The sequence below is a fragment of the Ylistrum balloti genome, unplaced genomic scaffold (genome assembly GCF_031769215.1).
Source record: "Ylistrum balloti isolate Yb309-2 unplaced genomic scaffold, AGI_CSIRO_Ybal_v1 Utg369910, whole genome shotgun sequence".
Taxonomy (NCBI): domain Eukaryota; kingdom Metazoa; phylum Mollusca; class Bivalvia; order Pectinida; family Pectinidae; genus Ylistrum; species Ylistrum balloti.
The window spans coordinates 238,028-299,107 of record NW_026782033.1 but is presented as its reverse complement, the minus strand read 5'-3'; the positions used below and the strand labels follow the sequence as shown (position 1 = coordinate 299,107).

Genomic DNA, 61,080 nt, shown 5'->3' with positions numbered 1-61,080 from the left:
CACTGAAGGTATGGAAGGATTACACCACCATAGGGATTCACTGAAGGTATGGAAGGATTACACCACCGTAGGGATTCACTGAAGGTATGGAAGGATTACACCACCATAGGGATTCACTGAAGGTATGGAAGGATTACACCACCATAGGGATTCACAGAAGGTATGGAAGGATTACACCACCATAGGGATTCACTGTTAAACTTAACAGAAAACGTGGGGATACCAATGTCATATGAGGGTATGAAAACACATGACATTCAGAATATTTCACTATTCTTTTTAAAGAATGAAGGTATTAAATATGCCATAACGGAATGGAAGGTTGGTCTCACCTTAAGTGCAACAACATATTTAGTCGATTTCTCTCTGGCCAGATATACATTCCCAAACTTTCCTTTACCCAATGGTCTTCCTATATCAAAGTCTTCCAAAGTCCATTTTTTCCTGAAATTAGAAAAAGAATACACTGATATCTGTTGATTGCAGTATTACAATTTAGACTTCTGATCACAGAAACTAATAACAGTTTGAAGTTCCATTCTCAGAAACTATATCTGATTAGGTGGCCTTTATCTAAAGGCATTAGAAACCTTCTCAAATTAGTCAAGAATCATTTGGCAACTCTTCGCTTTTTAGCTAATACAAAGACTTTTTATCCATCATTACTTCTAAAGGGCAATATATTGTTCAAAATAAAGTAACAGTTCTTCAACACATGTGCAGCCAATTCCTTCTAACTATAAGCTGTGGATGTTAAGTCCCATTATATCATTGGCTGACAGTTTTGGTTTCCCATGTTGTTTAATTATTAACTGTTTTGTTTATTTCACAACAAATTCTGACAGCATATTCCAATATGAATCTGCAACAAATTTGTTAATACCAAATTTTGGAAAAAGAAAACATTTTCTTCACTGTAACATCTGTTTCATATAAACAATATTGAATAAAAAAGTGTCTTATACAGTCTTTAGTACACAGTACATATCTCCTTTTAGGGAAAACATGTCCATAAGTATTGTGAAACTATATTTTAACGGAAGACTTGTAATTTGATTAAAATTTTGTACTTTGTTGTTTCTCTCCTTAAATGTACAAAAACACAAGTGCAAATATGTAAAACATAAAGTGAGGAATTCCTTGGCAGTGATAAATATATATGCCAGTCCTAATTCCTGTGCTCTAAAATTTTGATGGGAATAGAATGATAACTGGAATTCAAATTCAAACTATCATTGTGAGGTCCAGTGTTTTTAGCAATATACAGTGCAACCTCCCTAAACTTCACAAAACAAATCACCTCTTGATACCAAACACAATAGCCATGTATGGAATGATGACCTCTTTATCATAGTAATAAAGACTTTCCCAATATCGATACCTCTCAATACCAGGGCTCTCACACCCCATTTTGGACTGGGGCCCGGGGGCCTTAGAATTGGGGAAAATAATGGTGTTTTCCTTAGAATTGGGAAAACTTGGGGTCTGAATTGGGAAAAAAAGATACTATTTTGCATTGGGAATGGGGCCGAATATCGGCTCCAAATCTGGCAGATAGAGAGCCCTGAATACTGAACCAATTTTATGTCCGAAATGATTGAAACAAATTGAAAATCACTTCACCAAAGCAAGGAACACAGATAAATTGAAAATAAGTACTGATGCAGAGTTAGAAAACTGCAGTTTATCATCTAAATTGTGGCTAATTAAATGATGTTATTTTAACACATACAGAATGAAAATATTAATCAAGTGTTATTTCAGAGGACAACTTTTCTTACTGATTAGCAAAAATATATATTCGTTAAATATATAGGTTGGTTAGACTTTCGGATAAGCCAACCTCCGACCAGGGCTTTGTTGCTCCTTAAGTAACATTACTTTGAGATTGCCAGGCAATGAGCAGATTTCATTTCTACGAAGGCCAAATGTAGTATACAATTATCACTATAAAGTTGCAATGTAAATGCTGAATGTGAATGGAATTGTTAAAATTATATTAAAGTCAGGACCGGTCAACTTGCTTCACTTCCACAAACTGAACCCTCTCTAAACTGGCCCAATATTCATGTCCCATACATGGTCAGTTTGAAGAAGTTTCATCGTAGTTGAAAAGGGCTCACGAATATATACTGTCGATTCATCACTGCCCTGGTCAACAAAATGTTAAACCTAGACAACCATTATTTTGAGAATTTTTGAGAGAATTTCTTTCACCTTGCTGCTTCCGTCACAGATGTAGTTTGAGTTTTCTCCTTGGTCTTGGCTCCACCACTTGTACTTGGTTTGACTGCAGCAGTGAGATCTGGACCACTAGAACTGTTGACAGGTTTCAGTACTCGGCCAGGCTCTGCAGCCATCCTATAAAACACAGAGAAAAGCAATTTCAGATTTTACTAGAAGTTAAATGGTAAAAATTCTGGTTTACTGACAATGTCAATTCATAATAAGCAGACCATTAGCTTTTATACTAACTCATTAAGGATATCCCAAGTAAAGTTTTTAGGATTCTTGAAATGCATCCCCCATGAAAATTGTAAGAATGTCTCACACAACAATATTCATTAATTCAATAAAGTGATTATGCATATAATCAATATGAAATTTTGATGAAAATCCAAGGATATCTCACAAGTGGGTGACAGCCTCAGAGGACATGTTCAGTTGAAATGCTAGAGCTAATTATGTTTGCCATAGTTTCAATAAAATTGTGAGTGTTTACATGAATTGTATCATGATTTCACCTCTGAAAGCTGCCAGATACCATCAGTGTGGATAAACAAAGTTCCAAGATGTTGCAGACATTGCATGATCCATGCAAGTTGGCAAATGTTATATATAGAAACTTTTCTCTAAAATCAACATAAAGACAAATTAACATCACCACAAATGCAAACATTTCTGGTCAGCTGACAATAGGTCATGAAACTGCTGACATGAAGCAGCTGTCAAACCTTATTTTGTTTATGATCAGTATCAGTGAATGTCAGTTTCATTGGAAATAAAATCAAAATTAACTTATAAAGGACGAAAAACCAACAAAACACAAAGGAAATTCATACGGAAACTATATCTAATACAAATTCCATGAAATTCAAGCTCATTTCCGAAAGTCATGGCCTCTCTATATGAAATTTAAGGCCCTCTAAGACTTTAATGTCATTTCCAAGGCTTTTCAAGACTAGGAATTGTTTAAAGAGCTTTTCAAGGCCTGTATGAAGCCTGATACAGTAGACATAGCTCTAATAAAGATTATATGAAAATTTGAATTTATAGATATGCCCATTTTAATTTCATAATCGTCTGTTTTTGAAGTAGTTATTGTTAAAAGGACACCTTTAGCATTATATTGACAGAACAATTAGTTTCACGTATGAACTCTATTTTGGGATTCTCCATTTTGTTGAAACCAACCAAATCTGTGTACAAGAATAAATTATGATATCAGTAGGATTAACTACATTTTCAAGTGAACTCGGGTCAGAGAGGTTGATCTAGATCCCAATTCTAATTAGCTTGCATGCAAGCTTAAGATCTGTTTCCATGTGGGTGGACATCTCTCTGTCTACTCCGATTCGTTTATTCCCTGCTGTCACTTTTAGACATTTCTTTTACCAAATGCTTGCTTTCATTTTTTTCTTTGCAAGAGGCGAGATATTGAGTGGGGAGTGTTATCAAAATGAATAGCCATCCACTTTCTGCTATGTATGTATTTACATCTTTCATGATAAAGTGATGACAATATTATCGACCCGACATATATATGAATTAGCCACTTATACCAGACTGAAAATTAGAAAATAATTATCGTAAACAGATTTTATCTGGGTGCCCTGAATGTGCTTCATGCAAAACACATATCATGATCATCCGCCATTAGAACAAGATCATGCATGATCGAGAATCTTAATCGATGTCAAATATATTTATCTTCACGAGTGTAGATGGTTTGTTTAGTAATATTTAACTATTACCTGATGAACTGTCACTGTTGATCACTACAGGTGAAGAACAACCCTATACCTAGGCTGCAACTGCTTGAACTAGCTAAAATGTGTGTGTCAACATTGGTGCTAATCCGTGCGATTTCCCGTATTCGATGTTTGAAATTCGTGTCGGACTTTCTGATTGGTCACTGTTCATCAATGAGGAAGTAAAACAGACTTTCATTGGATTTTATTCATTTGTTGTTTGAAAATATAATAGATAAGCAACTACGCTTTTATATCAGATTTGATTAACAGAAGATGACCATAACAATGAACTATTTTCGAAATAAAAAATTCATAATATTATTTTCTATGTTAATTATAAAGTTAAAAACGATAAACGGTATTAAATATCCGCAAAAATAAGTCTAAGAAAATGTTTAGCTCAAACAATCGCCAATATCAAAATTCATTTAACTAAAGCATATTATTTTTATCAATATATAAGCTAAGGTCAACTAAAAAAATCCACGGTGCTTAATTTACTAAAACGGTTAGATTTAAGCCAATATACAAGTTGACGAGGCATATAGGTCTCTGTAAAATATCTCAGGCTAAGTCAGGGACCACAAAACATAATGCATTTGTAATAATCGTTAGACGTAAAACTGTAATACTAATTTAAGTCCATGAAATTCTCGGTACACATAGTACACTAAGGTTTTTCAAATACCCCAATACGTCACCAGTTATGAGGTCCCTGTGCCCTACTTATATAGCAATTGTAGGTTTACAAATGAAAGTTGAATGCAAATTTCCTCTTGTATTTTCCATGTTTGTTATGTGACAATAATACAGAACTGGTTTTACCCTAGATATAATTAGAGCTCTCTACATGCGTGATCTTGAAGGATGGAATAATCAGGTGATGACTTTTCTTGTCAGGTCGACGAGAAAATGTCTGCGTTGTTTGCCGTGTTATTAAGATAAGACATCGTTCACGAATTACGTATAGTATGACATCGTGGTGTCCATCCCGCTACTACAGACAGCGACACGTAAGCGATGGGGAATGATGAGGCGTTCATGTAAATAATTGAATTTTCTAATTTTGCAGATATAACACGTACAGCCTGTTATCAAAACTGAGACTTGTGCGTTTTTCCTAATATCTTTTCTGTTCATTTGTATGTCGCTTTTTCCAATTATTTTGAAAACGTTTGTGTCGATATTGACATTTTAACAGTTTCTCACACAAAAAGTCTCATAAAAGTGTAGGATCCGTTAACACTTCCTGTAAAACATCATCGCCAGTGAATTGAAAATCACAACAGAAAAGTGATAATTTCTGACGACGTCGAAGCTCCATGACATGTGAATAAACGTAATTTTTAAGCGTGACGTCAAAATCCAACGTCATTGATTCAAAACGTTGGCAACTTGGAAATTTTCTGTGGCAGTGAAAAGGATACTATATCTTTATTTTACGCTCCTGGTTGATGTAACAAAACAATGCTCAACAAATTGTTTTGAAAAATGATAAAGAACGTACATTTAAATTACATATGATTAGGTAAGCGTTATGCTGATAGTGGAATTGTGGAAATTTGTGTCGTTAAGTTAATTGACCTGTATTTACAAATCATGAGTCAAGCGATGAAAAAATGTTTACTTCCAAAGCAAATGACACCCTTGATGTATTTGTTTTGCTGTTTGAGGAATTTAACGTCCAGAGAGATTTTTAGACACTGACCAGGAAGTGCTGGCTGAGTGCCAGTGGTTAGAGGGATAAATAGAAGCGGCTGTCTAAGCACGGACAGTTAGCGGCCACAACTCTGAGACTGGTGACATCTGGCTTGTGGAAAGCCGCTCGGGACTCCGGTTACAAACTTCTATGAGCTGTGTATGCTGTAATTTGTAGTCTCAATAAAAGGACCCTAAACTTTCATCAGAGCCTGGGTATTGTTTTATATAATTAACATACGTTGTTACACTAAGCGCAAAGTATGTAGCTAATCTGAGCTATTATAATGCTAACTAGTTATACAGGAGTGGCAATTCAGTGGAAATAACATTTGATCAGATATGGTATCACTCCATGCAGAGACGTATATATAATACACGTCTCTGCTCCATGGAACCATTCATTGAGCGCCACTTATTAATCTACATAATTTGCTAATTTTGAAAATGCCTTTGCTCTATCATGGTCTGCAATTTATTTTCAAAATTGTGTGAAGCTTATTTCTTTTTCCAATCCCAACGTTAATGAAACTTGGTCTAGCAGCGGACTTTATCTTCAGGTGAAAATCCGAAATGTCTGGTTTAATATATACCCGGAAAGCTCGTATTTCCCAGGAAACTGCGACCACAGACTTTCCAATACTGTCGTGGTTGTGACCTTGGGCAGAGTACTTCATCCCAAAATGACCTGGACAGCATGGGACGGGTCTTCCACATGGTGTTCATCACTACGACTGTACAAGGAAATCTCTCCTCAAAATGATCCTTGCTGACCACAGTATGATAAACACAAAAATCAAATAACCAGTTCTACATATACCTAATGGAAAACTACCGCCCAATGAAGTAGGATTTCTTTTTCCACGAGATAAAATAGAAGCATATTGGCATTGCGATTCCCTTCAATATAAAACGGAGCTTTTGCATTACCAAGACATGTAGTGATCATCCTCATTCGCGAAGTAAACGCAGAAGAAGAGACGGAGAAACAATTTCCGAACTTTCCGATCGTGAAAGTGAGCGACAGACTCGTCTTACGGAACAAGAATGAGCAGAAAAATAATGCAAACACAACCAGTATAACAATATCTAATTCAGTTTTATGCAATAAAGGATACAACATACAGAAGTAATGAAAAGATGTTGGAGCAGTCAGTGACGTAAGACCATGAAAAGTTAAGTGGCCAAAGATGGATGTGGGGGCAGAATGATGGGTGTAGAGGCAGAAAGGTGGATTTAGAGGCAGAAAGGTGGATGTAGAGACAGAAAGGTGGGTGTAGAGGCAGAAAGATGGATGTAGAGACAGAGTGATGGGTGTAGAGACAGTAAGATGGATGTAGAGGCAGAAAGATGGGTGTAGAGACAGAAAGATGGGTGTAGAGACAGAAAGGTGGATGTAGATGCAGAAAGATGGATGTAGAGGCAGTCAGGTGTAGCTAGAGGCAGATTGATGGGTGAAGAGGAAGAAAGTGGATGTAGAGGCAGAAAGATGGAAGCAGAGGCAGACAGGTGGATGTAGAGACAGAATGATGGGTGAAGAGGCAGATTGATGGGTGAAGAGGAAGAAAGTGGATGTAGAGACAGAAAGATGGATGTAGAGGCAGAAAGATGGAAGCAGAGGCAGACAGGTGGATGTAGAGACATAATGATGGGTGTAGAGTTAGATGGATGGATTTGGTGGGGGGGGTGTAGAGGGGGGGGTGGATTTGGTGGGGGGGGGGGGGGGGGGGGGGGGGGGGGGGGGGGGGAGGGGGGCAGACAAGTGGATGTAGAGGCAGAAAGATGGGTGTTGGGTTAGAAAGATGGATGGGGAGGGGGTGGGGCAGACAAGTGGATGTAGAGAAAGAACAAAGCAAACTTCTAGTCTATAACAAATTGTAAATACCCGAATGAACAACACATAAGCGTGCTGTTTAGAATATTCCAGAGGTACTGGAGAATGAAAAAATTGAACTGTGGTAGCACCTAGTTAAGAATATCTTCGCCGGCTGTGTAACGCTGAACAGAGAAAAAAAGAAAAACAAACGGAAAATGAGAGCTATACAAACAGAAAACTATTTAGTTATATTTCAGTGTAAGAAGAACAGTTTTGGAGGAGAAAGTGTCTTGTGTGCTCCAAGGAGAAGTTGAAGGAATACCTTAGAGAGTTGCACTCTACAGAGCTGACTAGTGAGGTCTATGCTGAAACATTAATAAAAGCAAAAGTAGAAGCCACACCAATACAACCTGATTACAAATATATACAACCCATCAGGAATCCACTATTTTGTTAAAAAGGCAAGTCAGGGTGTTACTGAAATACTGTGTACAGGGATCACGAGATTTGCTCCAAACTGCTCAGGAGACTCATTTGCAAAGTCTCCAATATAGGAGTTGAAGAGGCATGCTGAAAGAAAGCAAAGGTGTGTTATCAGTGGACCAAACTAGGATCATCTCATTGTTGATGAGTGAAGGCTAATCTTCATTTCAAAATAGCTAAACGACCAACACTCTTTGTGTTGGATAATTGTTATGGCGATACCTCGTCTGAATGGATCAATCCTAGGCGTTTCATTTTCCTTGAAGCACACAAACGTCCTATCAGTGACACTTTGAACAGAAACGACCTAATGTTGGTGCGGCTAGACATTGAAAAACAGACAACTTGCAGATAAAACTATCTGAAAGTCCTAACTGCGATTCTAAGTCACCTGTTGAGTTTCATAGAAAAATAAACATTTGCCTATAACATCCATGCAGCTGTTGTATAGAAATTAGTTCAACCTAGAGAAACGTGTTGTCAAAATATATTTCACTTAATTTCTCCATGATAGGAAAATGTCACCTCACCATGGTAGTGGAGCCAATCTGATGAAAATCAGGAAAATGTCACCTCAAAATCAGATTTTTATTCACAAAGATACTCGCATTTCATACCGTGGACATATCAAAATATAATGAGAATACAGAAAAGCTAGGGACTTGCACTGTAGAGATAGATCGGTCATCTATCAACTAGTAGATCGGTAGAACTGATGGAAATTCCCTGAATAAACGATAGTTCCAAAAGGACTAATTATGCAAAAGAGAGTTACGGTCTTGTATAATGCACTTCTCCATATCGAGATCTATCTACCAATGAAGTTTCATGTTGATACCTCATATAGTTTAAGTGATATTCTCTGGACATAATTATCACTGGCCTGACCAAGAAATAAAGCTTGATTATAGACATTGGTGCATGTACACTGACCATAAGTAATCTATCCCCTATTTAAACGTTCATGAAACGGAATGACTAAGTTGACTAAACTGTCCATTTAATTCAACTCCGCAGGTACAGTGTACTTCAGAATTATCAATGAAAGGTATATTGTACATACAATGTGTCACTTTTGCTAATCTAGATCAAATCCCCAGGACTAAAGGATGTTCCATACAAAATAAATTCAATTCCTTTAGTATATTTAGCTCCCATACCATTCTGGATACAAGTTAGTTGACTGTTTTGAAGGGAAAAAGGTGGTTGAATGAACTAATAATGTATACAAGAGGTCCAATGGGCTTGCAGCGCTAACTGATATATACCAGCCAAATATCATGCCTCCAGACCTATTAGTTTCTGAAAAGAACTTTTTAAAATGTTTTAACACATTTGACCCCTATTACCTTAAACAAAAGTCAAAGTAATTTCTTTTCACAAACTTTGTTAGGCTTCATCCTTAGAACATACCAGCCAAATATCACTTCTCTAGGCATTTCAGTTCATGAGAAGTTGTTTGAAGGGTTTTAACAAATCTGAACCCTGTGTCATTGAATATGGGTCAAGGTCATTCCTTTTTGCAAACTTTGTAAGGCTTCATCCTAGGAACATACCAGGCAAATATCAAAGCATTTGGTCCATTGGTTATTGAGAAGAAGTTGTTTAAAGAAAATGTTGACACTGGATGACAAACATAGGTGAGCTAAAAAAATGAATCACAACAAAATATTATGAACATTTTTATTATCTTATACATGTATTTAAAAATATGGATATGGAGTCCATTAAATGGTTTCCTACTATAATCCTCTATACATGTTATTGTATTTCAGGAGCATGATTGTAAGGCATAAAATCAAAATACCTCCTAAAATCTCAAAAAAGCAGTGACATTGCCAATGTGCCTGGAGATTGCAGTGATCCATAACAAATCTTATAGGCATTTTTGGAATCAAAAGTTACAATTACGTTGTTGTATTGTGTTATTACAATACCACTTTTTTTATTAAAAAATCTTTTTCCTCCATCTTGTCATGAGTTATACAAAAAGATTACCTAACCATACTCTGCACCCAAAAATGATATTGTCACTACTTTTTCCTCAGTGTTGACAAAACTTTGTTGTATCCAAAATGAGTTACATATGTATGCATTGAAATGTCTTTGTTATGGCTTTTACAATCTTTACAATTGATAGAGCTTATATACATATTTTATTCTGAATGTCACCATCTCATGGTTTCTTCTACAACGTGAAATCTTTATTACGTTAACATGGTCATAACATTTTCTTATATACATCAAATATCCTTTCACACTCTCTTTCAATACCATTAAATACATTAAATTGCACAAAGTTTGGGATTATTATCAACACTTTCTCTCAGCTTGTTCTTAAATCTATTTTTAAATGTAACGGGCATGTTCTTACATATGGAGAGATAACTATGTACAGACAGCATTGTAACATGGAAAAATAATGCTAAAGAATAAAATGTTTACACTGTTTTACTCGGGAACAAAGTTTAAGCATTCTATATAAAAGTGCCTTTGCTTAGTCCTTTGATATGTCTGTATACAGATAAATCTGGACTCAAGCTAATCTTAATGAAAATCTGTTGTATATTTTTTTCATAACTCAAATATCAATCCAAACAGTTTACCTAGACTTTATGAAAGCATTCAATACTGTCCCTCATCAATGGCTATTAGGCAAGTTAAAGTCATACGGAATATCACAAGAAATAACCAAATGAGTTCAGAGTTTTTTAACCGACAGGAAACAGCGCATAACAGTTAACGGGGAAACGTCCGATTGGAGGGCAGTAACAAGTGGGATTGTGGGTATTGATTAGGTGAGGGTTACATTCCAGATAAAATATGTATCAATATGTGCTACATTATATTATATATCAAGCCACAAAATTCTAAATACATTATAATCATGATTACAACTATGATAATCTTAAAAAATCCAGATCTTTTGTCTTTTTTTAGACTAGCAGAAAATAGTTTGTGGCTGTTGTTCGATAAGAGGACCTAGAGTGAACAGGTTGTGACTCTTACAACAGCATAGTAACATTATATTTGATATCATATAGACTGTCTTATGCATACTACTAATGGGTATCACATATAAAACTGAAAAAATAACAATAATATATACAAAAAATAAAAATTATTATTTGCAACAAGCTCAGGATAATTGGGTATTAGGTTTATTTGATCTACGTCGACCGGTTTCGCCCGAACTATTTGGGCTTCATCAGGACATCAGAAAATTCATAAATAGATATCGGAATATTCTGAGACAGGGCCCGAATACTAGAGGTCTGTTAGAGTACAAGATGATCGTAGCATGCAAAAATCCATTAGAGATTTACTAGTAAAAAGCGATATAAACTGCGACCCAATACAACTGGGAATCGGCCCGTGTAAAAAGAACTGTAGAGTATGTACGCACATGGAACCTACCGGTACCTTTGCAAGTTACAGAAATCATAAGGAATTCAAGGTACAAGGACATATCACATGCCAAAGTGTGTATGCCGTGTACCTGATCAAATGCAGAAAGTGCGGTAAACAATATGTCGGACAGACGTCCACCACCATTAACACTCACATTCGTAACCATCTGTACAGCATACAAAACAAAGAACAGGATAAACCAGTGGCGGCACATTTTATGTTGCCAGGTCACTCCATCGATGACATCATAGTAATAGGTATTGTGAAGGACGTCACCGATACAAACCGTCGACTCCAAACTGAGGAGAGCTGGATACGCATCCTGCAAACCACCACTCCCGACGGTCTTAACATTATCTCATGATGGCAAACACTAAAACGACAACTAGGAAACAGCCGAACATGAATACGTCAACTACAAGAGTGCAAATCCCCTGCCTAAAGTGTGGAAAAACTTATTCGAGTATTAGGAACTAACGGAGGCATGCGGACACATCGCACAGCCTCATAAAAACCTGGTATAAATGCAAGATGTGTAAACGAACCTATGGAAGGAAGGAAACCTACAACTCTCATCTTAGAAAGGAGCACCCGGGTTACTGCGTGGAACCAGAACTGTTTGAGAACGGGTCCAAAATTAATGCAGTTAAACCCGTTTGAATCGTTAACCAAAAAACAATTGGAACTGGTAAAATTTTGAGTAAAACCAGGAAGTACGGTTGGCCCATAAAGCCAACAGTTCAGACCTGTCCTGGACTAGACTATGGAATTACTCAAGAAGGATTTGGAACTTTCTGACACGGATAGTGATGACACTGCGTTCTCTCCTAATTCGTCTGAAGTCAACATACGGAATTACAAGGCATTGGGATACCAGTCCACAACTGAAATAGTAGGAAGTAGCCACCAGCACAAGTCACAATCGGGCTCCACCACTTGTTTAGATGAGCGAATCTGTTAAGAACTTTATTCCATTAACTTTGTAACAGTTTTATTTCATTAACTTTGTAACAGTTGTAACGGTAATATTTCTAACCTCTCTACCGGGCATGACACTTGAGTGAATAACAATAATTTTCTATAATCACACTTAAGACATAAAATGAACTGTAGTAACCGTGATGGAATCTATAGAAGATCATAGGAAGGTCACGTATGTGACCTTTATTATTGTGTATACGTCATAATGTAATGTGCCCATATTTTTAGTACTTTAGGGGAAAATTTTCACTATTTTGATGTCCTGATGAAGCCCAAATACTTTGGGTGAAACCGGTCGACGTAGATCTAATAAACGTAATACCCACTTATCCTGAGCTTGTTGTGATTGATAATTGCTTTGTTTTGTCCCTATTCCTCAATTGCCCTGCCTACCAGGTGGTATCCAAGCTAGGGATATCAGGAACACCCCTACCTACACCTAGCACCATGGCGTTGGCTCTCATCCCTGCTATCTCTGTTAAAATTGTTATTTCTTACATCACAAACATATTAACACAATGATTACTTTCTTTTTACAGTGAATTTCATGTTAAAAGATACAAAATGACTTGAAACCAGACAATTTGACAAATAACAGTCCTCTTCTGAATGTGAAATAACATGCCCTGGGAACTAATTCTAGACACTGAATGTTTGACAGACCCACTGTATTCAATAAGGAATTACACACCCTGGGAACTAATTCTAGACACTGAATGTTTGACAGACTCACTGTATTCAATAAGGAATTACACACCCTGGGAACTAATTCTAGACACTGAATGTTTGACAGACCCACTGTATTCAATAAGGAATTACACACCCTGGGAACTAATTCTAGACACTGAATGTTTGACAGACCCACTGTATTCAATAAGGAATTACACACCCTGGGAACTAATTCTAGACACTGAATGTTTGACAGACCCACTGTATTCAATAAGGAATTACACACCCTGGGAACTAATTCTAGACACTGAATGTTTGACAGACCCACTGTATTCAATAAGGAATTACACACCCTGGGAACTAATTCTAGACACTGAATGTTTGACAGACCCACTGTATTCAATAAGGAATTACACACCCTGGGAACTAATTCTAGACACTGAATGTTTGACAGACCCACTGTATTCAATAAGGAATTACACACCCTGGGAACTAATTCTAGACACTGAATGTTTGACAGACACACTGTATTCAATAAGGAATTACACACCCTGGGAACTAATTCTAGACACTGAATGACTTCTTAGTCCTGCCAGCAAAAATACTTCTATCCAAATTAAGACAAAATCTTGTAATCCCTACAGAGAAGAGTAGTTTTGACTTATATGTAAATTTTCCTCCACTTAGCAACGCCCTTCCTACACCCGAGTGCCTTTTAGTTCCCTTAAGAATGCTTCAGCCCACATTGGTCAAGATTCAAAGAGTAATTGAAGACTAGTAGCGATTTTCAGACAAAATTGACAGATGATAGATGAATGCTGTGCCATGGTATAAGCTCACCAGTTCTTTGCACCAGAAGAACCAAAGATTAACATTCAAACATTGTGGTAATGTCACAATCTTCACCTTTTATGATGTTCCAATAGATTATATTACAAGACTTCATTTAAAAATTTACAAAATGATATTCAGATACGTATTCTCTTAACTAAATGTTAAACATGTGATAGAAATCTTACATTTACAGAGTTGAAACATTTTCAAATGTTAAAAATGAATCATAAACAATTTATTCTGTCTCAACCAATAATTTCATTATTTCCTTTATGTACACCAGGAAAGACCTAAAACAGTAGATTACCACCATTAATAACATTATATGTCTGTTTGCATGTCTATATCTGTATCTTGTATCAAAACTCTTTTGAAAGTTTGAATACTGATAACAAATGTAAAGGGGCCTCTACCAGTTATACTGTCAATGAATTATCACATGATACCTCTTCATCCGTCACAATTTCTACAATACAGTATCAACTAAGATGAGTCTTTTATTCAAAATATAGAGAGAAGTTAATATAACTGGCCCACAAGCATTATACTCCAGTCCTGAGAATAAATAGGGTCCAGATGATCACAAAGAAGCTTTCCTCAGAGAAATACACTCTAAGATGTTGTAGGATTTAAATTGTCTTTGATCCAGGGATGTTCCAAAACTTTGTCCAGGGATATTCGTTGATTAGGGTCATGTTTCAGCAGCTGAATGAATATAAACAGTGGAGATAAAAGGTAGTTGAATCAATGACATAGAATTCTTAAGTAAGACAAAGTTATACAATCTACCAGTTTCAATAAAGCAAAACGTTTTGGACAAACAACTCTTATGCCACAATAAAAATCAAATGCATTACAAGGTAAAAGGAATTTTAAAATAGTGTAGATACTTACCATACATGTGTTACATAACTGTTTCTTCATAAATAAAGCTTAAGGTCTGTTCTAAATTAATCAGAAATACCTTTATTTGGTTTTCTTTACGTGGAATTGAACAAGGAAGACCAGGAATTTTTGTCTTTACAGCACAAAAAAGTCTTGATATAATTATCACCATTTGTAAATATTTCCATGGAAATTCACTGATTGGAAATGCATTGCTTGGTAACAATTGCATGGATACAGACCATGACCAGTATTATATTCCTTCTCTTTAAACATTGAGACCAATAAAATCACATTCTGATAAACTATTTTATCTTTTTTCAAACCCCGTTTTGTTGCACAATGGATATTCAAGCTACAAAATTCTCTTTCAAAAAGGCCTAACAAAATATGTATTTAGTGTATTACCATACTGATCAGACTTCTTGCAGAATTTGAAACATATGATGGGAACCGAAGATCAACTCTTGTTATCCGCCTGTAAGTTTCCTCATGACTAGCTGCCTCAAATGGAGGTTTTCCCACAAGGAACTCATAACATAGCACACCCAAGCTCCAAAGATCCACTTTCTCATCATGAAGACTCCCCTCAATCATTTCTGGGGGCAGGTAGTCTAAAGTACCACATAATGTGGTCCTTCTGTAAAAACAGGAAATATTGTATGTAATAACTAGTAAAGCTAACTGAGAAGGTTTTATTATGAAAACTTGAGTCATTTACACGTAAAGGTCAAGCACTGCCAGAAAGAAAACAACATTCAGTTCTGGGGAGGGTAGATGTTTTACAGGAATAGATATAACACTCTGAGGATTCACTTTTCTTTCTCTTCATTTCCTTGAGACTGTGGTAACAGAACTAGTGATTTTTTCATAGCTGATTTTTTAGTAACAGAACAGTATCAAACATTTCCCACATTATTATTTATCAAGTGTTAATAATCAGAAAGTGTTGCGAATTGACTTTTCCATGTCACTAGCATTTAGACATGTAGACAACTTGGTGTTTAGTGGAGAGATCATTCCAGATTGTTACTGTACTAGAGTTTACATACTGAAACTGTTTACCTGGATGATGGTGCATGGACTGACCAGCCAAAGTCAGCAATTTTGAGGTCCCCTGTATGACCGAGAAGGAGGTTTTCTGGTTTGATGTCTCTGTGGATGACCTTTTTACTGTGGCAATACTGCAAGGCGCTGGCCAACTGGTTTATATACTGAAGATATACAAACATAATCATTCCTGTACAGAGTCAATGTAGACTTATGAATACATTTTTAAGACACAATTTTCAATTTCAAAAGGTTAATATTTCCACCATTTTATATGAGAAATGTGTAACACCGTTCATGGTCTTCATCATTGTTAGTTAAACTGATTTACATGCAGCTGGGCATTTTTTATATACCATATATATTGTTTGACATGTTCATTGTTTTTTTTTAATTTGTTTTTTTTTATACCTATAACATCATTTCAAAATTCAAAATTCAAAACTTTTCCCCATAACCATTCCTTAATTTGAAGTGCTATATCATAAATTTTATTTTCCTGGTTTGTTTATAGGCATGAAAACGGTCATGAAGGTATAAATCTAATGAACAATTCATATAATAAAAAACAATAACCCCTTCCAGGTGGCCAAGGAATCAAAAGGGGTAAAGGAGTGACATTAGAAAGGTATGAAAACAGCCAATCACCTGACAACATTCCTTATCATATTTTCCATACTATTAAAGGTTTACAGATTTATTGTCAAACATAAAACTCATTTTTGGTAACTGTTGCGGGGCCACAAAAGCTCAGTCAGTAGACTGTAGTGTTGAAATATATAACCTCTGGAGAAGATGCAAGATCTGTTGTTCAATGCTTTCTGCTCATGACAGTTTGTGTTTCTCAGAAAGCTGAGAAACAGGACCAGTCCGTGGTGATGCAATCGTTTCTTAGGACAAGACATTTAAACTAAATTTGCTTTAGATGGAATATGCTGGTCATCAATTAATACCATATAATAATGATATAAGAAAGAATAGTAGTAGCTGTCCAAGCTTTGCTATTGATTAATTGACAGGTTTTACGTCCATTAATATGGCATTTTGGCTTTCAGCGGACGAGCAACTGCTTTGCTATGTAGCTGTAGTGTATTTATATTCCATATATGTAACAAAAGGCCCACAGGCCTTAACAGTCAATTGTCTATAAACACCGAAAAATGAAGCAAGACATCAAAGCAAGACAAATCCTGTCATAGTTCCACCTTGACTAATGTACCAAATAGGAGATGGTCCAGTGGGATCAAACCCCCTCAAGGAATGAAACCACTAGAGTGCAGACAAGGATTGTTCTTGCAATAATAAAAGTGAAGCAACCCTGATCTGACATCCTTGTAACTCAAACTCATCAATGATTTCTTGATCCTTTATACGAATGTGAGGCTTGATGGAAATTCCCCAAGGAACGCAGTCGCTAAAGTGCTGACAAGGAAGTAGTAATGGCAGTGACCTTGACCCTACAACCTTAAAATTTTAACTTTATAGAGGCAAATGGTCAATTATAAGTTTGGTAAGAACTCCTCCAGGAATGAATCTACATCCCTATCCATATATCCCCCTCATGCTCTTAATTCTTAGTTCTTAGTCAGGACTATCTCAAGATCATTTTAGGTCAGTTTGAGTTGAATACCATCAGTGAAACTTGAGAGAAATTAAAAATGTTAAAAGTCTACACACAATGGATGGCACAAACACATCAACCATTACAGCTTTAGGTCATTATGACCTCGAATGAAAAATATCTGTGATGACTTAGAAATATAATAGTGATTCTGTCCACATTAAACACATGAAAAGTATTCCTAATGTCACTTACTACAACTGCTCGCTTTTCTTCAAATCTTGTGTTCTTTGTCAGCTCTTTGTAAAGTTCCCCCTTTGGTGCGTACTCAAGGATAAGATAAACCCTTGTTTTGTCGTGAAAATAGCCAAACAGACGAAGTATATGGGGATGTCTACAACATAGAGATAATATCTTGTTAAAAATGCTAAAGAACTTACACATTCTGTTGCTGTTCTTCATGATAAACAGTCAACAAAATGGTCTTGTTTGTGCTAAGGTTACAAATCAATATATTTTTACTTTGTAGACAGTTGCAAGATATACTTTGAGTCTTCAAACACAGTGGCTTTTTGACATTTTTAATACTAGTTGAAAACAAGGGCAACTCAATTATAATCCAGAAATGTGTTGAAAAGATAGATGAAATTAGAGGTACAGACTGGGCTTTCCATTGTAAACACTTGACCAAAAATTTTTTAAGCAGTAGGCATATCACATTAGATTTGATTATTTGAAACTAGGACTTGTACCTGTAATATCATGCCACCTCACCTTAAATGAGACTGTATTTCTACCTCACGTCTAAGCTGATGTTCAACTCCTGCTTTCTGTAACTGTGACTTAAACAGAACCTGGAAAGATAAATATTAAAAAAATTCTTCCATTAAATATATTTTTTCTAAAAGTGCACTGGTTCAAGTAATGTTTTTACTGCACCAGAGAAGATGTGCCAGTGGATCTTGGTGTGCCTAGTTGTATATTTTCCCTTTTATTTCTCCTCTTTCCCATTTCTCTATAAAACAAATATGCACAACTAAGGACAAAGGGAAAATTACATATATACATGTAGTTTGAAAATGATTTCATTTGAAAAATACTACTTGATGTTTAACAGGGAACCATGATACAAAAGGCACATGGCACTTGACACTATGCAAATTGTCAATCTTACATGTATCAAGCACTCCAGATGACCTCTGTAATACAAGCACTACCAACCATAGACCCTGAACAAGGGATACTTAACGGAAAGTCCAAAGAGCCAGTATCACTTACCACAATACTTCAGCATTCAATTCAAACTGTTTTTGTTCACATGCACATTTTAAATTTTTTTCTTAAAATAAGAAAGATTTTAAAGCTCTAAACCAAATTTGGTAAAAAAATAACTTTATCCAAACAGAAAAAGAATGACTTAAAATATTTACATCTATTCTCCATACTGGGTCCCACCCTTCTGTCCCTGAGGGGACCTGACAGTTGATACAAAATCAGAAGATGAATTTTGAAGATATACATCTACAATTTGCCTTGTACCAAAATTCCGATATAATTCTATCATTTATTCAGAAAATAGATTTTATCAAAATTTGCTGTATTTTCTTATTGGGTCCAGGTCCCTTCCCCAAATGATGCTTAAGTTTCCAAACCCATCTGGCCAAGTGGGCAGAGGGAGGTCTGATCTAATGTGCATTAAAGGTTGAGTCCATGTCATTCAAGAATGCTATAGACCAAAATGTGCAAAAATCAACCTGTCAGAGGAGGGATTTTGAAGAATTTACTAAATTTTCCCCCACATTGGCCAACCCCTCAGGTCTGGGAAGTTTGTCTAGCTTTCCGACACACTCTGGACACTTTCTGGCACAATCATGAAATAATAACATCAAAACCTTTTACAGTAAAGACACATAGCTTAGCCATTCTTTATCAAGTTTTAATACCTCTCAGTAATATTTAGTCATGTCCTAATTTCTTGAATTTTTCAAAAATGATCCAAATAAACTGTTAACATCAACAAGGATATTTATCAGATATTATCATCACTAATTATTAATACTCAGTGAACTCATTATCACAAAACATATATCACATAGTGATACTTTCCTTTACTAAATAAGGACATGGTACAGATAGAGTTCTGATAACATGGTCAATAAAAATATATTTGATAGAGTAATTCTCTTTTTCATGAATCACTAAGCATGTTCCTTGTTTGTCATAAAACAACTTCCATTAAACAAGTGGAATTCTTTTGATTATTTTTGATTGACTTGAGTAGAGGTAACCCCCTCAGATCCATAAACCAGTCAAATACTGGTCTAGTAATCCGTTTCCTGAGTGTTCCATTTCTGAAAGCAGTACTTACTGGTTCATTAACTGAATGCTTTTCTTAGTTTCCTTCTAACCTTATTATCAAAAACATGCCAAATATTGCGTACCAAAACTTTGAAGGAAAGGAGCACATTTTCAGGAAGGAGAACATGGATACATATTAGTTACAGGAGGTGAACCATTAGTCACCATTTGTTGATCCAGCTAGACTTGAAGCGCAAATTTATCTTCAACAAAGTACAGAACAGATTGATTGACCTTCTAATGGAGGCCTTGGTCAACAGTAGTTACAAATAACTTGATTATCATACCTTCAGGGCAACAACATATTTGGTCGATTTCTCTCTGGCCAGATATACATTCCCAAACTTTCCTTTACCTAATGGTCTTCCTATATCAAAATCCTGCAGGGACCACTTTTGTCTGCAAAACAAACAAAATTTAAACTGATGACATAAATATGATTAATGTCTATAAAAACATCACTCCAAGATTCATATGTGGTCATAGTACATAACAATGTTGTTTCAACAATTATAAGAAAGACCATTAATTATATAATTCCAATAACAAAAATGTGAATTTAGATGAAAATATAAGTGGTATCAGGCTTTTTCACTTTTTCAACATTCTATATCTAAATCATAAATATCCTCCTTGTACCCAGTTACTGTTGGTTCTCTTGGTTTTGCGGAGGCATGTTCTTCTTCCATGCCAGGTTTGGCAGTTGGGGTGAGGTCAGAGTCTTCAGAACTCTCAGAAGTCTTCAGCACACGCCCAGGCTCAGCCGACTGGGTTGAGGTTCTCTCTTTGACTGGTAGTCCAGCCACCCTCGGTTTTACTGCTGATGTGATATGAGGACCCCCAGCACCATTGCAGGGTTTCAGCACTCGCCCAGGCTCAGCAGCCATCTTTTAAACGCCTTTATCCGTGCTTATCAGACACCTATATTTAAAAAGGCAATGTAGAAAAAAAACCCTAATTTTTAGAATAGATATTTTGCAGCAATTCTTCATCGATTTGAATAGGTTTCCATAACAATGACTGATCAAACATTCCTCTTCTTCCAAACTTTGTCAAGGATTAAATCTATTATCTTGATGCAAAAAAATAATTTTAGGCTTTTCCAGATATTGAGCCTTTTTCTGGGGACTCCTTAAGCCTGTCCACATGTATATGTTGCTTAATGGTCTAAAATACCAGGTACTTAAATCTTACTTACATAAAATATGATAATTAATCCATAGAAATACCACAACAACATTATCTTAGTATGGTCTAAGTATACAACAATTTTTATTATTGTAGTCTAAATGCAAGTTAAGCTGTGGACACAAATTACAATAAAAGGTAAAAACTCTGTAAATATGTGTTGTCAGCCTTTAATATATACTGCACATCTCCCTGGTACAAACAATGTATGCACGAAGGTTCATGATACTTTAAAATATAAATATAAAATATGGACTTTATTTATATTACAACAATTGCAAATCACTCTTGATGGCCCAACTAGAAGAAGGGTCTTATTATGGAAGGAAACTGGAGTACCAGGAGAAAACCGACATGGTTGGGCAGGTGATCCCCATACCTTTTCATGTCCGTTCAGAGAATCAAATTTGGACATCTAGGTGAAAGGCCAGTGAATTGCCACAGGGCCACCCAACCACCCATACTATCTTTGCTTAACTGTTGGCAGTTGAGCTATAGACATGAAAAGGATTGACAGAGAGAGTAACAGACCAAGTTGCAACTATATGTTCCCCAATGTTTTGGGGAGCATAATAATACCATGGATAGATTGTCATGCAGAGCCATTCAGACTATGTGTATCTTGCAGGAGTACAACACAAGAACAAAAGGGCCAGAAAACATATTTCTGGACATCGAAAAAAATAAAAGGTCAATAATCCACAACTGACACACAAAAAAAGATACATTATGCTCTAATTCTAGACACTCAAGCACCATTAGATATTCTAGGGCTGGAAATTTAAATCAACATATTACCCTATATCTTTAAAACATGGCTTTACATACAAATTAATTAACACAATAAAATAGTTTGTGAAAACAAACACGCTATTTCTTCTTGGCTGTTTTTGAAATGGAAATTGTTCTCATGTCTTCATTCTGGTGCACACAAGTATGAGTTAGAGCTGATGCAAAGAGCAAGTGGGGAGCTTTTTGATAAGGCCGCTGCCCAGTAATAGCCTACAGCTAGTTGGTATGTATCTGATTATGTATGTTTACAATGCAGGGTCCTTACAGACATGTAATGTATTGGGGAGAAGTGCATATTACTTATTGTTGCTGGAGGTTACTGACTGAAGCCTTAAAGGGACTAAATGGTTAGATTTAATTTTTTCCCCGTGTGTTTGATTTCAGGCAAGTATTGTAATACTTGTAGTTAGACTTTTCACACAATTACAACACTCTCTGAGAGAAATTGATAAAGATTATCATCTTCAAACTAATGCTAGTCAACACTCACTGCTGGGTCTACCATTCATTGCTGTTTTGATTAGAAATAGCCAAGTTCATCATGTGACGTTTCGGAGCCTCATTTTAAGCCACCTTTTTGATATGAATTCTTACTATGTATAATTATGTAATGATCCAACACTTAACTTGCCAGACATGTTTCGATTCTTACTTTGTAAAATGACCTCTTGTTTTATATGTGACAGAGCGAAATTAATGGATTTGAATTAATCGTAATCAAGAAGTGTGTGCACAAAGACACAGTTTACATTCTCAGAACAATAATGATGTGAATTAATATTGGGTCACACATATTTTATCTTAAATTTGGTCTTGTTTAATGAAATGGTTATGCAAACTTTGAATTATCATAATTAACAGAAAGTGCAGTTTTTCACTGATATTTAAATGTTATAATGCTTTTTATCAGTTATGAAATGAATATCTATCTATTTAGCCTTATTAAGGGTCTCAGTTGTGGCACAATTTTCTCATCAAGCATGTTCCAGGCGATATTGGTATTGGATTAGTGGAGTGCTTTAAACTCACCCATTCTTGCATCTGAAACTTTGCATCTCCTATTGTTGTTACTTGAATATTGTTTCCATTATGTTGCTATTGGGGAAACTGCAGGAATCTTTAAAGCTTTATTTTAGTCACCTTTCAAGTGTCAGGAAGTTTGATGGGGACTATGATAGTAACATCACGGCAACCACTTTGAAAAACATAATGTTATATGTAACATTTGCCTGTGATATCTGATAATGGAGTCATGCCCAGGTCTTTCAACATGTTTGCCACACAACCCTCTTCTATGCTTCTGTAGTCCCCAGTTATGAAGTGTGCAGCCTTGCACTGGACCCTCTTTAGGGTTGTTTTATCTTATTGGTCCTAAATGACACATCAATACTCTAAGGTTGTCATATATGATATAATATTATTGCCCAACTGTGAATCTAGGATGTATAACGGCTATTGTTCTTAGCTCTGATGTAGCTACGGTATTTTTCTTGTTTTTTCGGCAGTTAATTGTATTATTTCTACAAATTATCGATAGATTATAGATTAAGAGGAGCTTTTTCAACTGTTCACCAAAAGGAATTCGTAATATATAACTCACATCGCCGGTTACCAGCATGCCAGGCTCAAGCTCAGTGAGCCGGGATGTAAACAAACCGGAACCAGGAGTGAAAACCAGACAAGGGTCACACCGAGGAATTAAAGATCAGGGTAAAGTAACAAAGGATGATGTCTTCTCTACACCATGGGAAGAAGTAGCATGGACTTGCAAAGTATGTAAGACAATATTCCAGGATGCAGATGACAAAGTTATGGAATGTGATAGGTGTCGGGAACATCTCTGCGTGAAATGTCTTAGTATGGATGATGCTGAATACAACGCCTTATCCAAATCAAGCTCAATGTGGTTCTGTGCACCATGCCAGACGATTGTACACAAAAATCTCCAGACTGAGTTTAAAGTAGAACAAAAGTGTGCAGAGGCAATGAAGAAATATGAAGATAGACTAGAGAAAGTGGAGAAAGATCTTGCCAGGAAGTGTGAGGAAGAACAAGTCAGGGAAATTATTAGAGAGGAGCTCGCCGCGAGAGCAGAACTAACTCCACTATCTGACAAGCCTCAGGCGGAGTCAACACCAAGGAGAAATGAGGCACAGGAGGATACAAAAGACGTATTGTCTGAACTTGAGGACAGGAAAAGGAGAGAGTGAAACATACTAATATTTGGAATTAAGGAGCAAACACACACAGAAGCTAAAGAATGGAAGGAAGCCGATCATGAAGAGGTTAAAAACATTTTGTCCACATGCAAGCTACCTCAAGCAATTATTGATGGAGTAATAAGAATCGTGAGAATTGGGAAGTATGACAAGGAAAAGGACAAGTCGAAGATAAGGCCAAGACCACTTCTTGTTGCATTTAGCTCAGTAGAAGACAAAATGAACTTCTTCAAAAATATTAAGCATCTGAAGAATGATGGGTACAAGGAGGTTTCTATAAGTAATGATCTCACCAAGCAGGAAAGGAAGAAAGAACAAGAATTGAGAGAGGAAGCTAAAAAGAAAAGTAGTCAGGAGTCGGGGGAATACACCTACAGAGTAAGAGGTCCTCCTTGGGACAGGAAAATAAGAAGATTCCGAAAGTAAGTAGGGATAATAAGGATAGCTTCAACAAGATACAACACAGTCAACATTATTTAAACTGTTTTTACACAAACGTAGATTGTCTTTCAAATAAATTAGATGAGATGAAATCGAGAATCAATAGTTCAGAAAACATAGACATCATAGGAATAACGGAAATCTACCCTAAAAATTTTAGATATCTACCAAATAAAGCTGAACTAAGAATTGAAGGATACAAACTTTTTATGAATGAAAATTCAGGAAACCGCCAGAGAGGAGTTGGGCTATACATAAAGGCAGAATATCATGGAGTGGAAGTTGACATGGGAAATACGTTCAAGGAAAGTATCTGGGTAAAGATAAAACTCTCCGGAAACAATTGTCTTTTGGTAGGATGTATATATAGGAGCCCTAACTCTGACGAAGAAAACACAAAAGAATTACTGAAACTAATAGATTCAGTATGTTCAAAGAAAGATTACAGTCACTTATTAGTATTAGGTGATTTTAATTTGCCAAAAATAGACTGGAATTCTTGGTCTGTTGATAATAATGATAAGGTCAGTGAAAATGTTATAGAATGTCTACGGGATAATTATCTTCACCAACATACAAGAGATTTTACAAGAGTCAGAAGAGGTAAAGACCCAAGCATATTGAACTTAATCATAACAAATGAAGAGGAAATGGTTAAGGAAATCCATTATAAAAGCCCAATTGGAAGTAGTGACCACTTGGTTTTAATCTTCAAATTTCACTGTAGTAAAGCCCCTTCTGTGGATAATATCCAGCATCTAAATTACAGTAAGGGTAACTATGAAAGGATGAGAAATGATGTACCTGGAGACTGGAATGGATTACTCAGAGGCACCATAGAAGAAATGTATAACACTTTTACAGGGATAATTGGGGAAAGTGCCAACAAATATATACCAAAATGTAAGTCTAAAAGTTATGCAGCATCCGGAAAACTAAATCCTCCACTAAATAAGGACATTTTGAAATTAATCAACAAAAAGCATAGGACATGGCAAAGATACATGGAAACTAAATGCGAGAACAAGTACAGAGAATATGCTAAAGCCAGAAACCAAGTAAAGTGGGAGTTAAGGAAAACCAGAAGAAATATGGAGAAAAATATAGCAGAGGATATAAAGAACCATCCAAAGCGTTTCTGGAAGTATGTCAATTCAAAAAGGAAAATAAAAATAGGAGTTTCTGACTTGAAGGGACTAAATGGAAATGATAATCAGATGGCAGTCACAGACCGGGAGAAAGCTGAAGTCCTTGCCAAGTTTTTTAGTAGTGTCTTCACCAAGGAACCGCCAGGAAACATACCCAAGTTTTTTGAGAGCAGAAATTTAATTTACCCTTTCAAGGAAATAACATGTAATCAAGGTGTTGTGGAAAAATTACTAGGGAATCTAAATGTTAACAAAACACAGGGGCCTGATAAAATGCACCCTAAAATTCTGAAAGAGATGAGGAGTATCATAAGTTCACCTTTAGCAGATATGTTCAACAAGTCGCTAACAGAGGGAAAACTACCACAGGCTTGGAAAGAGGCAAACATAACGGCCATTTACAAAAAAGGATCAAAATCTGACCCGGAAAATTACAGACCTGTTAGTCTGACAAGTGTAGTAGTTAAGCAACTGGAAAAGTTAATAAGAAATAGCATTGTAGACCATATGGACAAAAATAATCTTCTGAGCCCCAAACAGTTTGGTTTTGTGTCTGGAAGGTCAACCCAGCTGCAGTTGCTAACAGTATTGGAAGAATGGACAGATATAATAGATAAGGGTGGAGAGTTGGATGTTGTATACATGGATTTCATGAAGGCGTTTGACAAAGTGCCACACCAATGTCTACTAAAAAAATTGTCAGGTTATGGTATAAGTCCTCAAATTGTTAACTGGATACAAGACTTTTTAAGTAATAGATGTCAACGAGTGATTGTCAATGGCGAATCATCTAAAACATACCCAGTACTAAGTGGTATCCCACAAGGAAGCGTTTTGGGCCCCATATTATTTGTTGCATATATCAACGATCTACCTGAAATACCCGAATCTCAATCGCCACTCTTTGCTGATGATACCAAATTATATAGACAAATAAATAACATGCATGATATCAAAATACTCCAGAAGGATTTAGATAAACTTCAAAATTGGTCCAACAAATGGCTATTGAAATTCCACCCTAACAAATGTAAAGTTCTTTCAATTAAGGCAACCCAAAAACGAAATTATTATATGGAAGGATCTGGAGGAGAAAGAATCCAGCTGGAGCACGTTAACAAAGAAAAGGACATCGGTGTCACTATAGATGAGGATTTAAGCTTCAGAACACACATACAGTCAATGGTCAACAAAACAAACAGCATAGTAGGACTTATTAGAAGATCTTTTTCTTACCTAGATGAATCAATGTTTAAAATGCTATTTACATCTCTAGTGCGACCCCACCTGGAGTACGCCGCCAGTGTATGGAGCCCGTCAAAATTAAGGGACATAGAACTTATTGAAAACGTACAGAGAAGGGCTACGAAGCTGCTTCCTGGATTTAAAAACCTCTCATACCCGGAACGACTGGCAAAACTAAGTCTTCCAACGCTTCAACACCGAAGGACCAGAGGAGATATGATAAACGTTTTAAGATTGTAAACAATATATACGATAGTAGGGTAACTATGAACTTTTTTGAAATGGACAGTACAAGTAGAACTAGAGGTCATAACAAGAAAATATTCAAAAAACGATGCCGTCTTGATATTAAAAAGCACTTTTTCAGTTACCGAGTGGTGGATTTGTGGAATAGTTTACCACAATCAGTAATAAATGTGGACTCTGTAATAAAATTTGAAATAATGTTAGATGAACATTGGAAAAATAACCGTTTTGATACATCATTGTACATCTATTAACTCAGATATAAGCCAGTACACGGAAATTACTATGTAATTACTATACAATATGTAATATTTGATATGGACATAGAGGCTTTAAGCCTGCGTCCATTATTTATGCTAATAAATAACTATAAATACAGAGAACACGGCAGAAATAGACTGGCCTTCGACATGCACATGGGCAGTGTTTCAGTCTACCGATAATGGAACAATGGGCCTTTTTTAACACTTTTTGCAATGTTTGAAGTCAACCTCGAGATTTCACTGAAGAGCACTCCAACTTGGAGTCCAAGGTAGGGACACTTGAAAATCTGACCGGAGAGTAAAATTGAGCTAGGTTTGGTTTCCTCGGGTTGAACTTCATGCCCCAGTCTATTGTGAATGTAACTTCTTAACTTTGTCTACCCCTACCCTTAATGTTGATCTTCATCCATACTTTACCTCGCTTGATAATTCCAATTTATCAGTAAAGCAGCAGGCGTTCAACTTTTAGAGACTGTTCTTGAAGTGAAATGGTAGTGTTTGAAGTTCGTGTCGGAAGATTTGATTGGCTGAATTTCTCACTACGACAGACGACACATCTAACTACTTTCATTTTATCAATGTTATTAGTATTTTTATCTGTCACTGTTTACATTGCATATTTTTCATTTTAATACCAATCTAAAGCAACCATATGAGGGAAATGAGCATGTTTCTAAAAAGCATAAAATATAAACTGATCTAATATCTAACGCAAGGACACGAAGACGGTTTTATTTATATCCGGATCAGGTGCTCCAGATGAATTAAGCTGTATAGCACATTCGTTCAGTTTCTCTTTCGATAAGTTAATAATTTATGTGAGCTTTATATATATTTCCCTTTTAATTATTATTTTTATTTCCCAGCGACCCAATCAGTTGGTCACCGCCATACAATGTCTATGGCATGACATTTATACTTCATGTGCATATGACTATTCGGTTTATAGATTACCTGGGCTGAGTGAGTATATGCTGTGGATCTGCGTCCATTTACACATTTCCCGTAAAACGATTTATCAAAACCGTGGGGCCTAAAATATCATGATATTCAGCCAGAAGGTTTCTGTGACATGAAGCGGCCTGAACGCATGCGAAAAGAAATGACCTTGACCCATATTCAGGTCACGAGGGTCAAATTTGCTGAAACCTACACGCAATTTCTTTCTTTCTCTCTGACTTGTTTTTGTTTTCATGCGAGGCTGAATTCATTGAATAGCTCATTCAAACAGGTCTCAAAGACCTTGCAAGGTCGTATAGTTTCACCTTTAGATACATTGATGACGTCTTGTCATATAGATAACAAAAAATTCATTGACTACGTCCATCGTAGATGCCCACCAGAACTGGACTTCTCTCGATTTTTTCTTTCATTGAAACCAACACGGACAGCTTTCTATCAAGTTGTATAATCAACGTGATGATTTCAATTTCCCTATTGTGAAATTTCGATTTCCGGATAACAATATCCCTGTATTTCCAAGCTATGTTATTTACATGTCACAATTGATTCCATACTCAAAATCCTGTTCCAATTATCACGATTCCCGTGCAAGAAGTCATCAACTGACACACTTGTAACACAAGGGTTCAGAAGATGCAGGTTGATAAAAATTATGGGGAAGTTTTATGGTCGCCATAGTGATCTCATTTTTTTGAGCGACATGAAACTGGAAGTATTTGATGCTCGTGAGTTTGCCTTTTGGTTCCGTTGTTGTATACCTCGTTCTCATTTGAGAATGTGACATTGCTTACTTGGATTGACCAAGGTTAACATGGTGGGTGTCGTCGATGAAGCAAAAGACGCTTACTCTTCCGGAACACATAGTCTTATTCTCCTTGTACTTTTTCAGGAGGCTCTGTGTAAATTTTTCTATTGTTAAGATTTTGCCCTAGTTTTATTGAATTTGAGTTTGAAGTATGATTATATTGCCATGTTGATATTTCCTTGGTGTTTTATTGACCTATTTTCAAGGTCACAATGCTTCAACCCCGCAAATATTTTTTCCCAATTGTGCAAAAGGGGCTAGGACCATGGTATTGATTTCATGTGTCGAATTAACCAAATTCGTCAATGAGTTCTTGTCATAAAGCCCATCAAAGTTTGCGAAAGGAAATGGTGTCATAATGACCAAAAGAACTTCTTATCCTTAACCAAGATTTTGAATGCCAATGACGTGCAATGTTCATACGGCAGATTAAGCTCGTTCACTTAATTTGCGTATCCGCCATCTTGGATTTTTCACTATACTATGAAGGTTTAGCAGGAGAACAGGGCACGGGCGCATTCTTAAAACTAACGGGACAGGTCAATTATTACATCTGATACCGTTCCTATCCGAATGCATTGATAAAAAAATATGCCATTTTTTCAATGTTCCCATTGACAAAATTGAAGTGGTAATCGCTATATAATCTTTAGGTAATTAGGCTTGTAACCTGCAGGAACGACATGATGAAAAACAATCAATAGGTATTCTGAACCCGGTGTCACCGTTCAAGCGTTTCCCCAATAATGATTAGATTGCTACTGTAAGGCCACCAGAAGGGCTATCACAGTGAGCGCTTGTTAAGTTATAGAAAGTCTAACTTTTCAAACGTAAATGTGACTGACGAATTAATTTTGAACGCTACTGAACAAGTGCAAGTCTCAAATAAAAAGGATACATTTACATGCTCATGCATTAAACCGCATAGACATTATTTTACAAATAAAAAGAAATTAAGTTCTGTTTTGCCTCTACATCTAATCAGAGACGATATATACGTCTCTGATCTAATATTATATACAGAGTAAAAAATAAAGAAAAATCTATTTCCCTCTCCTATCCCCTCTTTTCATGCTTGCCGCTCCTCAAATTTTGATGACGTAACAAATGTTATGACGTCATTATTTCATGAATCTTCACATGTAATGATCACCGGCAATGATAGTGTGGTTTCTATAGTTTGACATATATATCAACTAAGTTCCTGATCCGATTGCACCTCTCGATACGACTGTTGAGCTACAGGTGAGTTTGATTACCTGTCCGTGGTTTGGCTTTCTCCAGTAGCATTCGGAAATATATCTTCGGCACCGCAAATCTGTGACAGTAGGTGTCTAATTTAGTATGTGAATGTCAGGTGAGTGACACAGGACTAATAGGCCTCTTTGAAACGTTTTAAATGCACATGGATTGGGTTATAGCTACCTGAGATGGCCTCTTCCACTGTGTTTTATTTCGAAGCATTCTTATAATATGACAACGTCACAACATTCCGTGATGTGATAAAATCCAGTCACCCCTATCCTCGTCGCCGGTTGCTATTCTACACTGTAATCAGAGACGTAAAACACAGAAACATATGTTTTCCTCGAGTTCGTAACCTATTTCTATGTGTGCTTTGCTTGTTCTGATATCAGAAATAATTTGATTTCATGACTTATTTTCTGTACAGTAAAACGGCGCAGCAACCAGTCCTCCCACCCTATTTGGTTTTAGACGTTGCTTTATACGAGTATCTAGCTATAGTCATCTGGGTGTTTGTACATGGTAAAAATAGCAAAACGGAACTTCCCAGGATGTTTCTCAATGTCTTAAAATAGAATCAGTTATCACGTGACTAGGTCAAATTGGACATTTTCCAACATCAAATTTACGGTTTGGTTGGATGGAATTAGCGAATTTATTTAAGAACTTCACAGGGATATCGAAACGACGACGTAACATAATTCTGCTTTCAACGGCCATGGTGACCTAGAAAAGTTCTGGGAAAGAAGTGATTGAACTCCAGCGCTACCTGACCGACTTTGATTTGAATTTGGAATAATGGTAACCATAACCCGATGGGGGTCTGTTTACATGTCATGTTGTTATTTTGTGTCTGATAATTTACTCATTATATTAATCATCAATCAAAATATTGATTTTAGTAACGCTCTATTGCTTTGATTTCAAATTGAGTGCAATGTCACTGTGTCACCAATATGGATGACTCATTCACGACGGCATTTCCCTTTGGTAGGTGTGTTTGTTTTCTCATACACATGATAGAAGAACGTATTATGTGTTGTGCTATAGTGTTTGTAAATCATTACATTGTTTATACATCTTATAATGTTACATGTATTTCAAAAAGTAAAATGGATCGATACAGATGTATTTGTACCATGGCAAGATTTAAAATCAATTAATAAATATATATATATATATATATATATATCAAGGATGTATATATAAATAATGCTGATCATACCTTGTCACTACCTGGTATGAAGTGTAACTATAAATATAAATGTGATGATTGGACTGTAGCCTAGCTTAATTATCATCGAAGAATGATTTCAATGTGTGAAGACTTGAAAGTCATAAGTTTGTGTAAAAAATACTGTAACCCATCTGCTGCGTAAAAAAGAATAGATGAAGTTTGCATTTATTATCCTGAGGTGTAATTTTGGAGTAAACAATATGTACATGTTTAATAAAGCAGAAACATATTTCTACTTTCACTTTGTACTGGTGATTCTAATTAAATTTAGAAATTCCCACTGCAGTACGATAAGAATGAGGAAGTTTTTTTTTTTACTATTGTTGGAACTTTCTAAGTCTACTGTGTACTTGAATACAACGGAAAAGAATGAAACCAAATGTATAGAACTATACTATTATTATTATTATGGTAATCAACTCGCTAATTTGGCATGGCAATATTTAAGATGACACAGAATATTATTATTATAACTTTGATGTCTTTCAGTAGACATGGGTGTAACCAGAGTAACAAAACGCAGATTTGCTATTGTGTTGTGAATTAAGATACAGTGACAATAAACCAATAGTCAAAGTCCAGATAATATAAATAAAGTTAAGTTGTAAAGGAAGGGTGATTTATATATACAAGGTAAGAGAACTTATGACAAAAACAAGGAAGAGTATTGATGAAATCTGTATAGGTTTCACTTAACTTTCCTGTATAAAGTGAGAAAGAAAATTTTAAATAAGTTTCAAAATATTGAGAAATACATATATAAGTAAAGAGATTGGCCTTTGTAGTGCATTTATTTATATAGCTCATTAATAAAAATAATAATCAATATTGTTCGACATATTGTGAGCTGAGAAAAAAGAAATGATCAAGTGTCAATGTGAATTGTAAATTTGTTAAAAGTGTATTCTATATCAGTTTAATAGCTTAACAATTTCTTTAAATAAAATGGTATTAAACTGTTTTTCAGGTAAAATATCTAGAAAAAGATTGGTGACATCTACATCTTCCTGTTCAACTATGGAGAAACAAAATACTGTACCAGATGAAAAGTCCCTGGCTCAGGGCATTGCAAAGATGAGACAAGTCATGATGCCACATATACTTGCAAATGAAGTTTATAACTGTAATAAAGATATGCATGCTCTGTCTCGAGTCATGTGTGACTTAAACATAAAATACCATGTGATAGACATGGAGAAACTGATCCGGGAAAACAGCGAGGTAGGATTTGAAATTTTGATTTAAATGAATATTTTGTACCTTTTTTAGTTCTGTATACATATTTGCTACAAGCTTTGGTGAAGCTGCACCAAAGTAGTTGACAACATTACTTTTCATCACATTTTCAAAGATCTTTCTACATTTTGATAATCTGTTTATCATGTTTATTTTTATTTCAGGAATTGGAACAGTTGAAGAGGATAGGATTTGCCTTCAACATTTTAGAGAAATATGCACGACATTTGCTGAAGCCACTCAAAAATAGGGCAGATATGTGGAGATATGTCAAGTTTAGTAATGCCTTCTTTAAGGAGCGTGTTGATGTGATTAAGGTAAATCTGTGATTCTTAAGTAGTATTATTGATATAGTGAATACTCCCTACCAGTTGTGTTCCCAGGGACGACATGTGATGGGCCTCCCATATGTTGTTCAGTAAGGTAGTCACCAGCTACTACAAGGAGACCCCACCTCAAAATGACACTGGCTGTTCAAAGTGTGAGAAACCTAACAAAATAGTATTGTAGTTCTTTTTGTTTATTTTATTCGCACATGACTACCACTACCACCATTCAGTAGTGTGGTAAATATGGGACTTGGTGTATCATCATAGTATGAAGTAGTATCAAGATATACTTGCAATGTGAATGATACATTTATCAATTTTTAAAAAAAAAAAAAAAGTAAAAAAAGGGAAAAGAAACATGTTTTCACTGCCATGTCCCTTTATGTAGCCATTTAGTGAGAAAAGCCCAAAACACATCAAACTTTTCCTCTCACTGAACATGCATCTATCACTTTTTGTTAGACCTGCATTTGGGTGTGTTTCTATTTTCTAACTTTTGAAAATAGAACAAACTGAAATTTGATATAGCTTGGTTGAAGGGGAGAATAGTATATTAAAATTAACAAAGAAAAGTATTCATAATAATTTAGGAGGCAATTTTACTTGACACATTTGAATTAAACTTCAGTGTTAGAAACAATTATAAACAGACAGCTGAGAGGTTATCTAAAAGATATGGAGGAATCTGTGCTCTTGTGTTTATGACTTTACATGATTACTATATTCCATAGGGAGGTCGTGACATCATGAGGCAAATGGGATATACAGAAGATATTGAAGGAGGCATGGCCTTCCCTCAGGATACGGACAGTGACCCTAATAAGATTGCAAATCTGATCTGTGACATTGTTCTCATGAAGTTTGAAATCACTCACCTGCTCAACGGACAGCATCCAGCACCAGAGACCCTTGTTGATCTCTTAGAGCCACACACCAAGTAAGTGTATACTTTATGCAGACAAACCAAATTTTCTTTTTTCAGTTCTCAACATCAAACTCAAATTTGTTAATCACATGAATGCTCTCACACAGTTGATAAGATACATATTGTCTTCTTGATTGAGTTCATGGAGAGAATGCATCAAATGTTTATTTGTTAAATGTATTTTACAGAAATGAGTTACAAGTGTGGCGGTCTGTTATGGACTATAGACGAAATAACAAAAATTCCAAGGAGAAGAAAGAAGACCCAGTAGTGGTAAGACAAAGTACAATAAAGCCCTTTTGAAGGCTACCTGTCTATAAAGGCCACTTTTCTCTGCTCTCTTTGTTGGCTTTTTCATAGCAATTTGACTGTATTTTCATATACCAGAGTTGTTGTTCCTTAACAATTACAATACATCCCTGTAAACAGTTCATGGACTACCAATAGTTGACCTCACAGTCAGGTTCTAAGTTTGAAATAAGGCAGAACTATGTTGGCATCCCTGACAACAACAACAAAGGACACAGCTGTAGTCTGTTTTGTATGCCATTGATCAGCAGGAAAAAAAATAACATGAGTGCTTTTGGAGAGGTTATATGCTAATACTCAAAATTAATCTTCTGTGATATAAACCATATAGCCACATAAACTACCATTATCATTTTCCAGGTGAACAAACATCTACTTTTAAAAAAAGTGATACAAGACAGAATGATAGTGAAATACTTTCTTATTCTACACAAATACGTTTTTTCAAGAATCTTGAAATGACATGAACAGTTTACAGAGGTGTTATGTTGAGTACAGCAAAATACTCTTGGAGAGATTGTGTACTTTCTTATAGTCAAACATCTGAATGATCAGGATGTCATTAACATTGTGATGTACAAATAATGCATATATTACAAAGCCTGTCTTTTGTGTTCCTTGATGATGTAAAAATTCTTAGCATATGTAAGTTACTGTATTTATCTCGCAATAAGCCCACATAACTGCTGACTCAAAGTGGTGCGACTGGCCTGTTAGAGAACAATATGATATGACATTAGTTGCCATTTCAAATGAAACTTAGTGAGCTGGCTTATTACCAAGTCTGGATGTATTACAACCATATGTGTATGGTATAAGGTAGTGTCTCTTCCCACAGTCTGTCCAAACATCCATCTGGTATATTGGCAAGACTTTAATTGGTTTACCACTGTTACACCTGTTCACTTAAAGACAACCTCATTTCTACTACCTTATATATCAATAAACTGATCACCTGCTAAAGAAAGACTTCTTCACAGTAAAGAGAATACAATAAAGCATAAGATTTTATATATTCGTTTTGTACTAAAATACACTGATGGTAAACCAACTTTCTGTTGCAGCTACCAACCTTCACAAATTTTGCACCACAACGTCACAAGAAGTTCTTGAATCATGCAATATAATACTTTACTATGATCAGTGTTTTCCATTCCTGTCTTAATTTTTGACTCGTTTCTTTCACAAACTTAATCAAATGAAACAGAAAGTTGGTTTACAGAACATATATTTTCATTGAGACCATATAACCATCATCATTGATTTATTGAACACTGGGTTAGAGTATATATGGATCAAGAACCTGTAAACTTTAAATAAGCCTGTTAATGTAGGTTGATATCATTAAATTATTTATCAATTTAAGAAATTACTAGGTTTTTTACCTTCCATTATTACTGATCAATCAAAATTTTCAATGATTTATCATGATTTCACTAGCATGAATAGCTTGAAAACATTTTGGGATTTAAAGCCGATCTGAAAAATTATTTAATAGACAACTTAACAAATAAATTTCATTTGAAAAATATCACATATCACCCATGTTTTGTGAGTGCTTTTGTAATTACGTAGTTTTTAGGAATGAATTGCTGATCATTCAGTAATCAGTCACCAATTTTTGAGAAATGATGATGGTTGTTTAACTTGATCATGACATTTGAAGAGATTCCAGCACAGCCTGGAGACATGCACAAGCTTTACCGATCATTTGGTGCTGATTTGATTATCTTAGGTACCATTAGTTAATCCTGAAAGAGTTATACCCACATTTCCGGGGACTGAGGGCTATATACAAGAATCTGGACTGGAAGGCTCTCAGACTGGATTTCCTAGTGAGGTTATGGATGAAGCCTCAGGTCAAAGACACCCTGGAGGACCCCACATACCAGCCATTGTTGAGCAGGCCTGGGACTCGGCTACATCAGAGAATTCTGGACAGGTAAAATTCTGTCAATGATTATGAATGAAGTGATTTTCCATTAATCTAAAAATAAACTGTTTTCATGTTTTGCATAAAAGATCATAGATTCAGACTTTTCATGCAAATATTACATTTACTGGAGTACTGTTACTTTTTCCTATTTTATGAATTATTTATTTTTAAATAATCCAGTTGACCTAAGATATGTTTTTTATTCGCTGTGAGTCACTTTACTTAGGGTGTAACTCTTGATATTTTATATACTGCATCACTTGTTATTGTAAAGGAATGACAAAACTTTGTGTTTCAAAATGTGAACAGGTGCTCTACTTGAAATAGGAACAAGTGCTCTATATAATACAAAACTATGGCCTTTGATACTACTTGGTAGCCTGAAATACTACACAAGATATCAGGTGCTGCAGTACTGTATTGCTCTTACATACATCTTGATGTGCTGTTTGATCCCAGTGTGTGGAAGTTAATATCTCCCTGAAAAATGTGATCACAGAACATCTTGTGCTGTTGTCCTTGGATTAAAGATTACACCCAAATTTTCTTTGATGACATGTGACAGGCCTCCCTGATTATGTTCAGTGAGGAAGCAAATAGCTACTGCAAATAGCTGCTGCAAATATACCGAGGATCAAAATGACCCTGGCTGTTCACAGAGCAATAAACCAACCAACCAAACAAACAGAAAAATAAAATGTCAAACCTGAAGGTTCATGTCTTCTCTTGTATACAGAAAAGACTATGTTATTAAAAATGTTAATTAAAATATCCAAGACGCATGCAGAACTGAGAAAGTGACCTGATAGAATTGAAGTGTAGCACAGAAGCACAGTGATATTTTGTTTTTTAATAAATAACAATTGCCAGGTCTTTAACTGGCAATCTGGGTCATCGTGGTCTGAATATTGTGTTTGCTCTCTTCAGCAGCAGAAGCCCAGCTTGGTTAATGAGGTCAGCACAGGAAGGAAGGACGAAGATCAATCCTGTAATAGTGTGGGTGAGTATGAATTTGCTATGTTTAGATAATTCTGTTCTACTTTATGGTGTGTATAACTGTCTAAAGACACAGCTATGAAACTCTACCAAGTATTTCCTGGAATATCAGATTACCAATCCTGAAATGAGGTCATTTGTAAGACTATTTACTGATTTATAGTTACGGGCCTTGATTTATTTCTTTTTTTCTTTCTTTTCTTCTCATTAATATATTATCTATAGACACCATATTGTTATAAAGTACACACCCATGTATGTGTCACTTAAGTCATGTTTTTATTCTGAATTCTGACCATTGGTTGTGACCAAAACAAAATAAACAATAGATAACCAGAATCCTTCAGACTAAGAAAGGATCTGACTTTTAATTATTGGCCTAAATCATCAATGAATTTAAATGTCCTACGGCCAGACTATTTTTCATTTGAAAACATTTTAGTACATGGACAACAAAATATGGACTATCAATCTTTTATCACCAAAGTACTATAGTGTAAGAGGTGAATTCCTGGGGTAATGAATATTAAAGTTGTACTGAAGATGTATCTGCAGTTGTGAGTTTTTAACCTTTTCTGTGTGCAGGAAATTTTCCTGATTATTGATTGACATTGATCTGTGTCCCTACAGTGTGTGACATTTATCTAATGTTGGTGACTTGTATAGATATATTTTCTGTGTCCCTACAGTGTGTGACATTTATCTAATGTTGGTGACTTGTATAGATATATTTTCTGTGTCCCTACAGTGTGTGACATTTATCTAATGTTGGTGACTTGTATAGATATATTTTCTGTGTCCCTACAGTGTGTGACATTTATCTAATGTTGGTGACTTGTATAGATATATTTTCTGTGTCCCTACAGTGTGTGACATTTATCTAATGTTGGTGACAAGTATAGATATATTTTCTGTGTCCCTACAGTGTGTGACATTTATCTAATGTTGGTGACTTGTATAGATATATTTTCTGTGTCCCTACAGTGTGTGACATTTATCTAATGTTGGTGACTTGTATAGATATATTTTCTGTGTCCCTACAGTGTGTGACATTTATCTAATGTTGGTGACTTGTATAGATATATTTTCTGTGTCCCTACAGTGTGTGACATTTATCTAATGTCAGTGACTTGTATAGATATATTTTCTGTGTCCCTACAGTGTGTGACATTTATCTAATGTTGGTGACTTGTATAGATATATTTTCTGTGACCTTACAGTATGTGATATCTGCGGCAAACAGGCTCCAGAGTTGGTCTGTTCCCAGTGTGACAATAAACAACTATGTACAAACTGTGACCAAAGATGGCACACACATCCTAAACGCAAAAACCACCAGCGTGAAGTTATCAAGTCACTTGATGTAAAGATGACAAGTATGAAAGGAATACCATGTAGTGAGGAACCAGTTGCCCCCGAGACACCTCCACAGCCAACAACAACATCGCAGTTAGGGGCACCGGTCAACTCAAAGCTTTCACTGTCAGGTGTACCTGTAACCAAGGAGACAACGCCCCCTGTAGGTGTAACAGGAGCTGGACATGGAGCACCTACAGCTCAGAGTTGGATATCTGAAGACCCACATGGGATGTCATCAAATGACCTTAATTCTAGAAACATAAGGAATGAAGAAGGCATCCAGGGAATGGAAGGATATGGTCAGTCAGGGTATGTATTGGTGATCTGTAAACTTTCAGCATCCAGGGAATGGGAGGATATGGTCAGTCAGGGTATGTATTGGTGATCTGTAAACTTTCAGCATCCGGGGAATGGAAGGATATGGTCAGTCAGGGTATGTATTGGTGATCTGTAAACTTTCAGCATCCAGGGAATGGGAGGATATGGTCAGTCAGGGTATGTATTGGTGATCTGTAAACTTTCAGCATCCAGGGAATGGAAGGATATGGTCAGTCAGGGTATGTATTGGTGATCTGTAAACTTTCAGCATCAAGGGAATGGAAGGATATGGTCAGTCAGGGTATGTATTGGTGATCTGTAAACTTTCAGCATCCAGGGAATGGAAGGATATGGTCAGTCAGGGTATGTATTGGTGATCTGTAAACTTTCAGCATCCAGGGAATGGAAGGATATGGTCAGTCAGGGTATGTATTGGTGATCTGTAAACTTTCAGCATCCAGGGAATGGGAGGATATGGTCAGTCAGGGTATGTATTGGTGACCTGTAAACTTTCAGCATCCAGGGAATGGGAGGATATGGTCAGTCAGGGTATGTATTGGTGATCTGTAAACTTTCAGCATCCTTGATGTGGTGCTTCATAGCATAACAATATAAATTCATGTAATGAAATTATATGTAAAACAATAAAAAGTTCATTTCATTTATCACAGTACTGAAAACAGTTAAATCTGAACCATTTGGGAATTAAGGACAAACCTAATTATCTTATTTTACTGTGTGTCAAGTCTTGACAGTCCTTTAAGGGTAATAAAGGGAGATTATTCTTGTTTTCTGTTGATTTGATTCCTCAGATAATAACTGACCTTGCTAATTAAACTGACCAGACTTAAATATTTATCCAGACTCATTCTGGCAGTATGCCCACCAGGAAATTTATTCCTCTTTGGTGAGCATGCAACCCAATGCTATGTCATTGCCCAGACTTTGATAGAGAAGTAATATGTTTGCTCATTGACGTAACTGCGGGATGAATACAGTGCTTCATGGAGGAGGTACAAGCATTACTAACTATAGATTTTTCTTTGTAATATCACTATATAATAACCCCTTAATGTTGTTTTTACTTACAGGCAGGAGACCCAGTCCATGTTTAACAGACTACCACATAATCTGCAGACACCATTTGCAAAATTGGTATGTTTATTTCGTTTCTGCGCAAATCATATGTATAGTTGAATATAAACCTCTCTTTTTTCTTTCTTGGTAATATTCAATTTTAGATCAGCAGGATTATTATTATTAAATTACAATACCTGATATTTATTCAAAATGCTTGAATCTAATTCAAATACATTACATAATGCATATGTATTTTAAAATTCTGAAATATGCTGGTGATTGTCAAAGGTTTATTTATCATGTTTGTTTTGACTTTACAGAGGTCACCAAGCCTCCCTCAACAGAAGAGCTCCAATGCAGCACCTGGTGGGCCACCAACCTCAAAACTATTACGTAGGATTTTGGAAATAGAGGATCTAGATAGGAGAGAATCAAAGATCCTTATTGATCTGGAAATGCTACAACAAGAGATACTCGATGTTGAGGACCGGTCTTCTGTCCTTATAGATGAAGGGGCAGATTTTGATGATGAAGAATACAAGAGTTTATCAAGAAGGAAATTTAATCTTCAGAAAGAGAAAAGGGAGATAAAAAAGTATTTTTTAGATATTTTTCCTCATGAGAGGCAAAAACAAAATGTTCATAGCTCAAGAAATCAAATTATTCATCCCCCTGTTTCTACACAAGGTATACAAATGGAACCTCAGCATCTTGTCCATGGATCGAGAATGAATGCCAGCATGATTGGAAATAGTACTGCATTATTTGGTTCTCGGGAAACTCCTCTGACCACAATGAGCCAGCATGGTGCATATGATGGGGCATTAGGCCAGCCCTATGGTACCTATCATCCATCAGTGGCCAGTACAACTGGTCAAACTATTGGGCAAAAAAAAATGGATGTTACGGTTTCCAAAGCTTTGGACTCCAATTCCAATCAGGGTTACCAATATACTGTGGCGACAAAGACAGGTATTACAGACTTAGCAAACCAGTATAATCCTGTTCCCATGACTACGCTTCCCTACAGCACGCAGGCACCCCAGTCGCCAGGGATGTACAGCAGTATGGGTATGCAGTATGGCCAGAAGATATCCCAGCCTCTTATGCCACCAGCTCGACAATTTGATCAAGGGCAAAGTCACTCAACACAGCAATCAGGCCAAAGTCAATCCCAAGGATACTCTATAGCATATCCACCAGTCAGTCAACAAGACAAGTCAATTGAAAAAACAGCATTATCTAAAAGAAATAATCCTGATCAGATACAGAAGGCAGATCCTATGGAAGTTTCAGCCCAAACAGAGAACATGGTCAATGAGGGTCTATTAAAAGCTAAAGACTCAAATAGAGAATCTCATATGCCTTTTAAGCTGCAGAAAGTGCACTACCCTCCACAAGAAGCAGTGATATCGTCAGTCGTACCTGGACAAAAAGAGAGAGAGTTTCAACTTAGTGTCGCCAAGCAGGACGTTACTTCAGCCATGCTCAATTCTACTCTACTCAACAAACAGGTGCGCAGTGAGAACAAGCCAGTAAAGAGGAGTCACAATCATTCTCTTCCTGTTCCAAATTCTGGATATGTCTCAGGATCTGTGGCTAGGAGTAAGTCTGAGGGTGCCACCTGTAAATGGATGTGTGAGCACTGTACTTTTCACAACTCTGCAGATACCAAGGTGTGTGCTATGTGCAGCAAGACCAGTAAGAACCCTACCTATGTGTATGATGAAGGGAGAGAGGTAAATACTAGTGCTGCTGCCCCCAGTAGCCTGGCAGCACCAGATACCATTGTAGATGTGGAGGAAACGAGAGTTCTTGACCAAGCACTTCATTATGGACAGCGAGCATACAATGAATACAAACAAGTGAGTATTAAAAAAAAAAATAATAAGTAATGCACAAAACTAAACAGCAATTATAGCCAGGTGAGTTTAATCTGGACTCAAGGCTAATTAGTGGACAAAAAGATAACTAAACAAGGCCAGTTGTAAAAGAGAGCAACATCTGTTGTGGTATATGGGTTACTTGGTTTTGGTGTTACAGTAGAAGATACTTAGAGGTTACACAATGAGTGGTTGTGGTATAGGGGTTACTTGGTTTTGGTGTTACAGCAGGAGATACTTAGAGGTTACACAATGAGCGGTTGTGGTATATGGGTTTTTTTTTTCTTTTGAGCTAGCTGTTTTTCAAAATTGACAAAAAACACACACTTTAGTGATTTTTTTGGAAACTTTTGGAAATAACTAACTAGAGTGAAAGAAACACCATATAGCATGACCAGAAATTTGTGTGACCTGTTTCTACTAATTTGGGTGTAATTATATGCTTGTTAGTGCAGTGTTGCTATTTTATATGCAAAGCTGACAATACCGTAAACATATGGAGACATTGAAACTCCTTACAAATTAGTGTTGGGAGTCATTTTCTATTTCATAATGGATCCATATTGACTATAATCGATTATGGAAAGGACATATGTAATTTTAGAATAAATGACAGTGACGTCAAATTCAGTTTTAGGTCTTTATTCTGGGTAGAATATTTTCCCTATAAAATAACAAATGAATACAATAAATAAAAGTTACATAAATAATAACATACATTGATTACAATGGACAATCGGATATTTATATTTATAGATACTTTTAGCAGAATTACAATAGAACAACAGAACAATGGAATTTGCGCCATTTTCATTCTTTTAGAAATATACAATGTAGACATTCAATTCTCATAATGAATGAATATGCAATATTTATTCATACACAGTACAATTACATGATATATCTATTTGCAATAGCATACACGGGGTTGGGGGTTACTATTCCGCAATAATCAACGTCGAGATGACCAACTGGATATTATACAAAAACAAAAAAATATGTGAACCGTAAATAATTAGCAACAATAATAACTAATTAATGAAATCGACTCCGTAAATGACCAAATTCCACAACGGCAAATTACAATCTAGATAAGAGATAAGACACCAACCTTCACATTTTCTTTTAACCGGACATCTCCCAAAATGAAATGAACAAAATGGCGGCTCCTTTCATACTGACGCAAGGTGACCAAACAAAGACAAACGACTAAACGCCAATCCAAAACGAGACAATACTGACTATACCTTATATGGTACATTACAAAACGACTGTACACCACATTAACATAACAATACACAAAACGTAAGATGTAGATATACAGACAAACAAACAGACATTTACAAGTCCGCGCGCAAATAATGCGTACTGATTAACACGACAGTTATAAAATAGCATACTTAATTAAAATCAAACACCTATTAATTAACTTTATTAAAATTACAGATTTTACACATTGTTACACATACATCTCCTTTTTCGTGATGTTAAATTGATAACATCATAGATAAATAAAAGTTAAAGTGTTATGTACTTCATGCTTTCTTGCCTGGAACATGATGGAGAATGGGCTCTACCATTTTAATTAAATTAGTCCCATACGCTTTGGAAAATAATATTTATTAAGTGCTCAAGTGTGAATGTCACTTTTTATTTTACTGATGATCCATCATGAATGATTGTTGTTGATTGATTATTTGGTTAGTGTTCAAATAAAAATGAAATTATTACAAAAATAGTTGTGAACTACCTTTGCCAGGTTTTAATTCCAATGAGGGTGAAGCACCTTTTCAGTCAAAGTTAATCTGGCCAATTGCTTAATTATCTTGTGACATCTGGTTCTTAACAAATATATATTGTAAGAAGCTCTCAACAGATCTGTTTAATATTTACTCCATAGTATTGTAACACCTACAGCTAGACATTTCAACACAACTATTTATGTCCATTTAAGGAATCTTATTCTGTTGATGCGAGGAAAATTCATGCAGGTGAAAAAAGTAAAATCTATAATTAATTAACCACTGCATTGGTGTTACCTGTCTTTATAGGTGGAAATTGAAAAGAAAGAAGCTCATGAGAGATATCAAGAAAAATTAAGACAAGAAGAGGCAGCTAAAACAACAGTTAAACCTTTACCAGAGGAAGTTTCAGGATTTGTGATGTTAGAGGCACCTTCTCCTAACATTAAATATCCAACTGCAAAACCAGCAGAACTACAACCAGAGAAGAAAAAAGCATCTGCTCAGCCAGTGACACATTCACCGCCAATGTCTTTTAGCAATGCAGGTTTCAATGGAAAGAAGGATTTGAGTTTCACAGAGAAAATGAAAGAGTTGAACCAAAGAAAGAAACAAGAATCACTGATTCAGGAGGGACGCAGCTTAGTGAAAGTACTTAAGGTAAGAGGTGTGGCTCATTCTCTAGATATGTAACTATTACCAAGTTTAATGAACACATCTTGAAGTACTTCCTAATGATTTCTATGTAAGTTTGCTACTCTGATAGATTTAATGATCATGTAACTTTCCTGCAGGAGGCTGAGAAAGCAGGCTTTGCAATGGAAGAAATCTGTCTTGGTTTGGAGAAATGTAACCAGGACTTTGGAAAAACTATGAAGTGGCTTAAAAATGAGTGGCAAATGTCTATGGAAACACTCATTACTATGGTAACTAACGAAGGAACTAGAATGGAGCAAAATGAAATTGGAGAGCTTTCCTTTCCTGAGGCGAAAAAGGCTCTACAGGAAGCAAAAGGAGATCTTGACACTGCTGCTGCTGTCTGTATTGCTAACAGGAGAGACATGGTAAGCCTCCTTTAATATAACATTTACCTTGATGACTTCATGGGAACAAATGGGAATTTCTTGAATATTTCCTGTCTTGAGTGTTGGGCAGGGAAATATCTACTTTCTCAGAGGCTGACTGTTAATAATATTCGCCAAGGGAGAAAATCTTTTGTGTGCTGCTCTCAGGTTAAGCAATTATCCTTTCCTTGTTATTTTCTTCAAATGAAAATTCATTCAAATTTGATGTGAAAATTATTGAACAATTCACTTATCTGAACATTAGCAGCCAGTATTACAATGATACCTGTTAAAAAGAAAAAGAAAAGAGACAAACATGTTTGCTTTTTCATTGTAATGATTTTATAAAAAAAAAAATTTCTGTGAAGAGTGAGTGAGTGTCCGAGAAAACAGATCTTCTTGCACAAATTCAGATTTATATCTAAAGTTTACTTATGAGAAGGATGTTATGCTTACAACACACCTCAAGTTTTGCTATATAATATGATGACTTTCTTTCCTTTGTCAGTATAAAGAGATATCCAGCAGAGGGAACTTCGCACGAGAGGAGATCCTGATGGCAATGTTGACAAATAAAGGTGATGCTGAGGCAGCACTTGATGAGCTGAACTTTTCCAGTATCCAACCATTTTATGAACGAGTGTGGGCAGAGTTTGATAATGTACCCCTGGCAGCTGGGGCCATGGCTAGGCCAATGGATATGCAGGACGAGATGAGTGTGACAAACAGCATTCTCAGTCACCATGACTTCTGGGCCTCTGTTACTGATAGAAATGTAGATATGAATGTGAGTAATTGATGGTTCAGTAAATCTTATTTTATAGATCAGTATTGTTGATTGATAGTGTATTGTTAAAACTTTTCCCTTTGTTGAGTTGTGAATGAGAACTTTGAATTTTAAATCTAAAACAAATGTTAAATACAATACTGAAGTATTCATTTTTTTATCCTCTTGATTCAAATCATGAAAATGCCCTTTCTTAGATTTCAAACAGATATTGTCAGAGGAGTAATACAACATCTGTTCATCATTCAGCCAGACATTTGATAAAACAACATTAACATATATCCCAAGATTTGTTTGAATTATGTATTTTTTAGCCACTTAACATTTAGGATTCAGAAAAAAGAAAAGATGTATTGATTTTGCAAAAGTCAAGATTTTTCTTTGTGAAAATGTATCTTATTACCTGGCATAAGGATGACAAAGAAACTAAGAATAAAGTTCAAACAATACATTCTGAATTCCTGTATCTGATACTTTTGTCTACATTTAAATGGAATCTTAGTTGATACTTTTGTCTACATTTAAATGGAATCTTAGTTGATACTCCCAGGTTTCAAAATTTAGACTTTAGCATCCTTTAAAAGTCCAAGAAGGGCAAGACAGGTGTATGATACAGTTTAATTCATTATTTTGGTTCCACTGTTTTAAATTCAGAAAAACTACCTGTCAAACCTTCAATTTTGGGAAGTTAATCACATTTCTTTTTGCATTTAAAAGGACATCAAATTGAAAAGCATGAATTTATTATGAGCATGGATCCAGAGAAGTTAACAATTAATATCAGGAATTTTAACTGTTTTGTTTTGTCATATAGCGACGAGTGCGAATGATACTGGTTGAGGGAAAGCTCCAGAGCTGGGGCAGAGCTGAAGTGGTAATCAAGATTTTGGATGTAGATGTTGCCAACAACACAGTTGAGGCTTCTCTTGGAGAAATTGTGGAAGCTGTGAAGAACTGTCAGGATTATAAGAGCTCTCTGGTGTACCTCAGTCAGGAATGTGAAATCTGCATGGGCAAGTTTGCTATGAGCAGGGTCAGTGTCCATTTTAACTTGATGATATTTGGCAGATAATGATGATAAAATTAATGACAAAATACCTTAAGTCTGTTATTATGTAAAAATTCAAAACCAGAGTTTTTGTGTTTGTGGTATCTGGATGTTTTTACTATTTCAGAATGAAATTTTTAGGTCTTAAAGATATAACATATTTTATGTATTTGTACCTTCAGATTGAGCTCCTATGAGGGGTGAAATTGCCTTGTGTTCGTACATGTCATTTCACATTTTTAGCCCACTATCATCAGATGGTGGACTGTTCAAATTGTTGTTCAACCTGGATCCTTGTCCATAGTGTGTCTGTTAACAGTCCTTGTTATCTCTATTTCTTGAAAAGTACTGGAGGGATATTTCTCATACCTCATATGTAGGTTTACCTCTGTCCCTAGTTATGTCCAGGTTTACCTCTGTCCCTAGTTATGTCCAGGTCTACCTCTGCCCCTAGTTATGTCCAGGTCTACCTCTGCCCCTAGTTATGTCCAGGTTTACCTCTGTCCCTAGTTATGTCCAGGTCTACCTCTGTCCCTAGTTATGTCCAGGTCTACCTCTGCCCCTAGTTATGTCCAGGTTTACCTCTGTCCCTAGTTATGTCCAGGTTAACCTCTGTCCCTAGTTATGTCTAGGTTTACCTCTGTCCCTAGTTATGTCCAGGTTTACCTCTGTCCCTAGTTATGTCCAGGTTTACCTCTGTCCCTAGTTATGTCCAGGTCTACCTCTGCCCCTAGTTATGTCCAGGTCTACCTATGTCCCTAGTTATGTCCAGGTTTACCTCTGTCCCTAGTTATGTCCAGGTTTACCTCTGTCCCTAGTTATGTCCAGGTTTACCGCTGTCCCTAGTTATGTCCAGGTTTACCTCTGTCCCTAGTTATGTCCAGGTTAACCTCTGTCCCTAGTTATGTCTAGGTTTACCTCTGTCCCTAGTTATGTCCATGTTTACCTCTGTCCCTAGTTATGTCCAGGTTTACCTCTGTCCCTAGTTATGTCCAGGTTTACCTCTGTCCCTAGTTATGTCCAGGTTTACCTCTGTCCCTAGTTATGTCCAGGTTTACCTCTGTCCCTAGTTATGTCCAGGTCTACCTCTGCCCCTAGTTATGTCCAGGTCTACCTATGTCCCTAGTTATGTCCAGGTTTACCTCTGTCCCTAGTTATGTCCAGGTTTACCTCTGTCCCTAGTTATGTCCAGGTTTACCTCTGTCCCTAGTTATGTCCAGGTTTACCGCTGTCCCTAGTTATGTCCAGGTTTACCTCTGTCCCTAGTTATGTCCAGGTTAACCTCTGTCCCTAGTTATGTCTAGGTTTACCTCTGTCCCTAGTTATGTCCATGTTTACCTCTGTCCCTAGTTATGTCCAGGTTTACCTCTGTCCCTAGTTATGTCCAGGTTTACCTCTGTCCCTAGTTATGTCCAGGTTTACCGCTGTCCCTAGTTATGTCCATTTAAATTTTAGATTGATCATTGAAACAAAATGGGTAATAGGCCAACATTTTGGATTTGAATATTATTATTGCTATATTTTGGGAAGTACTAGAAAGAGATTTCTCAATCTTAATGTGTAGATTCCTCTTGGTTCTAGGTTGTACCCTTTCAGTTTTGTGTCTGCTCAAGAAAAATAATTGGCTGACAGAAGATCAACTTGGATTCTGACAGTTGAAGTTTGTTATCATTATTATTTCGGAACTTGCTTGTTTGATTTTTCTTAGATTTCATATTAAGGAGGCCCTTGTTATCAAATGATTTAGAGGAAAAGAAGAAAGAAGGGAAAGCTTAGAAAAATCAGTTTTCCAAAGAACCACTAAAAGTCATTCATTTGTGGGTGCCAAGATTACTTTAGGATCTTTCATAAGTTTTAGCTCCTGTACTTTTTAAATTGTTTTTTTTTTCTTTCAGATCCGTAATCTAGGCTCTTGTGAGTGTAAGATCTGTGTAGAGTGTATGAAGGGTTATTTTGAGGTGTGTATCCGAGAGAAACATGTACGTAACCTGAACTGCCCCCTGTGTAGCCAGCCTGATATGGAGGACAGTGACTTGGCTACTAACTATCTCACCTTCCTCACCATGTTGGTCAGTAACTTAGGCATACATCTTCATGTTACACTCTTTATTAAAATAAAAACTGTCAGTTATCATAAGAGAGATTAAATTATTTCAATCAAAGACTGCTGGACTGTCACATAATTTGAAACCAACACAATAGCTTAGTTGTGATATGGCAGAATTTTTTACCATTTTTGGGAAAATCCAATCTGATTCAGCTGAAGCATTGTCTTTAAACTTATAAATTTGAAAAATATTAAGTTTCACCAAAGTTTGCAAGTATTCCATCTGTGATCTTATATAGATGTGATCTCAACACTATGTACCTATACTATTTACCCAAACACAGCAAACTCCATGCTGATATAAAAATACTTCTTGATGAGTTTAGGCAATCAACTCTAACATAATTAAGCTGTTGAGAAACATGATGGAACAAATCTCCGTAGGATTTCTGTCAAAAATTCTGTATATAAATCAGGGTGAAAATCAGAGAATTTATACTTCAAGCTGTCTGACTCTACAGAAGTTCCTTAAGAATTCTGTACATAAATCAGGGTGAAAATCAGAGAATTTATACTTCAAGCTGTCTGACTCTACAGAAGTTCCTTAAGAATTCTGTACGTAAATCAGGGTGAAAATCAGAGAATTTATACTTCAAGCTGTCTGACTCTACAGAAGTTCCTTAAGAATTCTGTACATAAATCAGGGTGAAAATCAGAGAATTTATACTTCAAGCTGACTCTACAGAAGTTCCTTAAGAATTCTGTACATAAATCAGGGTGAAAATCAGAGAATTTATACTTCAAGCTGTCTGACTCTACAGAAGTTCCTTAAGAATTCTGTACATAAATCAGGGTGAAAATCAGAGAATTTATACTTCAAGCTGTCTGACTCTACAGAAGTTCCTTAAGAATTCTGTACATAAATCAGGGTGAAAATCAGAGAATTTATACTTCAAGCTGTCTGACTCTACAGAAGTTCCTTAAGAATTCTGTACATAAATCAGGGTGAAAATCAGAGAATTTATACTTCAAGCTGACTCTACAGAAGTTCCTTAAGAATTCTGTACATAAATCAGGGTGAAAATCAGAGAATTTATACTTCAAGCTGTCTGACTCTACAGAAGTTCCTTAAAAAGTCAAATTTAAGAGAAGTCAGGTTTTTCTTTACATTTACAACATGGTCCACTTTATTAAATAAAGAACAATTCAAATTATTTTTGTAATGTCCATTGGAAAGAGTTCAAATAACTTAATTTGCATTCTATGGTACCATGCTTATGAAAGTATTTAAAACTCTCATAGTGAGTGTTTTTTGTAGCATGTAAGCTTCAATTCAGTATTGATGTTTGTAACTATGTCACAGCTACAGACAATTCTCAGTCCAGAAGATCTAGAATTGTATGACTCCAAGCTAAGGGACTGGAACCTACAGAAAGATCCACATTTCCGATGGTGTGCACATGTAAGTAGAGGAAACATGCTCCTGTACATACATAAAAATATCTGTTATTTAGACATATCTTTGAGAGCTTTAGATGTGTTAGAATATTGACATCTAAGTTTTTCTGATGAATACTTTTTAATGTATGTAAATTGAGTTGAGGTTAGTCTGGATATGCGATACATTGAAGTAACATCCATTTGTATTTCAATTGTAAGTTTTTGTGTTTGAAAAGAGAGAGAATCAGAGAAAATGTTTCCAAACTGGCCTTTTTTCTCTTGATCAAAATGACTAAATATGAAAACATGAAAGTTAAGGATTTCTTAGTATCTGAACTGTGTGTTTTTATGCCCATGCCAGTGGAGGATGGTTGGGATGGTTGTGTTACCCATGTCTGTCTGTCATAATGGCACTTCTATGGTTTATAGACATTATGTAATCTGTCACTGGTTTCTTTCAGTGTGGTAATGGGTTCATATGGGATAGACAGGACGTGATGGGAATGGTGTGTTCACAGTGTAACAAAAAGACATGCTACAACTGTAAGAAACAGGTAAAGAATGTTGATATCTGCAGTGAATTTATTTTGCCATATTGTACAACCACGAAGGAAGACAATAAACAAATATAGATGTTAGTGTACCAAGCATTTAAACTATCAAATACATAATTGCTACTGTGGTACTGTTGAGAGTTTTGGGCTGTCCACCAATGGCAGTTTTCTCAAAAAAAGCTGCTGTTCAGTTTTCTGTAAATAGATATATGGATATGACATAATGTCATGATTTGGATTTAAGTTTTCATATAACAAGATGAAAGTTCCATGTCAGTATTTTATTTCACAGAATAAAACCTATACAACATTGTTTTCCCATATTGTCTCTAACTACCTTTAAATCTTCTCCCATTAGAAGTGCTGATAATGCCATGTCTCCTCCTCTATAGTACCATATTTATGCATGGTAATGATAATTTATACCTGTTTTCCCCAGTGGGAGGACCAGCATGAGGGTTTGACCTGTGAGGATTTTGAACAGTGGAAGATTGACAATGACCCAGAAAACCAAGCAATGGGACTTGCCAGACATCTACAAATCAATGGCATCGGTATGTCTGGATTTTTTTTATTGAAAGAAAAACCAAACAAATAAATAAAAAACAAAAAAAAAACAAAAAAAAACAACAACAATAAATTGCCTTTACAGAGCGACAATTCAGACATGAAATTCATGTGTATACAGTCTTGTTTCTGAGATGCATATGCCTAGTTGTAACACTTTTTTGATCGATCTGACTTTAAAATGACTTATGAAAAAATGATTTTATAGAATGAAAGCTTTATATTCTTAAGTGTTTTTGATGTAGTTGGAACGAGACCTACTGTATGTTGAACACTTACTGAAGGCATATATTTACTCTTCATTTGTCCCTATCCATTTAACAAGCTGTTACATACACTATAATGTCCTTTTATCATTTTGTCCCTCAATAAGCCAACACAAAGTAGGGAAGTGGTCTTGATATTAGGAAATGGTATAGCAATGGTAAAAGGCTTATCTACTCTAACTACAATAGTGGTGGGTGGGCTTATTACTAGGCATGGCCTTATTGATAGGCACAGGCTTATTGATGAATATAAGCTGTAGTTAGAATTGAATAGTGTATGTTAATTATTGTTGAGTGTATTGACTGTGTTATACAGACTGCCCCAGCTGTAAGATGAGGTACGCACTGGCTAAGGGAGGCTGTATGCACTTCAAGTGTCCACAATGTGGGCATGAGTTTTGTAGTGGCTGTTCACAACCATTTGTCAAACAGGGGGTAAGTGCTCCGACCAAATCCTCTCACATTGTTAATTTTTTTGAACATATGTGATGTACTTAAGAAAGTCACAGATTCTCTTCAGTTTAAAATGATTAAAAATTACAGCAGGATAATGAAACAACATATCAGATACAAGTCGAAAGGACAAACTTGGTAAAACCTATGGTTTATAATTTACTGTGAGGGGACCTCCAATAACAGATGTTATATCGGATGTTGCAGCCTTGTGTTGGATACCAGCGTTGTCAAGGTAAAGGGATACACAGTCACCATCCCCGTGACTGTTTCTACTATCTCCGGGACAACAGTGTTGAGGACTTACAAAGAATACTCAAGGTAAGTTCATTTTTCACACAAAAATCTTTTTCTTTTTTTTTCTGATTTTTAAGGAATTCTAATATCTCAATACTTGGTTCAGATTTTAAACATTATAGACAAAATAATGAACACTGACTCTATCAATATTACATTTCAGTGATAAAAACAGTATGTTTCATATTAGGAATACTTTTGTTTTTATTCCTGTGATACAATAGCTAATCTGTAGCCAGTTCAGTTTCAACTCATTGACCTATGCTGGTTTGTGGAGCTTTGAACCCTTTAACTGTTTTAAACAGGACAAGAAGCTTCATTTTAATCATGAGGCTCCAGATTCACAGAATATGGAAACATGTCCAGTGATGGAACAGAAAGAAATGGACAGTCATAAGAAAGATGAACCATGTGGACGAGAGGTGTTGAGGGGACATGCTGGTCTCTGTGTGTAAGTGAAGGGGGAATTCTGGTAACTAGGGACCTTGTACATGAGAGAGTGTCAGGTTTACTTGTAACCAGGGGACTTGTATGGGATGTAGATTGTTAGGTTTACTTGTAACCAGGGGACTTGTATGGGATATAGAGTGTTAGGTTTACTGTTAACCAGGGGATTGTATGGGATGTAGATTGTTAGGTTTACTTGTAACCAGGGGACTTGTATGGGATATTGAGTGTCAGGTTTACTGTTAACCAGGGGACTTGTATGGGATATAGAGTGTTAGGTTTACCGTTAACCTGGGGACTTGTATTGGATGTAGAGTGTCAGGTTTACTGTTAACCAGGGGATTGTATGGGATATAGAGTGTCAGGTTTACTGTTAACCAAGGGACTTGTATGGGATGTAGAGTGTCAGGTTTACTGTTAACCTGGGGACTTGTATGGGATGTAGAGTGTTAGGTTTACAGTTAACCAGGGGACTTGTATGGGATGTAGAGTGTTAGGTTTACTTGTAACCAGGAGACTTGTATGGGATGTAGAGTGTTAGGTTTACTTGTAACCAGGGGACTTGTATGGGATGTAGAGTGTTAGGTTTACTGTTAACCAGGGGATTGTATGGGATGTAGAGTGTTAGGTTTACTTGTAACCAGGAGACTTGTATGGGATGTAGAGTGTCAGGTTTACTGTTAACCAGGGGATTGTATGGGATGTAGAGTGTTAGGTTTACTTGTAACCGGGGGACTTGTATGGGATATTGAGTGTCAGGTTTACTGTTAACCAGGGGACTTGTATGGGATATAGAGTGTTAGGTTTACCGTTAACCTGGGGACTTGTATTGGATGTAGAGTGTCAGGTTTACTGTTAACCAGGGGATTGTATGGGATATAGAGTGTCAGGTTTACTGTTAACCAAGGGACTTGTATGGGATGTAGAGTGTCAGGTTTACTGTTAACCTGGGGACTTGTATGGGATGTAGAGTGTTAGGTTTACTGTTAACCAGGGGACTTGTATGGGATGTAGAGTGTTAGGTTTACTTGTAACCAGGAGACTTGTATGGGATGTAGATTGTTAGGTTTACTTGTAACCAGGGGACTTGTATGGGATATAGAGTGTTAGGTTTACTGTTAACCTGGGGACTTGTATGGGATGTAGAGTGTTAGGTTTACTGTTAACCTGGGGACTTGTATGGGATGTAGAGTGTCAGGTTTACTGTTAACCAGGGGATTGTATGGGATATAGAGTGTTAGGTTTACTGTTAACCAGGGGACTTGTATGGGATATTGAGTGTCAGGTTTACTGTTAACCAGGGGACTTGTATGGGATATAGAGTGTTAGGTTTACTTGTAACCGGGGGACTTGTATGGGATATTGAGTGTCAGGTTTACTGTTAACCAGGGGACTTGTATGGGATAAAGAGTGTTAGGTTTTACTGCTAACCAGGGGATTGTATGGGATATAGAGTGTTAGGTTTACTGTTAACCTGGGGACTTGTATGGGATGTAGAGTGTCAGGTTTACTGTTAACCAGAGGATTGTATGGGATGTAGAGTGTCAGGTTTACTGTTAACCAAGGGACTTGTATGGGATGTAGAGTGTCAGGTTTACTGTTAACCTGGGGACTTGTATGGGATATAGAGTGTTAGGTTTACTGTTAACCAGGGGATTGTATGGGATATAGAGTGTTAGGTTTACTGTTAACCAGGGGATTGTATGGGATATAGAGTGTTAGGTTTACTGTTAACCAGGGGACTTGTATGGGATGTAGAGTGTTAGGTTTACTTGTAACCAGGAGACTTGTATGGGATATGGTGTGTTAGGTTTACTGTTAACCAGGGGATTGTATGGAATGTAGAGTGTCAGGTTTACTTGTATCCAGGGGACTTGTATGGGATGTAGAGCGTTAGGTTTACTTGTAACCAGGGGACTTGTATGGGATATGGTGTGTTAGGTTTACTGTTAACCAGGGGATTGTATGGAATGTAGAGTGTCAGGTTTACTGTAACCAGGGGATTGCATGGGATATAGAGTGTCAGGTTTACTTGTATCCAGGGGACTTGTATGGGATGTAGAGCGTTAGGTTTACTTGTAACCAGGGGACTTGTATGGGATATTGAGTGTCAGGTTTACTGTTAACCAGGGGATTGTATGGGATATAGAGTGTTAGGTTTAGTTGTAACCAAGGGACTTGTATGGAATATAGAGTGCTAGGTTTAATGTTAACCAGGGGATTGTATGGGATAAAGAGTGTCAGGTTTACTGTATGGGATGTAGAGTGTTAGGTTTACTGTATGGGATGTAGAGTGTTAGGTTTACTGTATGGGATGTGGAGTGTTAGGTTTACTGTATGGGATGTGGAGTGTTAGGTTTACTGTATGGGATGTGGAGTGTTAGGTTTACTGTATGGGATGTGGAGTGTTAGGTTTACTGTATGGGATGTGGAGTGTTAGGTTTACTGTATGGGATGTGGAGTGTTAGGTTTACTGTATGATATGTAGAGTGTTAGGTTTACTGTATGGGATGTGGAGTGTTAGGTTTACTGTATGGGATGTAGAGTGTTAGGTTTACTGTATGGGATGTGGAGTGTTAGGTTTACTGTATGGGATGTAGAGTGTTAGGTTTACTGTATGGGATGTGGAGTGTTAGGTTTACTGTATGGGATGTGGAGTGTTAGGTTTACTGTATGGGATGTAGAGTGTTAGGTTTACTGTATGGGATGTGGAGTGTTAGGTTTACTGTATGGGATGTGGAGTGTTAGGTTTACTGTATGGGATGTGGAGTGTTAGGTTTACTGTATGGTATGTGGAGTGTAAGGTTTACTGTTAACATGGGGACTTGTATGGGATGTAGAGTGTTAGTTTTACTGTTAATCAAGGGATTGTATGGGATGTAGAATGTTAGGTTTACTGTATGGGATGTAGAGTGTTAGGTTAGGGTATTCAGAGGGGACTTGCACAGTATCAAATGTCACTGGCAGATTCAAACATCAGTATGCTTGGTACAGGGCATATGATGCCCTATTTATTAACATTTAAGCAACTTGTTCTCTGCCCAGATTGTCAGGTTTAAAAAACTTGAAAGGTTCCTTCACAAGAGATTAACATTAATGCTTTCATCTTTGATGCAGAAATCATTACAAGGAGTATCTAGTGGGGATTTTAAATAAGAACAAAGCAGATCCTGTTAACATTCTATCTGTTGGTGAAATGAAGAATCTTCTAGAGAGGGAAGAGAAGAACATACCAGTACAAAGAGAAGGAGAGCGAGATGGACAGTACAGAAAGCGTCTTGTCTCGGTACGTACTAATGTATACTCTCTCACTATTGCATCTGATTTGTTTTTTTTGAGGGAAGGGATGAAGTTTATAAAATACTCCCAACAAAGTTCTTACTATCATTATTCTTTCTTTGGCTGCGTTCTGCTGTAATGGTTTCTGACACTTTTCTTTAAAACTGTTTGTTGAATCTTCACCTAACTTTTAGGGGATTAATACTTTTGCCTCAGGATGTGCGAAAATCTTTTTTTTCTGAGTTGGCAAGATGGTCATCATTTTCTGGCTCCTGATTTCCTGATACAAAAGAAGAAACCTGAAATTTTTGTTATGTCCAGAGCATCAAGATGAGAATGGATGGAAATGATAACAATATGATACTCTTTAGATGGGGTAATAAAAATATGGCTTTGTTATCAAAATGGCTGCCAAATGGAGGCTTCTGATTGGTCAAAAAATTTAGATATTGTCTAATGTTATTTAGGTGTGGTATGACACCTGAAATACGATGGTGATGTCAGTTGTCTGATTGGACTAGGGGGTTAGTCGAATTTTTTATTTTGTTAGGTGTTTTTCAGGATTCCCTGCCTGTATGAAATTTATTGTTTAGAATTTTTAAAGGTGTCTGTTCCGCAAACCTTCCTTCCTTATGTTGAAGTACTTTAATAAGTAAATTCTGTTTCTTTTCTTCTGTTTGCAGTACATTAAGGAGAAGTTGCCTATCAAGCGAAACAGGTAATGAGAAAGAATAGTTCTCTGAGGCAGTCATGTAGGAATGACCACTATAGGACATATCTACTAGTCACCCAGGGACAGACAACCCAGGCCACATAGCCTTACTGACACTGAAAAACACCTCGCAGACAAGACACCAACAAGAGGAACCTGGTTTTACCAGATAGCAGAGAAGTAGTTTGAGACTATGGATGTATCAGATACTGATGGACACTCAATTTCTCGATACATATATCTAAACTCAAACTAGTATGTTGGTATTAGAGAGTGGTCAACAAGGCAGGGGACCTACCAACTGCTGGGGACACTGGTCTTAACTCTAACTAGTATGTTGTTATTAGAGATGGGTCAGCCAGGCAGGGGACCTACCAACTGCTGGGGACACTGGTCTTAACTCTAACTAGTATGTTGTTATTAGAGATGGGTCAGCCAGGCAGGGGACCTACCAACTGCTGGGGACACTGGTCTCAACTCTAACTAGTATGTTGTTATTAGAGATGGGTCAGCCAGGCAGGGGACCTACCAACTGCTGGGGACACTGGTCTCAACTCTAACTAGTATGTTGGTATTGGAGAGTGGTCAACCACAGGGGCAGCCTGTAATTTAGGATCATGCCACTGTTAGCGTCATGAGGATGGTCTGTGATTTACAATCATTCCCTGTTAGCAGCTTTAGGGAGGCCTGTGATTTAAGATCAATGTTTACATTCCACTTCATTGAAGAAATAAGATTAAAAGTATTATGTATACCCTTCTATGCAAAAAGAGTCACACTGTACATATCCATTTTATTGTATATACAAAGATACATGTAATGTGTCTTACTGTTTCATACACATAGTACACTGTATGTACCTGTCAGTAGTGTTTAACACATGTCATTTTACATGTTTCATTTTAGATAGGATAATGACCTGGAAAAATTATTTTGTATTTCTATCATATTTGTGTATGCATTTCACATTCTACAATATATTGGCTTTTCAGTCCATTTGGTCCTTAATCCCTTTGGAGATCTACTCGAGTCTCACTCTCCCTGTTGTCATCTTTAACCATAAACTTCTTCATTGAAAAATTTCTTCTCAAGCTTGATCCAGGCTGATAACAAAACATCCTTTTTGGTCATGTTGCTTAGTATTTGATGTAAAGGTTGTCCTAGATTTAGTCAGTTTTCATCTGATCCTGAGCTGAAATATTTGCTGTTATCTGATGTTTTCATGTAAATATTATTTTTACATAAATAATAATTTGAAATATTATGTAAGTGTGTTTTATGGTTTCGACCCAAACTAACAAGTATGGTTTTGACTCTAGGACCATTTTATTCTGATCTGGAGAGAACTTGTGTTTAGGACTCTGTCCTCAACACATTACTCAGAAAACTCTCACAGATTTTTGTTGGAGCATACATTTTTCTTGTACGATAATGTTGATACTGTTACAAAGTAAAACCTATTGTTGAATCAACCATGACAGCATTGAGACTGAGAAATGGAGAGAGAAAAAGGAGAGAGAAAGTGAGAAATCTTACATTTGTTAACTATTCTATAAATCTCCGGTGAATTGTAGGATTTTTATAACCTAACCATGTTTTGTTGAGATATTGATATGAAAATAAACATTTTTTGAATACTGATTAACAATACATTTCAACAAAATGGTATTTTGTTTGTTAGCTTCCTTATTTGAAAACATTACACATATTGTGATGTACATTTTACACAATCATTTATTACATCCTGACTTGTGTAATATAGATAAGTAAACAAGTTGTTTTTCATTCTAATAAAAAATTCTACCAATGAAAATAGAGAACATATTCATCTAAAATTGGCCAATTAAAAAAGCCCTTACAAAATTATGAAAAAAATAAAGCATACTAAACCGAATATAAAAGTGTTTTACGCTAACAATTTGTGATCCTCAATATCCTCTATATCTCTGCCAGGTATAAGGATTTGTCTAGTCATAACACAATATATTGAGTTGGAGTTTTTGCGCTGATATCGGGGTTATAATATGAGAAATATAACTGATAATATCCTGAATACTAAATGCTGTCCAGGCTCTTTGAGCTGTTAAATAGCCACAAGAATACTCCAAACCTGTTTTATTATTATTAAGTTAATAGTTAACCTTGTTGGATTTTTTCTATGACAACTTAAATGTTTTGGCAGATAAAGTTAGGAGTAAGACTGATGCTGTTGATTATTCTGTTACTACTTAATCACCAGTGCCTTTTGAATTTTATTTCTAACTAGGTACCATTAGTTACACCCTCTCTGTTGTGATCTCACTGAGTGTTGGTAAAAACAACATAACTTAGTCAGTGAAGCAACAAAATTGTGATGTTTGGTTAAAGAATGGCAATGAAATCATACAAATAACCTTAGTAAATTTGTTTAAACACTTAGACAGAATTATCTGTTTATGATTGTGTCTTTGTAATAGAAATATTGATAATAAAATTTAATGTTTCTTAAGCGACTGTAAGGACTAGTTTTTCTTGAAACGTCTGAGAAATTAGTTTTTAGGAAATTGCCATTACAAACTTCCTATACTTTGGATCAATGATTATCAGATTTTATATGTAGGTTAATCTTGGTCTTGCTTGTGCACTTTCAATTATAGGAAATTCAGTAAAACAAAATGGTTGATAGGCAACAATTTTGGTTTGGTATGCAACCATCTTGGTTTTAACAGAAGTTGTTTCTAGATAATACTGGATGGGTAATTTTCAAATTTCCTATGTAGGTTTACTTTAGTTACTTACTTACTTACTTATAGTTGATTTCCAGTACAGGAATTAAAATTCCTCTTCACCGGACTCGTTATTGTTAATCAATGTAGTTCTGTCACTTCCATTCTTTTTTATATCTGCTCTGTAGCTGTAATACAGCTCCTGGTGTTTCCATTGTTTATCCAGGCGATTTTTGAATGTGTTAGTGTTGGGTGCGTTGACTACATATTCTGGTAGGTTGTTCCATACTTTCCATACTCTGTGAGAGAAGTAATGTTGCCTACGGTAAGTTTTGTTCTAGCTCTCTGGGGGTAGATCTTGTTTGAGTTTGTCCTGTTGCTACTCCTGCTTGCAGCGCTGCTCCAGCTTATAAGTATGTTGTTTGTATTTTTATCATATATTCCACTCATTAGCTTGTATGTCTCGATCATGTCTCCTCTTGTCCTGCGGTAAGCGAGGGTTGGTAATCCTAATTCTTTTAGTCTGTCCTCGTAAGATAAGTTTTTAAGGCCTGGAAGTTGTTTTGTTGCCCTTCTCTGCACTCCTTCAATTCTCTCAATATCTTTTATTTTATAAGGTAACCATACCGAGCTAGCGAAGTCTAGATGCGTTCTCACTAGGGTTTTATAAAGTGGTAGGAATGATTTTTTGTCCATAAAGTTAAAAGTTCTCCGAAGCATGGCAAACATGGAATTGGCTTTATTGACTTTCTCACTTATATGATCTTCAAACGATAGGTTTGAGTCTACTTTGATACCAATGTCTTTTTCACATTCAGAATTCTCCAGCACTGTATTGTTCAATGTATATATGGTTTCACTCAGATTAGGCTTACCAACATGCATGTATTTACATTTTTGAGGATGCACTTCCAGTAACCATTTTTTGCTCCACTTTTCCATATTGATAAGGTCCTCCTGAAGTATCTTGGTATCTTCCTCACTAGTTATAACATTGAATATCTTTGTATCGTCTGCAAATAAGAAAATTGATGACTTGACTTTATCTGGTAGGTCGTTCACAAAAATTACGAATAATATTGGTCCGAGCACTGACCCTTGAGGGATACCTGACATCACCTTTGACCACGCTGAATGATTTCCGTTCACCGCAACTCTTTGTTCTCTTGATGTGAGGAAGCTGCTTATCCAATCTAGCAGTTGCAGTGAAAAGTTGTATGCCTTCAGCTTATTCAGAAGTCTGTTATGGGGGACAGTATCAAAAGCCTTTTTATAGTCTAGGTAAATGCAATCCACCGAGTATCCTTTGTCTAAAGCTTCGGTCCATTTATCCATTACTTCTAACATTTGGAGTGATATGGATCTTCCTGGCAGAAAACCAAATTGTCTTGTAGTAAACAATTTATTGACGTCCATGTGCACCATAATATGATCCCTCACAATTTTTTCCATATATTTACACACAACTGAAGTCAGACTTACAGGTCTGTAGTTCCCTGGCTCACATTTATCACCTTTCTTATAAATTGCACTAATCTGTGCTCTTTTCCAATCATCTGGGATTTGACCCTTCTTCAAAGTTTGGTTGAAGATGTAAGTGAGTGGGCTGGCTATTGACACTGCTGTCTCTTTAAGGATCCTTGGATGTAGATTATCAATGCCTGGGGATTTATCTATCTTCAGCTGTTGTAGCACTTTAATAACTTGCCCTTCTTTTATTTCTAACTCTGTCATATCCACTTTAACTTCCTTCTGTTCCAACTCCGGTACATCTCCATCTGCCTCCTTA

The 61,080-nt window shown here is 36.3% G+C and overlaps 3 protein-coding genes across 3 annotated transcripts; 1 reads left to right on the top strand and 2 right to left on the bottom strand.

Annotated features, from left to right (window-relative positions):
- Positions 1-332: 332 nt before the first annotated feature.
- LOC132546734 (aurora kinase A-like) lies at positions 333-4,051 on the bottom strand (the record flags this gene model as incomplete). Its single annotated transcript, XM_060210451.1, has 3 exons — positions 3,975-4,051; positions 2,218-2,361; positions 333-444 (listed from the first exon to the last, which is right to left on the bottom strand). Coding segments are annotated over exons 2-3 (255 nt in total), but the record flags the coding sequence as incomplete, so codon positions are not given.
- A 10,099-nt stretch (positions 4,052-14,150) lies between these two features.
- On the bottom strand, positions 14,151-27,753 carry LOC132546735 (uncharacterized). The gene is made up of 8 exons (XM_060210452.1): positions 27,680-27,753; positions 20,360-20,641; positions 20,008-20,119; positions 18,137-18,216; positions 17,618-17,756; positions 15,817-15,965; positions 15,160-15,391; positions 14,151-14,571 (listed from the first exon to the last, which is right to left on the bottom strand). Exons 2-8 carry the CDS (start codon positions 20,605-20,607, stop codon positions 14,479-14,481), a joined length of 1,053 nt encoding a protein of 350 aa, XP_060066435.1. The 5' UTR covers positions 20,608-20,641; positions 27,680-27,753; the 3' UTR covers positions 14,151-14,478.
- A 4,776-nt stretch (positions 27,754-32,529) lies between these two features.
- Positions 32,530-57,796, top strand: LOC132546733 (uncharacterized). Its single transcript, XM_060210449.1, has 22 exons — positions 32,530-32,733; positions 32,913-33,065; positions 33,809-34,014; positions 34,191-34,275; positions 36,047-36,253; positions 37,175-37,247; positions 38,464-38,911; positions 40,012-40,075; positions 40,321-41,865; positions 43,935-44,285; positions 44,420-44,689; positions 45,198-45,476; positions 46,291-46,509; positions 48,420-48,593; positions 49,935-50,033; positions 50,473-50,565; positions 51,005-51,119; positions 51,715-51,833; positions 52,059-52,172; positions 52,454-52,599; positions 55,713-55,881; positions 56,558-57,796. Exons 1-22 carry the CDS (start codon positions 32,530-32,532, stop codon positions 56,594-56,596), a joined length of 5,172 nt encoding a protein of 1,723 aa, XP_060066432.1. The 3' UTR covers positions 56,597-57,796.
- The last annotated feature ends 3,284 nt before the right edge of the window (positions 57,797-61,080 follow it).

Coding starts and splice junctions, on each gene's coding strand:
- LOC132546735 (XM_060210452.1), bottom strand. CDS start 20,607: ATGGCTGCTGAGCCTGGGCGAGTGCTGAAACCCTGCAATGGTGCTGGG. Junction 17,757..18,136: donor GAAATACAGTCTCATTTAAG/GTGAGGTGGCAT, acceptor TCTATGTTGTAG/ACATCCCCATATACTTCGTC. Junction 14,572..15,159: donor CAAGAAGTCTGATCAGTATG/GTAATACACTAA, acceptor ATATTCATTCAG/CTGCTGAAACATGACCCTAA.
- LOC132546733 (XM_060210449.1), top strand. CDS start 32,530: ATGGAGAAACAAAATACTGTACCAGATGAAAAGTCCCTGGCTCAGGGC. Junction 34,276..36,046: donor AGAAAGAAGACCCAGTAGTG/GTAAGACAAAGT, acceptor TGATTATCTTAG/GTACCATTAGTTAATCCTGA. Junction 52,173..52,453: donor ACTTACAAAGAATACTCAAG/GTAAGTTCATTT, acceptor TGTTTTAAACAG/GACAAGAAGCTTCATTTTAA.